The sequence below is a fragment of the Thermobia domestica genome, chromosome 8 (assembly GCF_964235325.1).
Source record: "Thermobia domestica chromosome 8, izTheDome1.hap1.1, whole genome shotgun sequence".
Lineage (NCBI taxonomy): Eukaryota > Metazoa > Arthropoda > Insecta > Zygentoma > Lepismatidae > Thermobia > Thermobia domestica.
In genome coordinates this window covers 249,684,363-249,756,451 of record NC_137461.1, presented here as the reverse complement: position 1 = coordinate 249,756,451, position 72,089 = coordinate 249,684,363, and the positions used below count along the sequence as shown (strand labels likewise).

The 72,089-nt window shown below is 36.6% G+C and overlaps 1 protein-coding gene across 1 annotated transcript; it reads left to right on the top strand.

The window, feature by feature from the left end:
- Nucleotides 1-13,824: 13,824 nt before the first annotated feature.
- LOC145691997 (protein takeout-like) lies at nt 13,825-54,536 on the top strand. Its single transcript, XM_081767296.1, has 6 exons — nt 13,825-14,122; nt 28,199-28,291; nt 43,322-43,469; nt 48,119-48,252; nt 51,709-51,858; nt 54,274-54,536. Exons 1-6 carry the CDS (start codon nt 14,056-14,058, stop codon nt 54,423-54,425), a joined length of 744 nt encoding a protein of 247 aa, XP_081623422.1. The 5' UTR covers nt 13,825-14,055; the 3' UTR covers nt 54,426-54,536.
- Nucleotides 54,537-72,089: the final 17,553 nt, after the last annotated feature.

The following is a 72,089-nucleotide window of genomic DNA, read 5'->3' as shown; positions in this document are numbered from 1 at the left end:
ACGTGTTAGAAATAGTGGAGCAGATTTAATGAAATATAATTATAAAGAGGAAGAAAAACTAGCTGTGACATTGGTTGTTGAGTTGATTTTGAGTTTAACGTCCCGTTCAGCAGCGAGGCTATATGAGATGTGGACCTACTGATTAACATGGAATTCGAACCACATGAGCTCCCGCCGGAAATCGAACCCGGATCTCCCGCGCCAAAGGTGCGTACTCTAACCGCTTAGCCACGAAGGAGCTCGGCTGTGACATTGGTAGAGAAGGAACTGTATCATGAGAAACACATGGAAGGTACAGTGGAAAGAGAGAGAAGGAGGGGAAAAAGAAGTTATAATTGATGGCCGATATTAAAACACAAAAGTCTACGTCAAGACGAAGAGGTTAGCTGAGAAACGTATGCATGGGGGCTTTTCAGTTTCTAGCAAGTAGCCTCGCAATTATGGCATAATACCTATCATTCTGACGATGATTATTATTACAACGATACAGCATAATTATATTAAGCAGACATCCAGTGAGATTAATTAATACCATCAGCATAAAACAGCGGTTAACAGTTGCAAATTAAGAAGAGTCCATGCTCTGTGATTCTACCTATTTAATTTCTTTGTCTTGTCGTAAGACTTTCCTTCTTCAAAATTCCATCAAACGTAATCGTCTTCTTCTTTTACATCTTTTCATAAAGTAATTCACATCCATTGAATATCATATTTGTTTCTATTTATTTTCAACCACAAAACCTGCAATACTGATATCCTACCTGTAACTACTGATACTGCTTCCTCTTTGGTTTCTCGAATTATCCAGCAAGGCACGAAATTTATCCAGGCAGGAACCGAATTTTGAAATATGATCAAACTATTCTTGATTCTCTGCATGCCAGTGCCAGGTAGTGCGATACTTCCTAAGCATTTTAATGATAATGTTCATCCGTGAGGCTGTGATCGTTGTAGGGAAATAGTGTTTTGTACTTGTGGCAAATTTATAGTAGAGCAACAACGTGTATATACCAAATTTGGTTTCAAACTGAGCAAGAAACTTTCAAATTATTGCCGGAAGCATAGAGTTAAGATGGTATGAGACGTACTCAATGTTATGAGTGGTTCCAGCGCTTCAAAGTAGGAAGAACGTCCATCGATGGTGAGGTAAAAGCAGTATTGAAAGTGTGTGATGTTGTATGAAACAAAAATGTCGTTTGACTATCCAAGAAACAGTTGAGGATGTAGAAATCAGGAAATCGCCCTCTTATGTAATCGTAGTTAAAAAACTGAACATTCAACGTGGTGCTGCAAAATTCGTTCCACAGTTGCTAATAAAGGAACAAAAATAAACACATCTGGAAAACTGTGAAGATCTTTTCAAGCGTGCAAACGAATACCATAGCTTCTTGAAAAGCTACATAACAGGTAATGAGACTTGCGTCTATGGCTGTGACGTTGAAAGAAAGACAGTCATTCCAATGGATGGAAAATTTTTCGAGACCCAAAAAAGGCACGTCAAAGTTATTACAATGATATTTGTTTTCTTTGATTTTTGTGCACTGTCCTACGTGGTCAAACCATAAACAAAAAGTGTTATTTAGAAGTGATGAGGCGTTCGAGGGAAACAGTAAGGAAAGAGAGACCAATAAGTAAAGAAAATGGAACATAGATTATACACCATGACAATGCTCCTAACCATTCGGCGCTCCTTGTTAGGGAGATTTCGGCAAAGAACAATACGACTATTGTACCTCAATCACCCTATTTCGCAACAGCAGATTTCTTTCTATCCTGAAAGTTAAAATCCATCCTGAATACAGTAGTCGTTTTCAATCCATAAAAGAGATTAGAAAAAAATGCTAAGGACCACCAAGATGCATTCAGAGCTCGAGGATGCATTCAGAGTTGACGACGTACTGAGAACAATGCATTAATAGTAGTGGAAATTAGTTCGAAGGACATAAATCTAAATGATTCCCACAAACTATAAGTACCATTATGTATTCAGTTCTGGACAGACCTCTTAATTTTCTCCATTCCTCTTCATATTCACACTTAGAACGCTTCCTAGATGATTTTCACTGTTTTCCCTTAACATCCATGTGTTTGCTTTGTTACTCTATATATATCAGGGGTACCCAACACATGATCCACGATCTAGTGGTCGACCGGCAAGTCATGGGATCTGTATCATACTATGTTTTGATCATTGTTAGGCCCGTTACACAGTCAAGCGGAGCTCCGCGCTCCGTCTTCTGCCCTCCGCCCTACGCATGTGTGCTTACACAGTCATCCGTAGCTACGCGCTACGCGTCACCTGATTATATACAGGATTCTTCTCAGTCAGTGTTGCGAGTCAACATGAAAAAATCGAAACAACAACAGTGGCATCTTAATATTTCTGTAAGAAGAGAAAACGAACACAGAAAAATAAATGTCTCAAGATTCATCCCTTAGTTTTTCAAAGAAGTCTGAAGGGAGCTTTTGTGTCTGTGTATATAGATTTGCAAGAAGACGAGAAGAAGTACTTCAATTATTTCCGTACGTCAATTCAGTCGTTCGATGACGTAATTGAAAAAATTCCATCGAAATTATAAAAAATGTAGTTTAAATAGGATCCATATGCACGCTCTTAAAATACAGCACTTTCCTTTAAAAATGTCAACAAATGAAAATAACGAATGTTTGTACATTTGGTTAGAACTTCACATCCAATCACTTTTCATCCAATCAACTATTTAATAATAGAGATAAATTATTTGCCTCAATTTATCTTTTTTCATTGTCCATACCTTCATTTTTACAAAAAAATCTTTTACATATCTCGTTCCATGCCTGTTCACGAATGTCACGCATTTTGTATTTCTCGCAAGAGGGATCCCATTAACATGGTGTTGATTTAACCTCCGTGATAATTGAAACTGAAACTGAAATTTGAAATTTGCTGAAAGAAAGACGAAAAATTACAATAGTCACATACTGTTAATATTGGTATATTAGAGGCACCACATGTACAGTTCCAATTAAGCAAAACGAAGACATTATAGCTAAATTAAAAATAACATTAAAAAATATGAAAATAGTATTATAGAACAGTATAAAATATTATTAGGAACTCACTATCAAAAATAAGAAAAGAAATCTGAATCAATTTTCATTTTGCTTTTGCTACCATGCACGTTTCTTTTTAGATTTTAAAGAGAAGTGGCTGCTCCGCGCGCGGAGTTCCGCTTGACTATGTAAGCACCCATTTGCTCAATGGCCCTATCTGCCTCGCGGAGCGCGGATAGGGTCACGCGGAGGCTGCTCCGCGCGCGGAGGCCTCCGCGTGACTGTGTATGCAGATGCACCCATAAGAATCAATAGAACAATCTTGCCACGCGGAGCTCCGCGTGACTGTGTAACGGGCCTTACTCTTCTATAATTCCCTAGTGAGTTAGTGAACAGAAATCGCCAGTGATTTCTAAAATTACGAGTAAAGGGTATCCCATAAAAAGAACGCAAGTTTTGAAATTCCCGCCATTTCTGTTCTAGTAAGTTGGCAGCACTGAACGTTACACGATTTTCATCTATTGTCTTTGTGGTTAGTTGTCACAGAATGCAGAATAGCGCTTGATCGTCACTTGTTTTCTATACAAGTAGAGGAATGGTACGCTTCACGATGGAACAGTTGTAATGGACCGGTTTGATCCATTACAGCGTTTTGTGTTATTTCTTTGTTTGTACCCTTATTCTTACCAAACTGATCTTCAAAGTAAAAGATGACATAAAATTTATCTGCACCATTGAAATATTGGCAAAATTGATAGTGAAATAAATGCCTGTTTTTATTTTTCTTCTTTAACACTTGAAGTTCGATCTTTGTATGTTAAAAAAAAATAGTTTCGGTATATAGAGAAATAGGTAGTTGATGTGTTCCCTTCTAAAGTGGCGATTTTATATATTGTTTCTGGACGTAATATAGCTTAAATAGTTAAACGTCCGGAATCCGTAAGGATTCCGTGAATGGAATATATTCCTTTCCTCTTATAATCACGTTTGATGCATGTCATATCAGGAACTTTATACCAAAGTCTGAATTAGCTCAAAAATATGGCGACAGCAGTCTGTAATGTCGATTCTCAGATGCGGATTCTATTGTACGAGTATAATGCGTAGACTTTAAATTGATATCTGATATGCTTTACGTTGTCAACGGAGATCATCTATGAAATATTCTGCGACGAAGATTTTTAATTATAATTGATATAAATATTTGATGAAGTGAATAATTGAATAAAGATATGAAATAATATTGTTAGATAATTATATATTGAGTAAATGATGATTCTCCTTAGGCAATTGATAGCCAATGACGAATATAAACATGATTTGTATGTCACGCATTTTCTTAAATGTATCTTAAGCGCCTCACCTGTTATTATTTAATCATAATTCGTATTAGAAACTGCATACGCCCCTTAACCTAATTGGAGCTAAATAAAAGGTGACCCATTGTGTCGTAAGTTGGTTGAAGTATTTTATTTTCATCTTTAGTAGATTTGCAACCAGAGTTGGCGTGGGTCAATGAAAACTTGACCCACGACCCACTGACCCACCACCCACCGGGACCCACGACCCACTGACCCATCACCCACCGTGACCCACGACCCACTGACCCACCACCCACCATGACCCACTCTGACCCATGTCCCACCGTGACCCACTCTGACCCATCACCCACTCTGACCCACCACCCACCATGAACCACTCTCATCCACTGTGACCTACTCTGACTCACCAAAATCCATCGTCATCAACTCTGAACACGATCCACGGCCTCTTCTTTACTGACCAAAGAGTTTACACTTGTAATAAAACAAGACTGTGAAATTGTCACTAATCGAAGTTTGAATTTCTAGTCAATCTCTCAAGCACCACTCTGCTACAATAACAGTGAATCTGGCCTTTACGATATAAAATGGTAAAGTGTTTGTCAGTGAGGAAATTGAAACAGTTCGAGGTGGGGGGAAATTAGTGTGAGCCTAAAATATACTTGTACTAAGAGAGTGTTAATTGTTCTTGCAAGTGTTAATTTCTGAACGCATTCCACAAGAAACTTCTATTCGCAGGAAAATACCCCTGTACAATATGGAAAATTTTATGGTTTCTCAGTTCACAGTATTTTTCTCACAAAAGACTTGGAAAATCTGTTGTTCATAGGGTATAAAGGTGCTCGGGTACCCTATGTGAGAGCATCTCCATAAAGTATGATCATAATTGTAATTTGTGTCATCACTAAAACACCACGTTAAATTTAAGTTACAAATATGCACAATTGAAATTATTATGAATATTTATTCAAAGTAGTTTACCTAAAGCAAAGAAGAGAGTTACTAAAAAGTAGGTACAAAGTTAATACAGTGAAACCTCTCTAAAGCGGACAGCCGTGGGGAATCAAAAATTGTCCGCTATAGAGAGGTGTCCGCCTTCAAGAGGTTTCAGTATTTTGTTATGTAAATTAGTGAGCAAGGTAATATACAATTAGAAAAAAAATATTTTTGCATGAATCACATATTTACGAATATAACATGCATTATCCTTTGTCATCCAATACTCTGTTCGAGGCACAACATGGAAATAACATGTTATAGTTTTCTGCACTTTACACTTATCAGTACTTCCTTCGTTTTCAGTATGGCGCTTTAAATTGTGGGGTAATTGCAGTCCTGAAGTGTCCTTTTTGAGACAATATATATACCTGAGCGCAAAAAATACTAAACTTGTCTTCTGGTTGGTTAGAGATTCCAACGGGACAGTAGCATAACGTGCCATTCCTAACGGCGGGCAACTGTCAATCACTTTTGTGTCTAAAATAGCTTGGGTGGGAGCGGGATGCAAGCAAAGGACATAAGAGTGTTGTTAAACAGAGACGCTTCATCTGGGTTGCTGACCAGACATTTGAGGAGGCAAAATGTTTTCACAATGCTTCCTTGGTGACACATGTATGAATTGCTAAAAATGTATTTTTACTACACTTTTCAACTTATTTTTTAGAAAAAGTGTCCGTAATACGGAGGTAAATAATACCTATAAACAACAGAAAAGACTGTCCGTGTCCGTACTAGAGAGTGTCCGCTTTAGAGAGGTTTGCCAATATGTGTTTTCCTATTACAGTGTTTGGGGATTACAAAATATGTCCGTTAAGGGAGGTGTCCGCTTTATAGAGGTGTCCGTTAGTAGAGGTTTCACTGTAACACAAATAAGCCATTAGTAATACAAGTATACATTTTCCGTAACTCGTAATTTTCCACCTGAAAACAAATCTGAAATCGGATTTATTTCCTGTTCGTAACTTTTTGGCGGTAAATCACCCGCAGTGGAATGATGTCCATCCTTCAGCCAAGAAATAACTAGCTCGTCTACTTTGAGCTTGTCTATCGGTGGGCCATTAACATTGATGAGCAACAAGTTAGACAATGTTTGAGCACTTAATCTATTTCTAATATCAGTTATCTGTAAATTCATAAGGGAAAATCCCCGTTCGCACTCTGTCGTGGAAATTGATAGTACATCTACCCGATTTCTGCAACTTCTCATCGACAATCTACTTGTTAGAGTTAAGTCTGATAACGATTTTTCTCGGTCAGTTTTGAAATACTCAGCAAGAAGTATCATCTCTCTATCATCATACAACATCTTTTCCATATCGACCATGTCAGTTGGCAATGTCGACCCATGTAGAACAGAAACTTCATCTACCACAACTTTGATAGGGAATCTTGTGAATAAATTATCAATTAAAGCCTGATAAACTGATGATTTCTTATTTATTTATAAATTTAATTTTTGTAATTACACATGAAAGTTTGATACCATTACCAAGTTCCCTCCCCCGTCTAGAAAGCGAAAGGGAACGAGGTTTCTGGAAAGTATTCAGAGGTGAATGGGAGTTTCCCTCCTTCTTCCCCTTCAATTACCACACTGCTGTTTGCCATGTGCCAAATTACGATGAATTTCAATTAAATTATCATAGTATAATTATTTCCTTGTTGAATTATCAATACTTTTCAGTGGAAAAAAGGATGAAATTTTAAAGTTCCAAATCAAAGTAAGTAGACCAACGTAAAGGAAAAAAGTGTAAAATTTTCCTCACAATTATGCGTACAATCCAAACTTCAAATTTCCGTGTAATTGCTTACAGTACAAATTTTATGCCTATTTTTCTCACAACTTTATGGGTTGATTGCCCTGTGCTGTGAGCGCTCCATATAATAAACATAAGCTTCAGCAATTATTATAGCAGAAAGCAATGGTTGAGTTGAGTTGATTTTGGGTTTAACGTCCCGTTCAGCAGCGAGGCTATATGAGACGTGGACCTACTGATTAACGTGGAATCCGAACCACATGACAGAAAGCAATGCATATATTAAGCCAAGCACTGTATTTTTTGTTTCTGATTTTTTTCTGAAATAACATCGATCGTTTTCGATCCTTTTTACAAACCAACTCACTACCAATTTTCTATATGTAGAAAGTGCCTCCCCCCACACACATAAAGGAGAATTTTAAAAAATGCTAGGACACATTTTGTTTATTTTCAATAAAGAGTTAATACACTGAATTTCAGCTCCGTAAGTTTAACGGCTTGCGAGATACTCATTTTTTTCCGCAAAAATTCGGATCCTCACCACCTCCTTAGGATATTATGCATGATAATAAAAGCAATATAACATCCCAATTTGGATTAAGGCCTAACTATATACTAAAAGTAATTACATTTGACTTTGCAATTTGACCGTGATGATCAGGCACACATAGTTACATTCATTTTTTTATAAATAATTTATATATTACAGTGATTCAAAAATGTATTTTTTCCAGTAGTAGCTCTAAAAACCCACAGGTCTCGAAAGCCAAGTTGTTGTGTAAGTCCTATTGCTATTATTACTATTAAAAATATCAATATCCAAAAGTGCCCGGTTTTCTTTTCATTTGGTTAGATATACTCACCTCAGGTAAGTAGACAGAAACAAATGGAAAAGAAAGGGAAAGGAAGGTCTTGAAAGTAAAACGGAGACAAATTTACCAGTCTTCAGAAGATATTCTCTACAATGCAGTGAGCAGAGAGGGTCGGTAGATCATACTGAGTCGGTGGGTCGCAGTGGGTCACGGTGGGTGGTGGGTCGCAGTGGGCCATGGTGGGTGGTGGGTCGCAGTGGGTCACGGTGGGTGGTGGGTCACAGTGGGTCATAGTGGGTGGTGGGTCGCAGTGGGTCATAGTGGGTGGTGGGTCACAGTGGGTCACATGCTGTTGACCCACGACCCACTGACCCACTCAGAAAACTTGACCCACTTGATCCACTGACCCACTCCAACTCTGTTTGCAACCATAAGTATTCATGATATGTTATAATGCTTTGTGTTTTCTTCTCCTGGTGTGGCTTTCCTGCGTGGTGCAACGTATCTGCAATCTATAGTCCGATGCTTGCAGCTGATGAAATTAATCACTTTGTGATCTGGCATATCATCAGCCGTAAAGAGTAGTAGTACACAGTATGTTGTCATAGTGAAAACTTACAAATGTGGTGAATGTTGTGAATTCCTACTCGTACAGTAAGTTGTGAATCCTACTTTAGTCTAAAGAGCATAATCGTGGGACATTAAACTAAAAAGAAGCAGCCAAAGACGTTACATTGACAAATGTTACACTGGAGCACCCTTCCCGTACTCAAGATCTGAGTGGTTATTTTTGTCCAATGGATACACTTACACTGGCAAGCGGATTAGAATCCAGGCCAACAAAAATAAGCTTTATTCTTTTGAGAAATTGGCAGACGTCGTCGCGTACAAGTCGTCCAAATGAAGTGATCTTAACTCGCTTGCGAATCAGATATTCTCATCCAACCACCTGTAATGTGAAGACTGTATCGTTCCACTGGGTGTTTGGTACGCTCTTGTAGAATATCCAAAATACTCAGACCTTAGAGAACGTTTGTAGAAGGCCTAAAAATCTCAACCGTTTCGGCCCTGACGGTAACATATGTGTACATCAAATTTTAACCCCTTCCCGCATACCGTGCCATATATGGCACATGCCCTTTTTTCACTTTAGTTTTTTTTTTTTTTTTTTTTTTTTGTGATTTACCAAAGGCACCAAATGACTGTTTTGTCTGCTGTATGAGATATTGACGTGTATGAATAAGAGATTTTGATGTCATCTGGCATGTTCTTTGTGAGTTGTAAGTGTGTCATATATGACACTTGCTTATTTCTCGTCGGAATTAAGTGAAAAATCTAAAATTCAAGTTTTAATTCATTTTTCAAGTTTCCATGTGAGGATTTCCAATACTGATTATAATAATAATTATTATTTTTGCTAAAAGAAAAAAAATCAATCAGAAAGGGGTTAAGATTAATATAATTACTCTGGAGTATTCAAAATGGCGGAAAGTGATTTAGACAAATTCAAAGAATGCTGACATGAAAACGCAGCCATTTTGAATCCTCCAGAGTAATCATATTAATCTTAAAATATGGTATTCTCTTATGTTACCGCCAGGGCCGAAAGAGTTAATCAGGTTTTGAGGGATAATGTTGTCTTTAGCAGTCTTGGGAAGTAACGTAACGCAAGTAACGCGTTACTTGTAACGCGTTACTTTTTAAGTAACGTTTCCTAGTAACGCGTTACATTTTTTCCAAAGTAACTGTAACGGTAACGCGTTACACATTTTTAAGTAACGTACCTAGTTTGCGTTACTTTTTTCGCGTTACATTTCGGATGAGTAACTACAATATGTGTATATTTTTTTTTTTCGGAAACAAATGTTTCTTTCCTGTAAGTGAATTTCGCAGAATGAAACAATCGAGCATGAACAACCGACAGTCACAGACTCACAGATAAACAGATAAGTTCGTAGTGCCACTTGCTGTTTTTGGAAGATGAGGACAGCCTTAGGGAAATCACGTGTACTGATTGCAAGCACCTGGAAGATTTTGTCGTAAATTTTGACAGCTCCAAATCAATACATTCAGTGAGTGAACTAGGAGTGCAATGATACCGGTAATCTATTTTACTTTGATTGTTGTTGTTTTTATAAAGATGGAGAACATAAAATATTTTACCGTTCGAACATTTGAAAGAATACTTTTTTTTTCTTAAGAACTGAGGATGATGGTGGACACAATTTAAAAGTAAAGTGTCTGAAGTGCCCCGGCGGAAAATATTTATCAACAACTAGGGTGCCATAATTAACGATTAACAGTAAGGGGTTAATATGAATAAACTGTGTTCTGATGAGCAGGCCTACTTTATTACTAGAAAATGGTTTGCTGATGGTATGTAGTATTGGCGTTCTTTCAGATCAGTTTACTTATCCTAGAGTCCCGTTGATTATAGAGATTGAAACTAGCTTTAAAAAGCATGTATCGATTTTAGAGTTACTGGCAAGTTTTTATTCACTCCCAGTTCATGTGTTTTCATTTTATTAGTTGTAGTGTAATGTTTCTCTATATTCTGTATTTTTAATTTTACATAACAACATTGTTATTATTATATAATTAGTTTAGCAGAATAATAATAAGCAACCAATTTTTCTAACGCATAGGGATGAGCACGAGTCAAGCTAAAACTCGACTCGATTCGAATTCAAGTCAAGTCAAAGGTAATATCCTCGAGTCGGGTTCCAAACCGATTCAGTTTTTCGCGTCGAGTTTCGGGTCCAGTTGAGTTTGATAAACGGCTCGTTCGTTTTAACTCGTCTTGAAATCATGGCCTGATTACACTGGAAAACGAAAGCCATGAGAAATGTAAGCTAAACAGTAACATAGAATACTTTTAGTGTTGCTCACGAGAGGGGACACTGCTCGCATCTCGTCTCGTCTCGTCTCGATAGCGAGACCACAAAAGATTTTTTATAAGAAGCTCAGCTCGGCTCGGCTCGGCTCAACTTAGAAGATGGCTCGAGCCGGCTCACTTGGGGTGAACCATCGGCTCGAGCTGGCTTGGTAGGGATGAGCCATCTGCTCGGTTCGGCTCAACTGAGCCGAGGCGGTTGGGTGAGCTGTTGGCTCAGTTCACTTCTCGGTTCGGGTCGATAGTGAATGAGCTGTGAGCCGAGCTGCTCGAGTCGTTGAGAATTCTAAACCCGGGCCGAGCAGTTTTGAACATATTTGGCCAGTGCCCTATAACTTTTAACATTGTTTGGCTCGAGCCCGAATACTCAACATAGACCCTCAACCCAAATTCAGAAGCTCGTGTATAATGTCCTTGACTCCAAGACTTCACGACTACCGAGGTTGACAATCAACTATTTTTCAGTATTCAAATACAAACCGCTTATCTTTCATGTTTATATTCAGTGTTGTCATAATTATTATTATTATTAATATAATAATAATTAATAAATAATAATAATAATAATAATAATAATAATAATAATAATAATAATAATAATAATAATAATAATAATAATAATAATAATAATAATAAAAGTAGTAGTAGTAGCAGTGTAATTGATAATAATTATACTGTCTATGTAATATACTTGAAGAATGTATTTGAAACTACACACCGGATTTGGCTCGACTCGACTCGAAACTCGACCCCATTTAGAGTCGAGCTGGAGGAAATTTTTCGAGCCTAGTTCTTGGTTCGAGCTCAAAGATGTCTATTTCTAGTCGAATCGAGTTTCAAAGAAAACTCGCTCGAACTCGCTCGTGTCCATCCCTACAAGTAACGCAGTATGGCATTTTATCAATATTACATTATATGAAAATGTTCATATTTCAAGTAAAAATTTGTCCTTGCATTTACATAAAGAGATTCAGAACGTGCAATAATAATAATAATAATAATAATAATAATAATAATAATAATAATAATAATAATAATAATAATAATAATAATAATAATAATAATAATAATAATAGCGGTAGTAATAGTAGTACGGAAAATTGAAGTGATAATTTTTTCACATTTTTAAAGTTTCGGACCTGAAAGTAACGCGTTAGTAACGCGTTACTTTCGAAGTAAAGTAACAGTTACTTTTTTGTTGCAAGTAACGCGTTACTAACGCGTTACATTTTAAGAGAAAGTAAAGTAACTTGTAACGCGTTACATTTTTACAAGTAACTTACCCAACACTGGTCTTTAGTAATTGCATTGTCATGAGAATGGAAAAATTAGCGTTCTCTAATGTAAGACTTTTCTTTATAGATTTTCTTTTTGTATGTTAATACAATATTATTAATATACAACTTTAGTTATCCTCCTGTTACATAGCCTATTTTATATCTACTTTTTTATTCTTTAAACATTTTTGCGACCTTTGTTTTAATATTTAAATTTTTTGTCTGTTTTAATCTCTTTGTATGTTGTTTTGTATGGCTGCGAAACATGGTCACTTACTCTGAGGGAAGAACATAGACTGAAAGTATTTGAGAACAAGATCCTGAGACGAATATTCGGACCCAAGAGGAACGGGAATGGGGAATGGCGGAAACTTCATAACGAGGAACTACATAATTTATATGGTTTACCCAACATTGTTAGGGTCGTCAAGTCTAGGAGGCTTAGGTGGGCGGGTCATGTAGCTAAAATGGAAGAAAGTAGAAACGCTTTCAAAGTCTTGACTGGAAGACCAATCGGAAAACGACCATTAGGAAGACCTAGGCGCAGATGGGAGGACAATATTAAAAAGGATCTCGCAGAGATTGGAATACAAAGTAGAAACTGGATGCAGTTAGCTAAGAATAGAAGTCAGTGGAGAGCTTTTGTGAACGCGGCATTGAATCTCCGGGTTCCATAGGCCATAGAGTTAGTTAGTTTAGTTTTTTTTAATCTCTTAATTTGTAGAACTGATATGGACTATACTTTTTTGGGAGTTATTATTATTATTATTATTATTATTATTATTATTATTATTATTATTATTATTATTATTATTATTATTTACGTGCAGCACCTTTCGGCCTTTGGGGTTACTGTGATGGAGAAACAAGCCCAATTGCTAAATACCCATTAAACTGGAAGTAACCAATCAATTCGGTTTCAGTGTTCTCTCAAGTAAATCTTAGTATATCTATTAGTCTCGGTCTCGACCCAATTTATGAACACTTGTCTTGGTCTCGGTCTATTTGAAACGACACTATATTCCTAGTCTCGATAGTACTGGATAGATACACGCTATTTGATGAAAATTATTAGGCGCACTTTTATAAATATTATTTTCAGACTGTAAATACTTGCTTGTTTTATAATATATTGAAATCTTAACGTTTCTATTCAGAACTGCGTCTAAGCAATATGTGAAAAAATGAAATCTTTGAGTTTAACGTCACACGTTACGTCTGTTAGGCTAAGGAAGACGGTGATCAACTGATCATATCTCATTTTCCTGTCCACCCGAGTTGTCTCGTATACAAGGTTTCTTTAAAATTTACCAAATTCGACAGGGACACGAACACATACATATCCAGGACAGTTAAAATTCCAGAGGCTCTTCCACCGGGAATCGAACCCAGGACCCCCTACACCAAAGGCGGACGTGCTAGCCACTAGACCACCTTGGAGGGCAACCACTGAGCCACCGTGCTAAACGGAGCATGTGGTTGTGATATTAAATTATATATGTTAATAAAGAATAGAACTCGGGACTATATGCAAAGAAAGTAAGCTATATGAACCACTTGGTTACTCGGTCTTGGTTTGAACAGATTAATACAACTAGTTAGTATCTATTAAAACTAATGTATAAGTTCATTATTGAATATTAAAGTTGGTACCACTGTTTAAACATCGGTGAAGGACCGGGCCACTGGAACTTTACTGGAGACTGACGCAACTTTGATGATGTAAAGAAGGCAGGAAAAATCTTTTATTTGGATGTCAACGAATTATGCAAGAATGTAGGATATTCATACAAAAGATATCAATTAGTAAAAAAGCACAATCTGGTTAGTTTACCTTGTTTGTATTATAAACACATATTTTGGCAACTTCCTGAGTACGATGAAGTAACACGAAGGTGTTTACAAATATCCTGGGACCACGATGTTTTGATGTAGTCTTCTTGTGTGCCAGCAACAGACATAATGAGGTGGTTAGCAAGTCCAACATATATCTTCTGTCTGATGTTACCCATAACGAGTGGGAAACTTTGTAAGTAATACTCTTATTATAATAGTAGATGCTGAAAATAATAAGATCAAGAGCATCGGTTAACAACATTGTTTTGTATACTGTACTGCTTCAGTTGTTTGTTATGTAACATGTATTTTATCCAGTAAGGGGTCACTGATTTGTTTGTGTAAATGACTAGCTTATAAAGGTCATTATGGCTCACGTTTTGGTAGTTTCTTCAAGTATGAAGGCAAGTCGTTACGAACATTCCACAATATTATTAGTTAACGTCCTACGTTTACGCCTTTAAATGAAATTAAATCTTTAAATTTTACGTCCCACGTTTACGCCGGTTAGACTAAAGGAGACGGCGATGATGAGAAATGAATGAAGAAAGTGGGAGGAAACGGGAGAACCCCGAGAAAACCCACGCACACAGTGATTGTCCACCACAAAGTTCACTTGGCCCGAGCTGGGATCAAACTAAAGACCGCAGCCAGCAGAAACGAACGCTCTGTCACCAAGCCAATTACACCCTTTAGGTTAAGGTAGATGGTGATTACGGCAAGTGAATATTGGTGGAATGAAAAACTGGGAGGACATGATGTCCACCATAAACTTTCTTGACCGGAGATCGAACCAGGTCCTCACGTACGAGAGGTAAGTGCCCTACCATTTAGCCATCGTGCCCCTTATATAACGAAAAGAAGCAAGTCCAAAGATTAGACAAAGACCAATGGATAGGTCTCATAGGGCTAAACCCAATGATATGCGTGAATTTTAATCCTCATGCGTAGTTTTAGAGAAAATCGATAAAAATAATAATTTTTAGTAGACGTAAAAAAATATGGTGTATTATAACCACATTACTTATTAAAATCAAGAGATCCTTCCTGGCTAAGCAGTTAGCGTACGCGTCTTTGGAGTGGGGGATACGGGTTTCGATTCCCGGTAGGAGCTCATAAGGTTCGGATTTCACTTTAATCAGTAGGTCACGTCTCATATAGCGTAGCTGCTGAAAGGGACGTTAAACTCAAAATCAACTCTACTCATTATTAAGATAAAGAGGCTTTCTCATAGGTATATGATTAGCGTACCCGTCTTTGGTGAAGAAACCCGAGTTTGGTTCCCGATGGGAACTCATATGGTTCGGATCCTACGTTAAACTATAGGTCTACATCTCATATAGCCTAGCCTTGGTGCTGAAAGGAGCGGCGTTAAACTCCAACCCAGGGCCGGCGCTAGCAGTTTTGCCGCCCTGGGCGGTACTTCCATGTGCCGCCCCTTTAATCTGCAAACTTTATTTAGACAGAAGACGTTCAAGTGTCACGAAAAAGTAAGATGTTCCATTTAAAAACATGAAATGGAAAAGTAAACAAAAAATTGAACTACCTTTCTCGAATGCTTACGTAATATTTAAATACTCCATACATGGGACAATATTCAGTGTGCTCGATTTCGCTGTATATCTGTGATATACAGCAGTTCATACAGAAAATAAAATAAAAAATATGCTTTAGTCACGACTAAGAATTTTAAGTTTATTTTATATCAAAATGTGTTTCCAATAGAGTATAGAGCATGAAGATAATATAGTGAATCAGATATTACGGCAAAACTAAGTGATTAGCCTAAGCCTTATAATATACTAAAACACAATATACACAAATTTAACATCCCTTAATTGAAAGAAACTTTTTTTTTTTCCTTTGAGGTGAGCAAATTCCTTTATCAGATTCGCGTACTCCAATATTTCACCCACTAGACCACTCAAGCGTGTTGCGGACATTGAAGAACGTAGATAGTATTTTTTAATAAGCTTAAGATCCGAGAAACTTCTTTCTCCACTTGCTACTGTCACCGGTAAAGTAAGTGCATCACTGACATTGGGAAGAAAGTCATGTTCCCTAATTAATTTTAAAGTAGTTTTGGTGAGCTTTTACGGTTAATTATAGCGGATAATACTGCCAGTTCGTGTTTCAAATCAGTGGGGTTAATATCTTTCGATTCTTCGTGTGTTAAAATGCTGGTAAGTTTAGTGCACTTTTCAGACAAATGTTCAGGTGGCATATCTTTGATTACTTATATCGTAAAGAAAATCGAAATACTCGCTGTGATGTTTAAGTTGCTCAAATCGTTCTCTTAAAGTTAACGCAATCACGCCTAGAACTTTGTAACAAAAATCGATCTTGTATCTTCTTTGTGGATCTTCAATAGCTTCATCCTCTTCTTCTTTCGACTTCGACTTCTTCCTTCGACTTGCTTACTATGTTTATGTAAAGTAATAAGTCGTTTAAATACCAGATAACGAGCGAGCAAAGAAAAGTAAAGTCACGCAGTTGGTTTGCTATACACAGAGCATCCTGGGCGACCATTCCATCTATTCTACTGTCGTTACTTATTTGAAGTAAGTCATCATAAACCTCCTCTATTTGACATCTAAGCGGAGTCAGAGCATCAACTCGGCTCTCCCCCTTGGGGTGCTTACATATTTTCTTAAGTAATGGTGGTATTTATTTTGTCCTTCTATAGTGTATTCGACCATAACGCTGTCAACTTTGCAAATAGTTCCACCAGTTCCAGAAAATTACCATTATTACTTGTGTAAAGTTTATCTGATGTTCCGCGTGACGGTACACATTGTCCACCTAAAAACTGTATTATTGCAACTAGTCGTTCTATTACGTTCTTCCAATGTTGTGCTTAGGCATTTACCATTTTCTGATGTTCTGCGTCAATTGTAAGATCACTCTTCAGTTTTATCGAAACTCCATTCATCTTCTTTGCGACTCAAGGTGAATAGGAGACCTATCATGACTAGCTAAAGTTTCAGAAATGTGGCGCCATTTGTTATAGCCATCAACTGTGAAAGATACTTTACTTGTAGAAAATACTAAGTTACAACAAAAACAGAAAACAGTATTTTTACTTTCTAAATAAACCAACCATCTTCTGAACACAGTTTTGCCATTACAAATGTGTACTTGTAACAGTTACATGTGAACCGACGGTTGAAATTATCCCTGGGAGAGTTGTTAAACTTGATTAAATTCTCTGGAGGACCTGTTTTGGCTGGAATGATTCTAATAGAATAATTTATACTACGAGGCCAATTCTCTGGATCTTGGTCTAGAACAACATCACTATGTGTGATATTTGTGCTCGCTTTTGTGGTGAGATCGTCATTCATTAAATCTATAGACACCTTGATAAACTTATCCACCGTAACTGAAAATCTTATCTTTGCCGCTGCGAGGAAATATTGAACGACATACCTGTGGCTAGTAGTTTGATATTTGAAAAAGACGCGGAATATTCTGAATTTCCTGAGTGAGTATTTTCCTGAATGTGAGTGAAGTAAGTTCAATTACATTCTCAGGTGAACACAATTTTATTTTTCCATGTGGGCCTGTTACGAAGCATTATATTTTGATAGTATTCTTTTCATTTTGAAATTTTGCCACCCATTAGACTTGCCGCCCTGGGCGGTGGCACTGCTCGACCCCCTCTTGCGCCGGCCCTGCTCCAACCCAACCAACTACTATTAAGATGAAATTGGTACTAAAGTATACGCTCATCCAGCTTTTTGTTATGATATTAGCAAGATGACAGTGCAATTATTGGTAATGAAATTTCTTTCAGTTTTACGTCCCATGTTTCTGCTGTATAGGCTAAAGGAGACGGTGATGATAAGATGAATGTAATAGTGGAATGAATAAAGTGGGAGAAATCCAAGAGAATCCACGAACACCACAAAGTGAACTTGACGTGAGCTGGGATCGAACCAAGGACCCCATGCACGAGAGGAAATTACTGTTAATGAGAAAAAACCGAAAATGATTATTAACTCTTAATTGTACTAAAGACGAGAAATATATCACTTCATAGATCAGTACACGATTTGGGTCGAACAAAGAGAGGTGATTGAGGCTAAATTCTTATGTGTAGTTTTTGAAATAAAAAGTAAATTTTAAGATGCTAAAAAGTTCACAATAATAATCGGTAGTTTTTATTCTGCTGAAACTGATTGTTTACTTAGTGACTATGTAATATGTATGTGTAAAAGAAAGTACACTGTTTGTGTTCTTTTAACGGTGAATAACATGTATACTCCTACCAGCGACTCCCACACTACTTCTCTCTCTCTCTTTCTCTCTCTCTCTCTCTCTCTCCAATATATATAATTAGTGCTAGTCACTACACTCTGTACAAAATAGTTTATCGTTGATAACACTGTCTTTAAAAATGCGTTTCTTCGATTTCTACGATCATTAAACGAGACTTTATTTTCCCTAGAATTGCGCGTAATTTAGAAGGTTGTGCCTTCTCTTGAGGTATCGAGTAGGTACCAGGGATGCGCACGAGACAAGTCGAGACACGATTTTCTTGACAAAATCCGAGTCGAGACACGGCTCTTCCAATAGAAAAATGTACATTTTTCGAGTCGAGACTTCACTTCTAAAGCACATTTTCGAGACGAGACAGCCAAAAATCTTGTTTCATGCGCATCCCTAACTTTAAGTGATCTTTGAATTAGTATTTCGGTATTACTGTATAGGTTATGCTCGATGCCCGATGTAGCCAGCTAAGTAACTCCATGAGGAACAGACGATTTCTACAACTTTTTTTTTTTCGGAGTTGTTTCATTTCAGTTGTCAGAAATAGTGGGTTTTAGAAGATTAAACTTACTCTTTACCCAGCTTTTGTAGTTATCATGTGATTTAATAGGATTACTAGATGGATATGTTAGTGACCTAGGCAGCTTTAACTTCTACGAGAAAAAATAGAGGGGCAGAGAAATTTCTGACAGGGAGGCAGATTTTTTTTTATTGTATTACGTACTTGACCTTCGTTATAATACAAGTCAACCGTAAGTCGGGAAGCATAGGTATAGCGACTGAGAGTGCACTCGCCCCTTTGATACTCTCTGGCGTCGTTACCAGTGTAGGTAGATTTAACCTTCATTTTATGGGAAACGATCACTCAGAGCTGGAGCTGTTATGGTAGGGATTCGGGTCCTATCAGAGCGTAGGTGGATTTTTAACTGTTCTGGATGTTTTTGTGTTCGCATGTTTGTGGCATCAGGTGGTCCTGAAAAATGGAAAATTGAAAAAAAAAATAATCAAGAAGTTAAAGATAAAACGTGATAGATCCCTCGCCTCTGATCCGAGGTTTCCTTGGTTCGACCCCCGGCCACGCGAGTTCGTGGTGGACAAGATCGTGCCCATGGTTTATCTAGGGGTTCTCCTGTATTCTTACTCCAGTAACACTTTTACAACCATTCACTCTCATTAGTAACCTGTCTCTTTTAGCCTAAGGGCATATGCGTAGGACGTGAAGCTACAAATTCCATCGCATATTCTTCAACTTTCGTTAAGTATTGTTATAAAGATGAGATAATTTTTCTCAAAAATTAGGCTAGCTGCATTAGCTTACTGATGGTACTGCGGGAAATAATAGCAACGAAATCATGTTTGTAAGTTGGGAATTAATTCACTCCTTCGTCCCAAGTAATATTGGGCCTTATGCAGAGTCGTTTTGACGTCTGATTAACGTCATACTACGGGGTTGACTAACGGATGGTTATCAAAATTGTATTCAGAGTCTCTGATTAGGACGTAGTATTTGTCGAAGTTAATAACATGTGACTAATTAATCTAGAGCAGAAGCTAATCTTTTACCCACGGTTTAGCGTGCGACACTACATTTCGTATTTCGTATTTCATATATTTTCATTTTTACAGACTACGCATGCGCTCATCTACTTTTCCGTAGTTGTCACAATTTATTTTTCTCACCCGATGCATTGGAGTTATATAAGTTAATCATACCCAAATCATTTTTTTAGTTGTACTCAAAGTAGACTCTGAATACCATAACGTGCACCTTCCTTAGTATAGAGGAAGATACTAGTCTGTGACTAAACTTCGATTAACGAATTCTCTCTGAATACCGCTCATTATGTTTTGTTGAAGTCGGATTTTTTTTTTTTTTTTTTTTTACCTAAATTTATGGTGAAATAGACAGACAGATGAACACTCAAATTTATTTAGTCCTATTTGTCAATTGTTTGAAGTCTCATTTAATGATGTACGTATATATATATATATATATAATTTATCTAAAATGAGAAGCTAGGAGTAAAAATACCAACACTTTTCGAAACTTTCTACCATCCTATTTCCGTTTGGAGCTTAAGAGTCTTCATCCTGGCGAAATTAAAATACCGCTAATTTTACAGTAATTATGTGATATCTTCAAATAGATAAAAGATAATTGAAATATGGAACAAGAGCGCCCTAGACAATATTATTTTGCATGAGGTACCGTTATCACAAGTCACCTAGCGGCTTTCCGTTTTCAGCTGTTTAGAAACATGAAAATAAATGCCAATTTTCAAAATGGCTCGAAATAAAAGCAGATAAGTGAGTCGTGATAATGGTTTCTCATGTAAAATAATATTGTTCAGGGCGCTCTTGATCCACATTTCGATTATCTTTTATCTATTTGAAGATATCATAATTACTGTAAAATTAGCGGTATTTTAATTTCGCCGGGATGAAGACTCTTAAAAGAAAACAGAGCTTTCTGAAAGTTGAAGGACAAGCAAAACAATATAACATAAATCTCAAGTGGGGAAGAAAACAGAAGCCAGGGGGAGAGAACATTTTTTTTTCTGCATAACACTTTCGATCCTCTTTAAAATACTTTCCTCCGCTCAATGCATCAGTGTTGTCAGAGGTAAAGAATATTGTCACATGTCACTTTGCAGAGTTTTTTATTGGTCCTTATTTTGGTAGTTATTAATGCAAATCTGATGAAGCCAAAGTGCATACATAGTTGGTGAAACTATTACACGTTAATAATTTGTATAACAAACGTATTGTTTTACTCAGCGAGTAGTATAAAGTAAGAAAAGAAAAATCTTGCCACCCACCTCTTTTGAAAAGCCCTGCATTCTTACCTACAGTTGGAAATAAATCAAACAAATGTGGATTTCGTTTGTTCGATAGGGATTTTAATTGAGAACCTAACAATTAGAATTTCTTACGTAAGATGGCCAAATTAACGTCTTCTAAAGCAAACTGGGTTGTCAACGTTTTTAAAAACTAAGACTGTACTTATTACAGTGTTGCCACACTTGGTACAATTGTACCAAATTCAGCCCTTTTCGTCATTCATCGGCCCGTTGGTACCACGCTGGCATTTTCAGCCCTTTTTGTGAGAAAGTTGCTACAATTCTACCCAATTGAGCACTATTTAAGAAATACTTGTCACTTTTTCAAAAGTGCCAGTAAGACAAGGTGACCAGACGTCCCGTTTTAGCCGGGACAGTCCCTTTTTTCCAACCGTTGTCCCGTTTTTTCCTGATTCTCGAACGGGACGCCTAAATGTCCCGTTTTTAAGTAAAAATGACCTAGGTGTCCCGTAATTATTATTCAAAATATAAATCGTCAATGCAAATTCCACTCTCTTCCGTACCAACACTCGTTGCCAAGGTTCAGCCGTGTCTAGAACTTCTGACTTTTCAAACGGAAATTGAATGTTCGTGGTTCAAGTGGGAATTGAGTGGGAATTCTGAGTGTTCAACTAGTTAAAAGAATTGTTGGGTAGAACTTGCAATCGGGAACCATTATTTGTTGTGTGGTACACGTAAAGTTAGAAACGGTGTGTTATCACTCTTACTTGTGTATTTTGTACATTGAGAACACTGCTGAGTCCCAACATGCAATCTGGAAGTCAGATATCCCCCCCCCCGTAACCGATTCGTATGCGTCCCGTTTTCGCAAGTGAAAATTCTGGTCATTTTGCAGTAAGACCTTTCCTACATCTCACGTTACTCATACTGTGTGTCAGACTCTTAAAAAATGCTGTTGAACATTAATTTCTGTGACGTTACACCGCATAATGCTACGAACTTTGTGTAGAAAATTCGTAAAGCGAACTATACCGGAAAACAAATGACGCTAGATGAGCGCATCCACGCCGCGCATAAAGGAGACGAGAAAGAAGCAGTGTGGTATAACTTTTAGTCGTCCTATTTGGATGTTTTTAAAAATTAATTTAAAAAAAGTACTTTCTTGATTTAAACTCTTGGAAAAGGGAGGAAGTGTTATAAAACTTTACCTCTGTTACTTTCATGTTATAGAGCCATGTATTACACTCAGGGGTAAAAATAGATCTGAAAAAGTAGGGGGATGCATAACGTCCCGTCGTCCCCCTTGCCTATCTTTGCCCATTGTATTTTTTAGAAGTGGGCGACGCCACAGACATTTTCTGAAAGTGGATAGACGGCGTCCCCCCGCGTTCCACGACACTTTTACCCCCGATTGTATAAAATAATGAATTCAGCCCTTTTTGTTTCAATTTGGTACTATTTTTCAGCCCACTCCAGAACTAGGACTGTGGCAACACTGACTTATTAAGAAGTTTTTCATGTCAACTACGTAGCCGAAAATTACAGCTGCAAGGCATTTTCTTTCATGGGAACACAACGATGTTGCCATACATATTCATTTTGGACGTATTTATACAGTAAAACGCAGAGTAAAGAGCATACAAATTATTGAGTGAAAAATTTGAAATGAAATGAAGTCTTTTAAGTTTAACGTCCCATGATTATGCCCTTTAGGCTAAGGGAGACGATGATTAACGCAAGTAAATGATGATGGAATGTGAATGCGGGAGGAAACGGAAGTACGCCGATAAAACCCACGGACACGATAGGAAAAAAAATTGAAAGTAAAATGAAACGTATTGCAGAGTTTACTTTCAATTTTACCCCAAGCATCAAGTAAGTTGTCAAAGCACTCACCTCTGGTGCGATTCCGTGTCATGTGACTTTGTGGGAGGCAACTTCGTGTCCATAGATTTTTCTTGGAATTCCCGTTTCCACCCACATTATTATTCCACCAAAATATGCATCTAAATATTCACTTCCATTAATCACTCATCCATTCCATTAATTCTTTAAGAGCGTAAGCATGGAACGTAAAATTACAAATTCCATTTCAAATAAGTAAGTTACCATTGCTCTTAGTCCGGGCAAGCTACTTTTGTAACGTAGACGGGCAACTGGGGCCTTACCAACTCTATTAGCCTTACCAACTCGATATGTTCATGACTTTAACTTCGACCAAAGATAGAGGAATTCAGAATTTTATGTCATCGAAATATTTATGGGTTATTGAGAAATTCGAAAACAAATATGAAGCTATTGGGCCTGGGAGGCCCCGCTTGCCCGGATAAGGGTTAAGATCAACATTTTATATCCTGCTTCTTGATTTATCTTCTTCTGGAATATTGTCGTATCTAATTAGTAATACACCCTCCATTCCAAAAGAAACCGAACGTTTTTAAAAAACAAAAAAGCAATGTACATTTTGGAACAAATCATTTTTATTAATCAATGTATTCCCCTTCTGCATCGATACACATATTTGCACGCTCCAACAAGTTGTCAAACGACTTCTCCATGTCCTTTATTGGAATGGTCTTTAGGACGGCGGTCGTCGCCTTCTCAATGGCATCAATCGATGCGTGCCACTTTCCTTTCATCGCCAAATGCAGTTTCGGGAACAGATAGAAATCGCACGGAGCGAGATCTGGTGAATAGGGCGGATGATGCAACCGAATAATGTGATTTTTGACCAAAAATTCAGTTACAAGTCGCGAACGATGTGATGGTGCATTATCGTCCAAAAGAGTCCAACTGCCGATTTCGCGATATTCGGGTCGAATACGACGAATTCTTGCCAGCAAACGCTTCATGACGCCCAAGTAAAACTCTCCAGTGACTGTCTGGCCGGGCTGAACAAATTCTTTGTGGATAATTCCTTTTGAATCGTAAAAACAAATCAGCATCACCTTAACTTTTGACTTCACCAAGCGAATTTTTTTGGGTGTTCCTTCATCCGGCACTCTCCATTCAGCACTTTTCCGCTTTGTTTCGGGCTCATATTCAAAACACCACGTCCCGTCACCAGTTACAATCGATTTCAAGAAGTTTCGACCCTGCCGAGCACTTTTAACGATGTCTTTGCAATGCGCAATTCGATCAACTTTTTGGTCTTCGGTGAGTTTGTGTGGTACAAACCGCGAATTAACCTTCTTAAGGCCCAAAACTTTGGTCAAAATGCGGTATGCGGTTGTTTGAGGAATGCCTAATTCCATTTCAATAACTTTCACCGACGATTTTTTGTTATGTTTGATGAATTCACGCACTTTTTCGATGTTTTCTTCCGATAATCCGGTTCTGGGATGGCCTGATCTTTCGTCATCATCCAGCGTCTCTCTACCCGATTTGAATCGCCTGAACCACTCATAAACTTGCGTACGGGATAGACACTCATCACCATATGCATTTTGTAGCATTTGGTGCGTTTCACTAAAAGGTTTACCCAGTTTAACACAAAACTCAATTGCAGCTCGTTGTTTGAAACTCATTTTCCGCCCGATGTACACAACACACTGACAGTTGAAACGCAATAACTTTGTTGCCGTGCATCCAAATGTCATGACATTTATACCAGTTGTCAATGAGGGACTACGCCATCTACCGGTAAAATATTACAATAGATGGCACTAGTGGTACTATTTGTTTTCAAAAGTTCGGTTTCTTTTGGAATGGAGGGTGTACGTTCTTGTTGGTAAGCTAAGAGTTTAATTTCCGGTGGAAGTTCATTCCATATTAAATCCTGATACTATGTCTCAATCATATCTGAGTGCTGGAAAGGAATATCTATTATATATTACAAGAAATGTTAATGTATGAACATACAAATAGAAAAAAAAAATATCTGTTGGTGTTTGCCTGTTCCTGCACGTACTGAATCCTGAACAGTGACACGAAGTCGTAAATGCCTGCAAGACAGATGAGCATCCAGGTGTGAGATAGAGCAAACCAGTCGCGCAGAGCTCTTGTCTTGAATGCAAAATCAATTGCACCATCTTCACACGAGCGGAAGTTACTACGTGACGAAGATCAGGGTGAGGGTATTGTGTTGAAACAGAAAACTCCAGCAACATGAATTGACCTTCAGTTCGTATTCTTGATTCGCTACATGAGTTTTTGCACGTGCGACTACTATGCAGTGCAAGCTCTTGGATGATCAATTATCCAGCATGCTCGACTTTCGTAGCACCGCCTTAACTTGAAACTTTTCCTGGGAGGGAGGGAGCATTAATATTTGGACAGCCAAGAAAAATATGAGGTTAGGCCTCCTACAAAGTATAACATACGAAATTTTGGGTCATTCTACAAGTTATAATTTTGATAAATATTTTTATTACTTATAGGGATCCCAGTTGACGTTTTACAGAAGTAAGGCCCACATTGCACTTCTACTTCGTTTTCGGAAAATACTGTATATTTTGTTCAGATGATGGGGTAGCCGTAGCACCATAGACACCGAATTCTAAGTTTCTAAATGAGTGCTCAGACATCAGCACTAATGTTCAAGATCCTATAGGCCTATGGTTCTCAAATTCTTCCTGAAATGAGACAAAGACTATCAAGACATGCTGAAATACAATGAACCGTGTAATTATTTTTTTATTGCAAAGACTAATAATAATAATAATAATAATAACAACAACAACAATAATAATAATAATAATAATAATAATAATAATAATAATAATAATAATAATAATATAATAATAATAATAATAATATAGCACGATTTCCTAAACTTTAGAATAAACAAAATTCCTAAACACAAAAATTGTAAATTTCAAACGTGTTTAGCAATATTGACCAAAATAAAGAAACATAAAATTATTAAAATAATAATGATTAGAGTCAAATTTTTTGAACATTTTAGGATAATTTGAGTGAAAATAGTAAATAATTCAACTGGCTTGTAATTTTCGTAAAACATTTTACGTTTTTAAAAATATACATTAACAAAATCAAACACCAAGTCCTTTATAGAAATAATTAAACAAAATTACTCTCACGTATTATTATTGTTGTTGTAATGTTATATCGCTCGATCCTCGATACGCCGCAAACCTGATGAGTCTAAAATAGGTATCGATAAACTGTTATTCGGCACATATGAATCCCATGGGATCACACGCACTAAAGTTTCTTTTTTATATTCGGCGCATAAACGTATTATTTCGAAGTTAATTCGAATTCAAAAATTCAGTGAGTGCTCAGCACCCACAAAATACATCCAATGTAGCCCCACATAGTTGGTGCTTATGAGTAACACCATAAGTTATTTTCAGTTTCTTCGGAAATGGCATGGTGGGACCATTTCATGCTTCACTACTTATATTAAAAAAACACAACTTAAAACCTTAAGAAATATTTCTGGGGGAATCTACTAATAGCAGACATTTATATGGAAATAAACTCAAATCACATTTTCGTTTCACTTAAGAGATTCGTTTTGGTTTTTGGTGAACTTGTTTTATGGTAGATTTCGTCGTTTGAGAACCAGAGGAACGTAACTCCAAAAATACGGTTTTCGTTTTCTTCATGTTTGGACATCATTTTGAAAGCCCCACTTGGTGTAAATGGCATGTAACGCTATCTGCTCTCCTTGTCGATCATCTGTTGTAATGTCGCTCAATTACCATCTTATTAGAAACACATCTTTCTAAGAAAATAATATTTTATGTCCTCTCGCCTGTAAACCTACAATAATGGAGTTACGATTTATACTTTCATGTCCGTATCTACCATACAGAATAAGAAAGTTTTAACTTGAAGTAAATCCCCTCGAACGCCGTAGATCTTAAATGAAGGAGCAGCTGCCCCTTGTCACCACAAATTAGGGACAGCAACTTTACTTGGAAAGAGGATGGCACGGTGGTAGAGTAGTCAGCTCTGGTGCAAAGGGTTTTTGGTTCGAGTTAGAAAAATAACTAGAAATTCAACAAATTTAGGAGAAAGTGTAAAATAAACAAACAACAAAAAAAATAACAAATTTTTATTTAATGAACCGTCTTCAAAAATGCACTAAAATACATTAAACAATGCAAGCGCTAAAAGAAGCAGTCAATAATAATGATAAAACGCTTAAAAGAAGAAAATAATTTATTCTTATCATCTATGAGAAAATGGTTGAAGTCGTGCTAAGCCAAACCAAACATATTAATGCCTCATAAAATTACCGTCAAAATAATTTTGTATTAGGAATTAATTTGTTCAGCTTGGCAAAACTTCATTTTTTTTTTCATAGATGATAGCAATAAATTATTTTCTTCTTTTAAGCGCTTCATCATTATTATTATCTGCCTTTTAGCGCTTGTATTGTTTTCTGTCTTTTAGTGCATTTCTGAATTCGGTTCATATATTTTTTTAAGTTTCTTTTTTTATTTTTATGCATGATAACTACATATGTATTTTACTAATCATATTATATTGGTACTTAAATCAATTGAAAGTTTATTGTGAACTCCCTAGATTTAACTCATAGATTATCAGGGTTCCGAAGACCTTACTTTGACATATGTTGGTCTGTAGCGAAGAATTCTCCGAGGTATCCTGAACAATCAACAGACTTTTATCTTGTTTTTCAATTCCGAATTGCATAACAATTAATTCAGATCATTTCAGAGTTGGCTTTTCTATTCGATTCTTAAAAAAAGTCAATTTTGAAGTACCTAACATATGACTTTAGTTTTGGGATTTGTTGAACATTGTATCATCAACATCCAAAAGAAATATTAGGGTAGCAAAAATTGGGAATATCAATTTTCCAAAGTGTAATCCAAATAAAATATGACCTCTGGTGCTTGGGGTCCCTGGTTCGATCCCAGCTCACGCCAAGTTAACTTTATGGTGGACAAACACCATGTGCGTGGGTTTCCTAGAGGTTTTCCCCTTTCCTTCTACTTTCTTCATTATACCAGTTCATTCATTTCTCATCATCACCGTCTCCTTTAGCATGGCCGACATAAACGTGGGACGTAAAACTCAAAGATTTCATTATTTTTTCATTTTCAAATTTAATGTCAACAAACAGAAAAGCACTTGAATATATTGTGTGAATTTATTCTTCGCTAGAAGAGGTAAGTAATTTATTTCAAAGAAAAATAAAAAAAGTGATATTGTCACCATTTTCTTAAATTAATAAAAAATAACTTTATTATTTTCAGCTGACTACTTGACGTTGTGTTCAATGTCGGACCCAAATCTCAACGAATGCGTTAGATCTTCTGCTCATCAGCTGTTTCAAAGGTCTGTTAAAGGTAAGAAACCTCAAATTTCTTTAAACCTAATTCTTCTTCTTTTTCACTTCAACCATATGTTGGTGGCCAACATGGAAATTTTAAAACTTTTCTCTCATTTGGAAGAGCTGTTTTATTGTTTGATAAGGGCTTTTATTTGTAACTGAAACCTAATTCATAAATAATTTTAATTAAAAATATATTTTGATGCAAGAAGTTTTTGGGAAAGACTAATAATTAACAATCTGGGTCTCTATCCCACCGCAAAGTAACACAGATACAAGCCATTCGTACCAAGGATGTAATAAATAGATGATCTGCCCATATGTATCTTCATCCTATTAAATCGGTGAAGCCAAAAAGCAACCGAGCATCGACACGTCTGATTGGCTACTCTCGTTTCTACCATCGTCTGATTGGCTACTTTCGTTTCCGCCATGATTGTTGGCTCAAAACATTGCGATCCTATTGGGCGGAGTGGGCAGAGTAGGGGCGGCGAAACTGTGACGTATGGCTTCAAGATTTTGTTATAAGGGCAGATCCTCTATTTTATAAGATCCTTGATTCGTACCCAGTGTTCGCAAATTGAGGGATATTTCTATATCGCAAATTGAGGGATATATATATATAATAGCTGTCCACCAAATTTTCCCTGCCCCTCTGTTTGCTTTCATAGAAATTAAAGTTTTTCTTGACATTTATTTAGGAGTCCTGATAAAAGCAAGATGATTATAAGTGATTCATCGGATTTTAAAATGGAATATTTCAAAAGTTATCAATGTAATACGTTTATGCTAATGATGAAACGGAAGAGTATATTTGAAAGTTTAATTTCTAATAGACCTATTCGTAATCTTTGCTTGTCGTGACATATGACAGCACAAATGTAATTTCCAAAATGGTGTCTATACAACAGAAAATATTCTGTTTTGGAGTATGAGAAGTGTTTTTCTGTTGTTGCAGTGCAGTGTGTATTCCGCAGAAGTTTGCACCTCCAGGTCACCAATTCATTCTGAGATAGTATCAACAGTTTAAGAGCTCTGGTGTCTGTGTAAAGATAAAAGTGAATGTTTTTGCTGTATTGTTTAAATCGAAAGTGTACAGTCCATTTTCCTATGTGGAAAACACTGTGAAGGGGTATATCTAAGGCCCCGATTTGTATGTAAAAACATATTTTTTTTTCAAACACGTACAAGCCTAAAACAAAGTTTATTCTCCAAATCAAGAGTCTGCAAGTGTAAATTTCAAATTTTATTTCACATAAAAGTACATTTTTTCTGAAGAAAAAGTTATGTAAACAAATATTTTGGATATTTTTGTAATACATGTTTTTAATAACTTTCCGTTTTTTATTCTAAATTTCACAACGAATTTTTTTTTCTTTCTCTCGAAACAAATTAACACCGGGAAAAGAATAGGCTATATAAATCTATCAATCATATTTACAAGCAATTTGCCACCTGTAGAAACAGCGTCGTCATAAATTCTGCCCACTCGATGCTTCATTCATTGAAATTGTTCAAAATTTAGTGACAGTGGTTTGAAATTGGCTTGGCTTTCATATTTGTCAATTTCGGTTTCTTGACTCACTCTATAAAGAAACTAGAAATTACGGGAGATTGATTAAGTATTTCGGTTGAAGAAGTACAGTGCATTGAAAGAAAGCTGAATGTTCTTTCTGCTTCAAAAGCTGAAATCTTTTAAATGAGAAGTTTTTTTTTTTTTTTTTTTTTTTTGTAGAAAAATATTCGCTGAAAACCCTATTTAGAATATCTGAAGTATAAGAAGGCCAAAACTCAAGTGAAGTTGATGGGGTGAATATTCGTGATATGGCCCTTTTTAAATACGCGAGGTTAATATCGTGTGAAATAGAACGTTCCTTTTCTCAATATAAGGCATTATTCCGTGACAATAGACATGCATGGCTTTACGATGGACAATTTGGAAAAGATGTTAGTTATTCACTACAAAGCTCATGAAATTTTAACATCTGATGAATAGGAGCTATTGTTGAATACAATATTTATTTTTCTTATGTTGGGTGTTTCCCCATACTTTTCCTTGTTATTTTTTGTTAATTTTTAAAAATTTTTAGCAAATATTTTTTTCCATTTTAACACATAAAAATAAATGTTTTCCAGTCTTTTAGCATATAAAATCCGGGCCCTAGGTATATCATTCCTCGTATGCTATAGTTGTATTTCCACAAGTGAAAGAGAATCCCAAAACTTCATATTCTAACTTGGTGCGGCACCACCGCATTACCACAATGAAGTGCTTTGCTACCTGAATAAAAAGAAAAAGAAAAAAGAAAAAAGAAAAAGAAAAAAGAAAAGAAAAGAAAAAGAAAACAATTTCCACGCCGTTTGATTGGGCGATGTGCTGAAGATGGCTTAACACTTTTCTCATGGTATCCTAGATCTCCCAATGTGGCAGTTTGTGAAAGATACCGTTTTAGATCTCTACTACCGACAATTTTGGGTGAGATCCAGGATTGCATTACAACTATGTTTCGACCATTAGTACACAATAAAAAATGAGGTTTTGAAACAACACGAAATGACTATCACTTTAGGGTGCTACTTGTGTGTCAATTCAACACCATTTTTTTTTCCGTCGTCCCGTTAAAGGGTTTCGCCCTTTCTTCGAATAAGTGCTTTATAGAAAAGGTAGTTTGCAGTTTAATGTGGCTGCTCAACACCATGATTTTTTTTTTACCATGCAAAACCCGTAGAAGAGAATACCTTCTCTTGGGAGTGAAGTTAATTATATAGGGAAACTAAGGATAAAGTGGAAGGACAAAGAGGTTTTATTTCATTTATTTGATATCTTTATTTATCCATTATATAGGGATCTTTATTCATCAATTGATTAATAATCGTCAGTCAACGTATGTTCATTATTTGTCATTGTGTATGTATGATGGGATGAAAGATGCAGTGCAAGTCAGACGCCACAACACAGTGATATTGGTTAGTTAGACAGACGAAGGGTTATCATCTTGTGCCGGGGCGACTCGACACATAATGAGAGACAATATGAAGCCCTTGTTAGTGTGAATTAAAGTGCAAACGATGGATAGATGTTGGGTGATAAATCTGGTGGTTGATATGCTAGTAGAAAGTCGTCTATGTGTTCGTCAGGATGTGTAAGAACATATATTGTAATTAAGTGCTGAAGTGCCGTAGGTTGTAGGTCTTGTTCAGCATCTATACGTATACTACTGCGAAGGATGGGATGGTCTTGCCTCCAACGGGTAGTGATGTACCTGATACGCAATTTTTCTAAATGAAGAAGATGTGGAAATGGAATACGATCATAGAGTAGCCGGGTAGGACTAGGCAGTTTGATGCGATATGCCAGTCGTAATGCATGTGTTTCAATTATCTGGAGGCGTAGAAAAATAAACTTCATAAATAATAATATAACACATATACGTTCTGTCACTTTCTTAACTGAGTTTAATATCCACTCATGAGAAGCGTACATAACAAGATGTCTATCTCTACACACACACTTATTTATTATGTATCCATAGCAACAACTTTTTTTTTCTAATTTACGATTACAAAAGAATAATCTCTTGATATCTCTATGTATCTTTCTTTTCTTTTCACATAATACTGTTCCATTAATTCGCCTCTGATCGCCTTTTTATAAGCTGGCACAGATTGCCAATACTATATACAACAACATAACAACGTTATCGTTGTAGAATGTCGTCCGAACGGGACTTCTGTAATAGTTTCACTATGAAGGAAAGAACCCTGGGTTAAAGATCATGAAACACCTACCTTTTGAATAGCCCTCGTATATACTCAATATTATTTTTAATACAAATATTTTACTCTTCAAATATATAATATATTATAACATTACATTTTTTATATTTATTAATATGTCGATTTACAATTATCATCGATGGGTCTATTCAAAATTTAAATCTAACTAATAGTTTCCTTCATGTTCAAACAACATTAATCACAAATAAAGATCTTTAAAATATTAAATATTAGTAGGATTAGAAAGCATTAGAACATATAAATATATGGAAAATTAAGAGATTCGATATTCATTATTCATATTCTTTCCATAAGTTGCATCTGTTTTATATATCTGTCATTACCTTGATGCGTTTACATTAAAATTACGATCTTTTATTTTTACATATTTATAATATTCATATAAATAATTATGAGATTTCAATATGTGAAGCACCAATTTTAGGTGGAACACAAATTTTGATTCGATGTTCAAATTTAAAATCCTTAATTACCAACACATAATTTCATTACTTAACATACATTTTAATAATAAATCGAATAAAGAACATAATAACCATAGACGTAAGCAAAGGTCGATTTAATACAAATCCATCGGACGCCTTTTTGATAGTTCAGGTTATACGTTCAAAGGGTTCATTTAAGCAACATTGTATAGCACAATCTATAGTATTTCCTTGGCGATTAGGCACTGTTACCGTATTTTGCTTCCTGTTTACAGAATTCCTGCCATCTACAAATTGATTTTGTGAAAATCGGCGATAATTATTATTCCTACTGAAATTTGTGTTGCTGTTTCTAAAATTCCTAACACCATTTCTGTGATTGGGTTGTGTTTGATTACCGGTACGATTATAAGTATTCATTCTATTATTAAAACTAGGCACATTGGAATTATTTTCAGGTTGTACATTTACATTACGAACAGAAGCATATTGTGGCTGATTACGTCCAGAATTACCTTGACCTCTATCTTGTATTCTATTATTCTGTATTGTTGACTGACTTTCATAACTTTGAATAAGCATAATTAAATGGTTAAAGTTGATGCATTATGCCGACATTAACAGTTGTAATCGGAATGGCAATAAGATTCTGATGGAAGGTATAATACGAGATTCCGGATGATTTGGATTTAGTGATCTCAACTCATTATATGTAGATACTACAAATTCCGTAATACTCCTATGCAATTTTGGATTAAAATGTTTTGTTCTCAAGATGGCATTTCTATTCGCTGTCATGAAATCATTTTCGTAATTAGATAATAGAGCATTCTTAAAATCAGAATATGTATGAAGACTACCCCTGATAGCCTTGAACCATGTTAAACAGGGTGGTAATAATATATGCGGCAATAATTTTAAATACTGCGACTCATCTACACCTATAAGCTCGCACTCATCCTCAAATTTTTCAAGAAACTCCCTAGCGGGTACATCTTCCGGTATGCCACTGAATTTAGTAAGTGATTTAACTTCACTGAATCGTATGGGTTTACCTGTTATAGTCTTCATATACCTGTTGGAGCTTCGCCGGGATGGCTGTCACTCTTCTTTCCCAATCGATACTTTCCTCTCCACAACTTGAAGGTTCATTAGCTTCCAACATCGTCCTAGGATGGCGACTAGGTTCAAGAGTATTAAATGCAGAACCCACCATGTTCCTATATCCACCGTCTTGCGTTGCACTCTCGGAAACACAATTTTCTTTTATAAGATTAACCTCCTCCTGTAATAACTTGATGTGGGTATCATGGGCGTTTAATATTGCCTCTATGAGATCTACAGAGTTTTGAAATTCCGTGACTCTCTGTGATACTCTCTTCATCTTTTCGTCATATTGCTCAAATTTGACTACAATATGCTGGTTCATCTGTGAAAGTTGACGTTGAATAGCTTCCCACTTGTTTTCGTTGCATTGTTCTAACTGTTCTAGCTTTTCTTCAAAATCCTTTGTTTGTTGGCTTATTTTCCGGTCTAGTTTTTCTTCAAGATTCCTAATTTGTTGTGCTATTTCTTCATTTTTTCGAGCTTCTTTTTCGTCAAGATTCCTAATTTGTTGTGCGATTTCTTCACTTTCTCGAGCTTGATCTTGAGTCTTTTCGTCAAGATTCCTAATTTGTTGTGCTATTTCTTCAATTTTTCGAGCTTCTCTTTCGTCAAGATTCCTAATTTGTTGAGCTATATCTTTTAAAATGTCAGTAAGATTTTCGTTGGGATTAATCTCTAGATGAGTACTCCGTTCTCCAGTTGTATTTCTATCCGTGACACTCATGATACTATTTCGGCGTATCACTTTTCCGCTTCTTAGAGTGGTCACACTAAGATCACTTATAATGTTGGCCGTTTTTACTGTACTTCAAAACGACAAACTTATTTTCCGGGTTTAAGGCACCAATTTTAGAAGAATAAACTTCATAAATAATAATATAATACATATACGTTTTGTCACTTTCTTAACTGAGTTTAATATCCACTCATGAGAAGCGTACATAACAAGATGTCTATCTCTACACACACACACTTATTTATTATGTATCCATAGCAACAACTCTTTTTTTTTTTCTAATTTACGATTGCAAAATAATACACTCTTGATATCTCTATGTATCTTTCTTTTCTTTTCACATAATACTGTTCCACTAATTCGCCTCTGATCGCCTTTTTATAAGCTGGCACAGATTGCCAATACTATACACAACAACATAACAACGTTATCGTTGTAGGCGGGTGTAGAATTTGTTATTGGCATTAAGCCATGCGATGTGTCCATGGAGTATAGATGGTCGTAAGAAGACTTTGTAAGTATTTAACACCGTATCTTGATGAAGGCCCCATGAAGTGCCGACTAATCTCTTTAGAAGATTTAGTTTATTTTGCGCCAGAGTTATGAGATGCTGAAGGTGTCCACGCCATGAAAGATGGTCATCAAAGATAACACCCAAATATCTCGCTGTACGTATGACAGAAATGCGTGTGCCAGCTATAGTTAGATGTAAAAGAGACCTATTTCGTCGAATCCGACTGGTATTTCCAGATGGTATGATGACAAGTGCCTGTGTTTTAGTGGAGTTGATTCGGAGTCGCCAAGTATTACACTAGTCACAGAACTTATTTATTGCCTCTTGAAGTATTGCATTGATATGCTGAATAGATTTCCCACAAAACACCAAGACATCGCCTTCAGAGCATATAAAAAAAATACATTGTTATTGGCTGTGAGTATTTTCATCGTTTTTTTTATTGTTTGGTATGAGTAAAGCTTTGTGAAATATATTTTGCATTTATGGGAAGTGACTAACAACATTCTATCTTTTCTGTAATCGGTCACACTAATAGTGTTGTAAACCTGTGAAACATCTGACAACAGTTACACAGATAGCAGTGCTTCCATCTGTTATTCTTGTGTCTTTGCACATATGAACAGAATATGGAAGAACTGTTGCCTATGTAACTGTTGTCAGACGATTCACATGTTTACAACAATATTATTGTGATCGATTACAGAAAACAGAACATTATTCGTTACTTGGCATATGTGCCAAATATATTTCGCAAAGCTTTGCTTATATTGAACGATAAATACCAATGCAAATTCTCTCAGGTAGTAACGATTTATTTCTGATATGCTCGGAAGGTGATATGCTTGGTGCTGAGAACTGGCCACCTGGAGCTCTAACCAGGTTAAAAAATAGGGTATCCGTAGCTGGCGGAGAAAAGTAAGCGAGTCATTTCATGTGTCCATCCCCATTGATTGAATCGCGAACTTCATAAATACGGTTGGATTACTTATCTTTCTGAGGATTAAGAAAACAACCGTCGAATTGGTTTTAAGCCTCCCCGGAGGCTAACACACCTGATTGATTTTACTGTTGACGAACTTGCTATTCTCTTGGGTTAACGATTTGTTTTTCTCTTTTTGATATTCTCCTCTTCGGAGGCTGATATTACCTAAACTAGTTGGCGACTTTGGCATTTCTACCGGATAACGAATTATATTAGTGCTTCCTCTTCGGAGGAGTAAGCACCTTAAGTAACTCCACCCTTAGAGCATTGCTCTAAGACACCACAGTATACAGGGGCGATCCGTACCCTCTTTTGTGGGAAGCTGGCGCCATCTCCCAGTTTAGTTATTAAGATAGCTTCTCAGAAGCCAGCAGCAAAATCAGATTAAAAAGTACAATCACCCCGGATTCCACGTCTCAGGGGCTAAATAGCAAAACCAACGTACAAACCAGAAGATTTTCTAGTGCCTTTTGGCAAAAAGAAGCAAGCAGCCGCCCCAGCGAAATTGAAATCCACTACACTTAAGCATCCAGTGCTTCACAACCATCCACTTCGAGTAAGCCTGAAGACATGGATTTCACGGTAGTAGGAACGCTGAAGCGACGTCGGTCTTCTTTAGCAAACATCAAGACAGAACTCCTCACTAATAGTGTCTCCGAATATCCACCGCTCCCACTCAGTAATAAGTTCAAGGTTTTGTCCCCAGCACAATCAGATAATACTAGTACTAGCACTAAAACTGCCACGACAAGTCAGACACCCAGTTTTAAGCCTCCTCCGATTTTCATCTACGGAATTACCAACACCTATACATTTATTAAGACCTTGTCACGAGCATTGAGGAGCCCCCTCTAGCTCAGCCAACTAAGGAGCGCATTCGGATTCAAGCTGCAAACAAAGATGACTACAATTCTGTCAAAGCTTACTGCGATCAAACGAAAACTGAGTATGCCACAGGGGTAGCAAAAAATGAAAGGCCTATTAAGGTGGTTGTCCGAAAATTGCCTATCGACACTGACTTAGACGATCTGAAGGATGAATTTATCCGACTGGGCTATAAACCAACAAGCGTTCATCAAATGTCTCGCAAAAGCAAGACAGATAATAAGAAAATTATGATGCCACTGTTTTTGATTGCTCTGGAACGAAGTGCAGCTGTTAAAGAGATCTATGCTATCAACAACCTACTTCATTACAAGGTCCAAATCGAACCATACAAGCCTCCCTCGGTGCTACAGTGTTACAGATGCCAACGCTTGAGGCATTCACAGGACACCTGCCAAGCGCATCCGCGCTGTCTCAAATGTGGGCAATTTCATTTTACCCAGTCCTGCAGTAAATCCGACTCCTCCATACCCGCCACTTGCGCAAATTGTCAGGGAGATCACCCGGCAAATTACCGTGGATGTCCAGTATTCAAATCCTATTCTGAGGCTCTTAAATTGCCGACACAGCAGCCGAGGAAACTTCAAGATAAAGCGGAGAAAACTGTCAACATACCAGCAGCAGAGACAATTCCCGATCCCACTGTTATTAATGTCCAACCTATGGCTACGGACAATGAAGACGCTGAAGCTCCCCCTACTTCCCACACCCATCCAACATCTGCCGAAAAACAGGAGAGTCCCAAAAAAAACCTGGACATAAAGTCTATTCTTTCATTCCTCAAGGGGTTACATTTACACAAAATCATAACGCATATTAAACGTGGTATTACCCGTTTTCGTCAAGCAGCAGACTCAGCTTCCAAGGCTGCAGCAGTAATAGAAACAATAGCCGAAATGGTTGACGATGGCTGTTTCTAACTCCAGCGTCCTACATCATACACTTATCCTTGCTACATGGAATGCAGATGGTCTCGAGGGGCAGAAACAAATGCTAATAAGATTTCTCACACACCATAGAGTTGATGTCATGTTTGTACAAGAAACACACTTTACTGCTCGGATCACCACTTGGCGACTACCCAATTACATTGTCTACCGGCAGGATAGAGTGGGCAGACAGAAAGGAGGATTACTACTTATAATCAAAAAGGCTTTTCCAGTCAGGTTGGTTACAATACCACCCCTACTTACTTTGGAGGCACTTGCTGTTGAGCTAATAACTCCAGGCGTTCCATTAATATTGGTTACCGGGTACAGGTCTCTGGCTACACAACTAGAGCCCACAGACTTCGATGTCATCGCAAACTTAGGGCCAAAAGTCATTTTAGCTGGAGATCTTAATGCCAAACATGGAGAATGGAACTCGATTACTTCAAACAGTGCTGGAGACGATTTACACCAATACCTCCTCACGTCCAATTTCAACATCAGTGCTCCGCCAGACCCAACTCATCATCCAAAGTTCGGCGGACAACCCGATGTGCTTGACGTCGCTCTTTCTAAAGATGTATCCTTTACTGTCCATCCTTATGTCATCTCAGATTTAGACTCTGACCACGATCCAGTCATTTTTCACGTCTCACACCGCAGCATTGCCCACTCTGCCCCTATTATTAAGCAAATAGAAACCGATTGGGATATATTTAAACAAAAACTAAACACTATGATCGATCTCCGAGATCAGCCAGCTACCATTGAGGACATCGATCAAGCGGTTCCTCACATCACATTAACACTTCGAACAGCAGAGGCAGCGAGCTCCACTACCAAAATCTCTTCAACGCACGCAGGACAATGTGACAGTCTACATCTGCAGATCTATCTCCATTTAAAACGTTGGGCTAGACGCCGATGGCAGCACACACTACATCCAGCATACAAAACATTATGGAATAAACTGCTTGCGAAGCTCAAGATGCTCACACAGCGACAAAATCAACAGTACTGGGAAGATACTTTTCGAAATATCACAACAAATGATCGAAAAATTTGGACATTCTCTAAATCCTTTCAGCGTGCTACAAATGCTTCCAGAGCTAGAGTCCTTCAAGGCCCACAAGGACTGACTCAAGACCCACAGTCGCAAGCGGATATTTTCGCTGACTCCCTGGAAGAACAGCTCCAGCCTAACAGAGCACGTCTTGATCCCTATATCAAACAGCACATTCGAACCACATTACATAGCCTAACTACACAAAACCCTACACATGACATCATCTTAGTTACACCTCGAGAAATAGAAAGACATATCAAATGTCTGCCAGCGAAAACAGCATCCGGGCTCGACAGAATTCGATCTGATATCCTAAGACATCCAACCAGAAAACTACTGGTCTTCCTAACATATTTATTTAATGCCATCTTTCACTTATGCTATTTCCCGAAGACCTGGAAGGAAGCTCGTATTATCACCATCCCCAAGTCCGGGAAAAATCCACTTCTCCCGGAAAACTATATAAATTAAGTCTTCTGTCACACCTAAGTAAACTCTTTGAACGTGTGTTTCTCTGGAGGCTGAAACAGCATGTAGCTACTAGAGACTTTCTACCATTTCATCAGTTCGGGTTTCGTGCCCAACATAGCACTACTACACAACTCGTGCGAGTAGTGGATCATTTAACAGTGGCTTTCAACCGAAAACAACACACCCTTGGAGTCTACCTGGATGTCTCAAAAGCCTTTGATAAATTCTGGTTAGCTGGACTATTATATAAAATATACACGCAAGGTTTTTCAGATCGTCTTCTGCATTTACTGCGTTCCTACCTCATTGGCAGAAAATTCCATGTGTCTGTTGACGGTGTTAAATCCGCGTCTAGACCTATTAAAGCAGGTGTTCCACAAGGCGCTGTACTTTCACCGCTTTTATATAATCTGTACACAGCAGATATCCCGACCTTACTCCATTGCTTTGTTGCAACGTACGCCGACGATACTGCCTTTTTTACGACCAGTAGCTCACTTGCACAGTGTTATATATACATGCAACGTCAACTCATAGGTTTTCAAGAATGGGCAAGACGTTGGAGGATCAAAATAAACGCAGACAAAAGCTGTGCTGTCATCCACAGTCGGAGACGCATCCGCGCCCATCGAAATCTAAACTATGAGAACACACGCATTCCTAATGCTACGCACGCCAAATATTTGGGTGTAACTTTAGATCGTGGTCTAACTTTCACCGCACACATCAGAGACATAAAACAGAGAGCATTACGAAAAATCTCAGCGTTGTACCCCATCTTGCGCTGTAGCTCACTTTCTCATGAGGTCCGAGTTCACATCTTCAAAATGATAATCCTGGCTACCATCTCTTATGCATGCCCTGCCTGGCAACATGCTTCACACAGTCACATACAAACTCTCGAAAGTGTGCAAACTCGAGCTGGTCGTATAATCATTGGTCACGACAGATATACACGAAACAGCTAGATCCTGGAAGACTTAGAGCTACCCACTGTCAGAGACGTACTACGGCATCTTCACAATAAGTTCTGGCGTACTTTACCCAGACATATAAACCCAGCTATAGCTAATATCGGCACCGAATGCGCACTGCGGAACGTCCATCGAACACCACGCATTTAAAATCTCTCCAGAACTGGTAAAGAAGTCATAATCAGCTACTCTGCGACAGTTGCAGATGTAGTCTCTCATACATACCAAAACGATAGTAACATCCAACAAACCACCAGCACATCTTGATATATTCTTTATAACATATTACTCATGGAGTCAGGGGCTCCGGCCCGATACTCTATACATAACCACAAAATTACCGTGACCGTGACCGTGACCGGTGCTGAATTAACACACAAGTAACACGCTAAAGTGGTAGTCATTTTGTGTTGTTTCAACACCTCATTTTTTGTAGGGATAGAGGGATTGGGGATATGTTTAAGCGAATAAGTGACGATCTAGGCCGTAGCCACCGATATACGGCTAGACTATTGCATAGATGTATGTGAGGTACGAAAGTAAGCCACATCAAACATTTCTAACAGTATGTATGAAATTTGGACAGTTTCTCTATATGTTTACATACCATTTGTTACCGTATGTGTTATACATTTTTGGATCAAAACATCCAATATACAGTATTTTATTCAATCAAAAAAATTTTGTACGCCTTATATCTGGAGAACAACATACAATGTAGCCAAACCCAAAATATCACTTAACTCAGTATGATCTGCTTATTCCGTAGAAAATACAAAATCTCGATTTAGGGGCTGTCCAAAAATTTTGTGGTCACTGATCCAAAAACTAATTATTGACCAAGATCGCAATCTTTTGATGTATTTTTTTTTTTAGGATCATCACTAAAATTTTTGTTAATACAACTCTTTCAAATCCGATGAGTCATTTATAATCACCCTGTATACTACTTCCACCAAACAGAAATATATATAAGCACTTTCGATTTATTTCATTGTCTTCTGCATGGAGTAGTATTGGAAAGTGCGATTTGGTTATTCACTTTGTTTTTTGATCCATTATATCGACACATTTCTTTATCATATAACGATACTATACTCTTTGTATGATCACGCGCCCGAGCTACGATATCGCCTCCGGGTCCATATCCCCGATAGTAAATTGCCATGCTTTCCCCCTGAGGGAAATCTAAAATCATTATTGCCTCATATATATATATATACAGTGTATATATATATATATATATATATATATATATATATATATATATATATATATATATATATATATATATATATATATATATAATACCTTAGGACTAATAGAGTAAAATCGTTATATTTTACTAGTAATAGATTAAAATGATTGCAGCTTAGAACTAACTATGACTTACAAATTTCACAATTGTTGTAAGAGGCCGGACCAATTTTACCCTCTCTCTCCCCTTGTCACACTTCGTAACGCAAGGTCGTACCCCTCCTGTTTGTTACGTAACATTTTTTATTTTTCTATTTCCACCAATTTTGCTTATTTTGTGGTTATTACAATAATAATAAAAAAAAACTATTTTTAATGGTAGTATTTTCCATTACACAATGCTTTTATTCCGAATATATTTGTAGTGTTTTTCCCCAACAAATCAAAGTATTAGAAATAGATAGTATCGTAACAATATTTTAACTCCATAAGGTTGTTTTAATTAATCAGTACTAGTTCTTCAATATATCATTTTGTCGTTTTTCCAAAGAGAGAGCACTCATACTATTAGGTCGCCGATGATTGACAAGAAGGAAATACTGCCGGAAGATGGAGGTGAAACACAATCTTAAAAAATTACATCGACCTCTTTTTCCAGGATACAAAATGTTCGTGTATTTGAAGTTCACTAGTGTTGACGATGCAAAGTTCTCTTCCTCGTCGACTACCGATTCGAAGCGGCTGCACTTATGAAAGAGCAGGGGCATCTAGTTTGTGAACAAAGCTTCTAAGTATCTTCTTTGGACTTTGGACTTCACTTTATCCCTTTCTAAATTCTTCTTATTCTACATCAGTGCTGCAATGCGAATAAACTCGATTTCTCCAGAAATATTCAAATCCAAAAATGGAAAAAAAATCAGTACGAGATGAATAACCGACGAATTAGGTTTTTAATATCTTATTTTGCTCTGCAAATCGTGGATCGTTATGTCGCGGAAAATATTATTTCACGAAAACGAGTTTTTTCGTTTCACATGCGAAACCCTTTAGAAGAATAGAGTGAGTGATGATTCAAATCAAAAGTTTTAAACAATATTCTCAGAAATAGCGATACGAGTGGGAATGTAAGGACATTTTCAAGTTATGGTTACAATCGTTAACAACTAAGTCCAGAAAAGCGTGTGACGTAAATGCAATGCAGTGATTGACACAAGACAGAGTTTTATTGTATTGTAATACACGCAGGGTTCGTCACCAGTCATGCTGCTGTCTAGTAGCGTCTTCAAATCCCTTCTGCATGATACAATTTATATCTCGTAATTCGCAATTTCTCAAAACAATAGAAATATTTATGTATAAAAAAAGAAAAGAACTGAATAAAATTATTTGTTTAAGAGATTGCATATATAGCTGAAAATAAAAATCAAGATTACAGCAAAAATCATGCGTTACATAACGAAGACGTAAGCTGCCTCCTTCCCCCTTTTCACACTTCGTAACGCAAAGCTGAAACCCCTCCCCTTTGACTCGTTACGTAACGTGTTGATGACCTCTGAGTGTAATTTTAGGAATGAATGTTTCTGAAACGACAAAGAGCATGTACCCTCCTTCTACATCCTCATATATGCCCATATACTTGAATATCCTTCAATGATACTGTACTATACCAATATATGGTAGGATTAATAAAGTAAAGACCAGGAAATTTTGCTGAGAAACAATGTAAACCCTTTGACAACTGATTTATTTGGATTTATGCCATACTCTTGTAGCTGATGGGACAAGCACTGTAAGGTAATTCAACCTTTAATCATGCGTGAAATGTTAGCACTTGCACATGGCGCTACTCATCTAGTTGCCCAATTTATTTATTATTGGCAAGATATAAATTTTCTAATACTAATGATTTTCTAATAATGTATCACATAATTATTGGAAGTTTTTTTGTTATTGTTTTAGGACTAAGAGAGTATGGAATCCCTCCGACAGACCCTCTTCCTGTTCCCAGAATATTGATCGACCAAGGAAAGGGTCCCGTAGGAGTCACACTAAAATTCAAGAACGCCAAAATAATTGGAATAAAAAATCTGAAAATACAATCTATGAGGTAAGGACAAGATTTATTTATGGAATTTGGACTTAGTATTGTGTAGATCAAGTTTTGGAGATTTTTATTTCCAAATTTTCAAGTTTTGGAATTTTCTCGTCTCTCATCGATAACGAGACGACAATCTAGACGAAAAATGCCTTTTCAAATTCTAGAAGAGACCAGAAATTTCTCGAGTTTTTTTGTGTAACACTAATTCATCCAAGTTTTTGCTCTTAAATACAGTTCTAGTATTACATGATTCACAGTAATATATATAGTACAGTATATACAGTACAGTATAATATATATATATATATAGTATATACAGTAAATATATATACCTTTAATAGGTTTGCAATTTACTTTAAAGGTGATTGGTTTTGTGATGTGTGATGCATTGTAGAAGTCAAGGCTCTCTAAATTTTCCATTGGATTGTGAATCCTAAAGAATATTCAAACTGCCTCCACTTCATACATTGCCGATTTTATACACATTTTCCAATTCAATTAAATATCTTGTTTGATTAAACATTGTGGTGTACAATTATACACAATACATATATATACAGGGTGTTTCAAAATAACACCGACAACGTAGTGTGGACGACAAAAATATAGACCAACCTGGGTGCACAAATGCTTCCTCTCGGAGTTATAGGCTGCCGAAAATATGAAAAAAAAAAATGAACTTTAAAGGTCCATAGCACCAAAACTATGGGGCCTACCGTAGTCGGGTCAAGACTGCATTTAGGAACTAATATGAGCGCTATCCAAAAGTACATGTTTCAGAATCCTAAGGTACTCATGAAACATTTTTTAAAGAGGGAGTTTGACTACGGGCATTTAATTTGAAGTACTCACCAACTACCTCTATAAAAAATGTTGTGGAAGTATTTCAAGATTCTGAAACATGGATATTTGGTTAGACTACATACTAGTTCCTAAGTGAAGTCTTGACCCGACTACGGTAGGTCTTATAATTTTGGAACTATGGACCTTTAAAGTTTCAGTTTTTCATATTTTCAGCTGCCTATAACTCTGGAAGGAAGCATTTGTGCACCCAGGTTGGTCTATACTTTTTGTCCTATCTTGGCGTCAGGAATCACCTCCCAACGTTGTCGGAGTTGATTTGAAACACCCTGTATATATATATATATATATATATATATATATATATATATATATATATATATATATATATATATATATATATATATATATATATATATATATATATATATATATATATATATAATTATTAAAGTAATTGTACGTACAGATTGAAGAGCATTTATCAACATTTAAAAATGCGCAAATTATTACACAATAAGCTTCAATAATAAATATGTAGTTATATACACTCATGACGCGAAAGGACTTTAATAATTTTTAGATGAAATTAAGAAGGAAATTTAAATTTTAAAAAAGTGAGAAAAGCTTCGAAACCAGACGAGGAAATCTTTTCGAGAAGAGAATTCGACAAAAATTTACTGCACAGGACGAGACAACTTTGTATCAGAAGACTGCAGAATTTTTGCGAAACTTTTCTCGCAACGAATCTTTTTAACATTGCCAGAGGTAGGGTTAAATCAACTTCCGCCTTATTAATATACTCCTACTGATTCGTTTAGTATCTCAGAAAATATATGTGCAATTTTGCAAGAAAAGTACAATACTTATTGACGAAAGTTATGAAAGAATATTTTTCTAAATCCAAGGAGGGAGTTAAATTACTTCCTCATAATTCACTGATTTCAGTCCCATATGCCACAAAACTATGGCAAAACCTGAAACGTCATATATCTATATCTATATATCTATATCTATCTATATATTTATATCTATCTATCTATCTATCTATCTATCTATCTATCTATCTATCTATCTATCTATCTATCTATCTATCTATCTATCTATCTATCTATCTATCTATCTATATTTATATCTATCTATCTATCTATCTATCTATCTATATCTATCTATCTATCTATCTATCTATATATATATATATATATATATATATATATATATATATATATATATATATATATATATATATATATATATATATATACCGTGTTGAATAAAATTGAATAATCTTTATAAAAATTATTGCAAAACATGGGAGAGGAACAATTCAACCCTCGTTTGAACCCTAAACAATAGGGGATTGTGGGATAACCTCAAAGAAAACACCATATTGATCAAATTAGGATGATTTTTAATAAAATGATCGCGAAACACTTTTCTTAAATGGGGGAATGGTAAATTTATCTTTTCACTGTTAGTAAATTTTTAAATTTTCTCCTCAGGCAATGAGATTGATTGGGAAGTCCTAAAGAAACTACTGCATATATTACATTGTGTCAAATTTGAATAATTTTTACCTAGAATTACTGGTTATTATTTAGTTATCACATTTAAGTATAAGTGTAAACTTGAAGCACATGATTGCTTTTATCCATTTCTTTTTTCTGGTTAAGATAAAGACCTACGTGCATTTATGATGGCACAATCAATTAATAAATAAATTCAAGTTATGAAAATCTTTCCCTTCTTGGTGAGATATTGTGTACCTTTTGGGGTACCAGTTTTGCCAAAGCTACAAAGAGCAGTGTTTGAAAAATCATACAATGTAATTACTCTATAGCATTCATTATATCGAAAAAAATTATGGCTGCATTTCCTTAAAGCGACTTTTCATCCTAAATTGGAGAGTTATTTCATTTCTCGTTCAGCGATTTAACTGTATCAATGTTTTGGCAACACTGACATGTGAGAATAGAAGTAAATATTATTTGTTGTCGTTACAGTCATTGTTTGGGTACATTCTGTCCCAAAATTGATTTTTAACTCTTTTTAAGTAAGGGTTGCATGATAAAAATGGAAATGTATCGTCCCGACTTCTAGGCATTCTGGGTTACTTAGAACTTACATCTTAATTCCAAAACTCTACGACACATCGCATGGGGTTGCGCGGTGTTACAAAACATTGGTTGTAATAGGGTGGCCCTATGTAGAAGGTGAAACAGCCATTGACATCTCTGGCATGTAAAATTTGGGGGGGGGGTCGGCATCAAAGGAAATGATCTAACTGCTAGTGAGTATCTAAATAAATTAAATTAAAATAAAATATTGAATCTTTCGTATTTCAAAATATTGGGGGGACGCGTCCCCCCGTTCCCCCCGCCAGAGACGCCAATGGAATCAGCTAACTCCCAATCGGAACAGCAACAGGAGTCTCTCCAATAGAAAGCGAGAGTATTATAGTCCGACAACAAAGCTTTGATCTCTTAGAATTATAGCTAGATAAAGCGTAACAAAGTCACTAGATAACCAAACGAGGAAAACAATAATTAGAAACTCTATAATCTATATATAATACTGTATGTAGTCTATTTTTGATTAACTATTATAAACAGAGATGCTAACACAATGTCGTGTTTCAGGGTCAGTATTTTAAGCTGCGAAGAGATTATCGTGCTCCTATTCTCCCAATTTTTTTTTATATTTGTCTGTGTGCTAGGGTTGATCAAAGAGAAAAGAACTCACTTATAGATCAAATTATTCCTGTCAAGCCATATTTAGCCCTGACTTGTTTTTTCTTTTTACAGAATAAAAACCTAGGGTGATTTTCATTTAGGATATATGGTGATGATTTTTTCTCAACACAAAACCCAGTTTTGACTGATTATATTTATGTTCAGTTCCTCATACCAACTAATGAGAATCTTCTGCATATATACTTTACGAACACATCTCTAGTGGGTAAGACAGTAAGTTAATTATAATAGGTTAGATTAGGTCTTCAAACTAAAACTCTGTAACAGCACTTCTTCTGATAGTAGGAAACGAAGTAAACTGACGTGAGCTAATTGTCTGTTTTCATAGGCTATGAAACACATTTACTGAATATGTCTTTAAATGAAAATATGGCGCGTGTTGTCCTATCTAACAGCAGCAGAGGTAGTATTATATGCAAGGTGTCCAAAAAAAAAAAAAAAAAAAAAACCATCAAAAATAACTTCAGAATATGAATCCTTACACAAAAAACTAAAAAGAAAATATATAGAATAATACGAGTGTACGAATGCGGTTTTAGTATAATCCGCCAAAAATAGGTCGGAACGGTTAAATAATGGGTCATAACTCGATGAAGATAGGGTAAAATAACACAGAAATTATTTCGATCCTAGAATCTATGAATACAGCAGTGCACATGAAAAATGACTCACCTTTCAGTTCCTCATGCAGTAGTTTAGATTTGTAGAAGATCCCATGAATTTGCTTCTGTGTTTCGAAGCTAACCCTATCGCTGCTCATGTTCCACACACATTAATGGAATCTAGGCTCAAAATAAGCACAATAGTCTTTTACCGGCCTTTATCCGAAATTACATTCTCAAATTATAACTATTCTAATTGTACGACCAATTTTTTTGGTGGACTTTAGCTTCAGAAAACGCATTTGTGCAGATCTATAACGTTTTTACTAGTTTTCGCGTGAGGATTAATTTCCCACGTTTTCCTGTTGCTCCGGAACACCTCGTACATAGCACTAAATTGTTGCAAGACAGAATTACAGTTTTTAAAGTATAGCTAACTACTTTTGAAAGTCAGTTATGCCTACATTAATTAGTTTTTTTTTATCTTTCAATTTATTTTCAGGGCTGAACCCAGTGCTTATTATATATCTGCAAATGTCACGTGTCCTGAATTTAGTATCATAGGAGATTACGACGTCAAGGGAAAAATATTGCTTCTACCCATTACAGGAAGTGGATATAGCAATATTCACTTCAGTAAGTAGACCGTACTGGTAGTGTTTTTTCTTTAAGCAAGATAATAATAACATCTTAGTTTAATTGAATATTTAAAGTGCTAAGAGCAGTGTTAACCAGCTACAACACTATAATATACAAGATAGTCAAATACATTTGTGACAATACCAGCATAAATATAAAATTCAAATCAGTATCGTATATAAATTCAATAGTAGGCCTAAAATATCATAGTGTAAAAACAACAGTACAAACTAAAGTAAAATAGTTCTAATCACCAGTATTAGATTTGTCTAATACAGGGGTAAAAGTGCTGGGGAACGTGGGGGGAGGCCGTCCACCCACCTCCAAAAAATATGTACGGTGTCTCCTCAGTTCCTAAAAAAATACAATGGGCAAAGATGGGCAGGGGGACGGCACGACGTCATGTCGAAACCTAGCGTCCCCCTACCTTTTCAGATCCACTTTTACCCCAGGTCTAATATTCATACATAGATATAAATTGTATATATAAAAACAATCAAATACCAATTTTTTCAAATACAGCAAATAATAATAGAAGCTTATCGTTGGCCTAATTTTTAGGACGCTGTTTGTGTATTGTATTAGAAAAAGTAGGCCTACTTTATAACAAAGTGTTTTGTGTTATTTGAACAATAGGTTTGTTTTCCTTCTTTGAGTTGACACACTCTGAATGAGATGTTACTTACTAGATACTGCGGGTCTGAATTGTTCGTTTCTCGTACGGGAAAATAGCTTTTATGTAAAATATTTGAATCTTCTTCGCCCCTTTGGTTACATGCTTCAATAAAAGTTCAACGAAAAGAAAAACTATAGACAACTCTATTTTATTGATAAATTTTGAACCCTCTATCTCCTTAGAATTCACTCTTTAATCAAAGTACTCGTATCACGATAAAAAGCCAGCATGAGATATGTTTTATGTTCAAAAAATCATTTCACCTTAAAAAGTTATATATGATGTGATATTCAAGGTGCCGAGCAATGACTTGTAGTGTATGTAGGAGCGTTTCCAGAATCAGAAACAATCAATCAAAGTATGAAATACGTGCTCGGCGTTTTGACGGGCTGAGTTTACTTACAAGGAGAAGGCAGACTTTGGTAAATGAACTTCGGGGCCATTTTTTGCGAGGAGGTAGTGCATATTTAAAGAGTTAATAATACAAACTGGGAGAGTGCAATGGGCAAAAATAAGGGAGAAAAACCGTATTCAAAAGTTTTCTACTCGCCACATATACCGTTCGACGCGCAAATTTATCAAGTGACGGTGTGGCAGAGTGTGTAAAGTGTGCAACTCATATGCAAAGGGGCCCGGGCTCGATTCCAGTTCGAGCCAATTCTTGGTTTGTTTTTTTGCTTCAACTAATAAATATGAATTCACCATATGTTTATAATGAATAACACAATGGAAATTTTAAAATCACTTGTAAAATCTTTCAATGTTCCATGTTAACTAGCAAGAAAATTTAATCTATTCCGTAAATATACTGATATCACGAGTTGTATTATGGTTACGACAGTCAACGGCACCGATTTCTCTGTAAATTTGGGTCCCATTCATAAAAAAATGCATACAATAATACATGTAACAATAAAAAATACATATGAAAACATATTCATAAAAATACATGGGGCCCACATGAGCTTGGGAGGACGGCCCCCCCGGCTCCCTACGATCGGCGCCCTTGACGACAGTCGTTGTGTAATAAATGTTCTTGAACCTTCGTGTATACATCTGTTGACAGTGTGCGATTTACAAAGGAGTTGAGGGGTGAAATCCCCTTTGCTAATACTAGATGTTGCTATAACCAAAGCTGATTTCCCCTTCATTCCCCTTGTAATTCTCATAGTTAACAGATGTAGATACGAAGTTTCAAGAATATTTTTTACACGACTGCAGTAACAATTATATTTGCGGAAGATATTTAATTTTGTTTCTAGTTAACATGGAACATCAAAAGAATTTACAAGTGATTGAAAATTTCTATTGTCTTATTCATTATAATCATATGGTGAATTAATATTTTACTTATAGTTATAAATGCCTACTTGATTGGTTGAAGCAGAAAACAAGAAAAAAGTTTCACTCGAAGGAGAATCGAACCCGGGACACTTTGCACTTGAGTCGCTGATTCTTCCTACTCTGCCACGCCGTCACTTGTTAAGTTTGCGTGTCGTACGATGTATGGATCGAGTAGAAAACTTTAAGACGGTTTTTCTCCATCATTTTTCCCCATTGCGCTCTCCCAGTTTGTAATATTAACTCTTTAAATGTGCACTACCGATTCGCAAAAAATGGCCCCGAAGTTCACTTACCAAATTCTGCCTTCCCCTTGTTAGACAATCACCCTTTCTACCCAATCAGATCATCACGACGGTGAGAATGAAAGCGTTGAGAAAGTCGCAAAGAAGGGTCTTTCTGAATTTCCGTTACATTGCACAGAATATTTTTAGAAACATTAAAATGCTATTTATGTGGTCACATACAGAATAAACTTACAGCAATTTACAATTATTATTGTATATTAATACTGTCACCCATTTTGAACATTTTAAAGTCAGATAATTTCTAGGGTATTAAAATTTCATTTCTTATCGATAGTATGAAATGGTGTAAATAGTTGTAAGTTTCCATAAAAGTGGATTTGTATACAACCAAAGATAGTTTTGTCAAGTTTAACAAAACGTCCAAAATAAGCCTCTTGAAAACAGCTCTTACTTGTAAAAGAATGCATAATTATCGCTTTTAACTGTTGCAATGGTCTGTCCAAGCGCTAGATAGAAATTCAATGCAGCATAACAACAAAAACTGATTCTCGAATATGTAAAAAAAAAAAAAAAAAAAAAAAAATCTGTTTAGTGAGTGTAGGAGGCGTCAAATTCTACTTCGCCCCGGGCGCGAAATCTCTAGCTACGGCTCTGCGTATGGCTAATGAAAGTAAATAGTTGTGGAACGAGAAGAATTTCAACAATGTCTACGAACGTTACCACCACAAAGTCACATGAGCTGGGATCGAACTAGAATTCTACAAAAACAAAAGCAAGTGTTTTACTAATAAGCCATCGTGTTCTCCCCACTAGTATAATGGTTAGCATTTGCGCATTTAGTTTACGGGTTCAATTCTTGGACCCCTGAAATTTGAACGCATTAAGATGATTCAGATTCAACCTTAAACTATAGGTCCACGCTTATTTATTCTTGGTGCTAAAAGAGACGTAAATCTCCAAGCAATCAATCTCTTATATCTTTTGCTTCATTCTGTAAGACCACTTAAGCCTTTGTGATTTGTTTTGGAACATTTTTCTGCCTCCATTATCAACCTTCTAGCGCTAGAGATTAAAATTATATTTAGGTACTCTTTCTTTTCTCGGAAGGTCAAAATACTTACCTTATTGGAGGAGATTATACAAGATTACTCTAATTAATTTTCCATATTTACGTTTGTTTCCTTTCAGTTGATAATTATATCGATGTCAAAGTTGTTGGGAAACCTCTTAATCGAAATGGACACACGTACGTCAAAATAACCGAGTTTCTATTTAATATCTATCCGAGAAATGGATCTATACAATTCGACAATTTATTTAATGGAAATAAGCAGTTGGGTAAGTAATTGACAATATATATTTTAAGACTTTCGTTGTTAACAGTCTATTGAATATTACAATGGTTATATTTTCAAAAAATAAATCCAAATATTCATAGGCAAGTAAGATATCTAAATATTGTTGTCTTACGGTATTATTCTAACAAGGCTATAGTTGGGAAGAATATTTATATTGTAATTTTAAAGAACAGTTGTGGTAATATTGAGATTTCTTACTGTGGAGATTATTCCGTGATAAATAGTGGTTTTATCAAGTTCGTCAAAAAGGAAAATGTGAACAATTTAACAGATAGTGCCTAAGTATTGCTCTCGAAGTTAAATTGAATTGGCTTAGCGTTGTCCTGTAACAGGAGGATCCTTGTGTGATTCAGAAGTGCTGGTTCTAGTGTTTTGAGTTTATCTTGAACACAACTCAATTGCTGACAATACACAGTTGCATTGATGCTCTAACCAGCTGATAGTAGTTCCCGATGCACGATGCCGCGAGCAGTCCGCTAAAAACACAGGAATACCTTCTTCAGGCGCAGTGCTGGTTTCGGCTGGTTTCGAACCGATTTATGGGATGCTACCCAATGATGACGGCGCCGTGGAGCTTTGTACAGGACCCACTGAAGCTTTGTTACGACAGTCGTAATTGTACATAACAACTTCAATTATCAACAAAATCCCACAACCAAACTTACATATCCTCACCATTTTATTAACCCCTCAAGCCAGTTCGATATACACGTGTACGGGCCCTCATATTGCTTCTAGAGGCAATTCAACGTACACGTATACGTGCTGTGTAGTAGTGACGAAATGATGCATATTCTGCCATCTGTTGTTTTTCCAATGAACGAAAACGCATGTCACTGAAAAGTAGATTGCAATGTGCTGCCATCTGTTGGTTTTCCTTCTTATTACATTAAACTATGTTCAATTGTGACATGCGAAAATTGCTGTATTTGTGATTTAAAATTACCGCCTCTCGCAGCGGCTGATGGGTATTTAACTCCCGGTTCGAGGGGTTTAATTTAATAAACTTTTCCTTGCTTCAATTCTAACGAAACCCCTTTCTATAAATAACTAAGCAACTTTTCATCCTCTTGCCATTTCATTGCAAGTAATAAAGCTTTCTATGTTCTAATTCTATCAAACTCCCGCATAAACTTACAATTATCAACTGTTTATTTGCTGGCCATATCATTACAACTAAGAATAAAGCTTCAAACACTCCAATTCCAAGAAAATACTGACAAGGGAACATCTTATTTTGATAGTAGAGTTGCCCAACCAACAATGCGCAATCGATAGAGGAGTGAAGAAAAATTAGAAATCCATAGTTTTACGGACCGACACCCAGAAACACAGGAGATACAGAGGAAAGAAGGATCTAGAATCATGTGGAAATAGCAATGCAAAAGATACAAAACACGGAAAGAACTTCAAAATTATTCAAGTGATCAAAATGGCATTTACACAACATTATAGTAAGCAAATATTGTACCCACAGACATGTTCAATAACATTTTATTTAATTCAGTGTTGCCAACTGAATACAAAATGAAGTTCTCAAGCTACTCTCTTCTCTAGGGACCAACATACTGCGGAGCGCTTTATGAACAGGAACACTGCAAAACTGACTACCACTAATGTGTGAGGTGATACAATATTATATGCATCAGAAAAGTGAGCCTCCTAATCAATTGTCAATCCAAGCACATCCATCATTTCAGTTTTGTGTGTTGTGTTTGATACTATTCTGATTTTTTACTTGAACAAAACTGCTTCGACACTGTGCTTCGTCCCTTATTTTCGTACTTCTGATTATATTATTGTTTGTGGTTATATTTTGGTTTTAACTAGTTAGAATCGTGTATTGTATGACCCTTCTACATCCAAGATTCATATAGAAATTGATATAGGCCTATCCTGAAATCAAGACGTCACAGTTATGGTTCTACTCATAGTTAGATTTGCTAGATGTTATAATTTGTGTTCCGTGCCACTTACAAAACTTCATTTTGTGCTTAGTTGGTAACACTGTATTACATATGATGTTATTGAGCATGTCTATGGGTACAATGTTTGCTTACTATACTGTTGTTTTTAATACCATTTTGATTACTTTAATCATTTCGAAGTTCTTTCTGTGTCAGTGTATCTTTTGCATTGCTATCTTCACATGATTCTAGATCCTTCTTTCCTCTGTATCTCCTGTGTTTCTGGATGTCGGCCCGTAAAAATATGGATTTCTCATTTTTCTTCACTCCTCTATCGATTGCGCATTGTTTGATTGGGCAATGCTACTATCAATATAAGATGTTCCCTTGCGAGTATTAACTGCGGTAAATAAACTTATTTAAAACCTAATTATATTTGTCAAAGTTTTAAAAAAAATCCTAATTGTTTGTTTGTTTGTTTGTTTCAGGTGATGCGATGAACAAATTCCTGAATGAAAATTTTCAAGACGTGATCAAGGAATTACAGGATCCCATAAACGAGGCTCTTGGCCAATTGATTAGTGGATTAGCACAAAGACTTTTCGACAAAGAACCATATGATAAAATGTATTTGCCATAAGGCAAATCACTTCGTACAATGTTAAAAATGAAAAGACTGTTGATTTTGTATACTCTGTAATTTTAGGTTGTGATACTTTTTGCTTGTATTAGTAACTTAAATAAATGTTTAACCAACTTTATAATACACAAGTTGAAACTTATTTCATGTAGGATAGCAGGTGAGGGACAAATTACGTATTATTTATTATTTGCTAGCAGGAATGAATGCTCTTCGCACAGAAATAGTAAGGTTTATTGAAAATATATGAAAAGTGTATAGACAATTTTATCTTATTTTTAAGATACTATTGTGCTGCAAAAATGTCTTGAGCCGTGGCAAAAATGCGAACTAAAGCTCACACCCTCACACACCCACGCGATGAGCCAATAAGGGTTCAGCTGTTGCTAAGCGAGAGAAAGCGAATGGAATTCTTTCAGCCGATAGCAGCGCTTACAACGAAAGACTAGGGATCAAGTCAATGTGGTATATTTATAGTGGAAATGTTCCGTCTTCGCAGGCGGAGAATAAGGTTTATTGGTTTATGGGGGGGTGTTGAACCTACTCGATGTTTCATTTATACTAAATACATTCATGTTTGTATCGTATAATAAAGAGTAAGAAAACTTTATCTTGAAGTAAATCCCCCACGAAAATCGAAGAGCTTAAATGGAGCAGGATCAGTTGCCTCCCGTGCTTTCACAATTTAGGTTACTGCTATAAATATGCCACATTGACTTGACGCCTAGTCTTCCGTTTCAGGCACTGCTATCAGCTGAAGGAATTCCACTCTCTTTCGCTAAGGCTCTCTCGCTTAGCAACTGATGAACTCTTATTGGCTCAACGCATGTGTGTGTCGGGGTGTGAGCTTTAGTTCGCATTTTTGCCGCGGCTCAAGACATTTTGGCAGCACAATAGTGACCCGGTAATAATGGCAAAATTAGACGCTGCAACAAGCTGAGTGAAGAAATGTTCGAAATTAATTGAACAATATTGATATCAATATATGTAGACTGAAAATAAAATCCGTGTTAAGTGTCTAAAATGGAAAAGTTCAGTTTAATGTCATGATGTGGCCTATGTGCCTAACACTGCTCAGTGAAGAACGGGCTATCTAGTATTCACTGTAGAAGTAGTTCAAATAATCGCTAAAAGAATGTACATGGGTATATGTTCTACCAGTTCTGAAGTAACATCTGGGCTTCTTAGTCAACAATTTGATTTTGGCACTTAGCACGAATTTTATAGTCAATATATATATATAGGGTGTTCAAAACAACACCGACAACGTTTGGGATGTGATTCCTGACACCAAAATTAAACAAAAACTGTAGACCAGCCTGGGTACACAAATGGTTCCTTTCGGAGTTATAGGCTGCCGAAAATGCGAACAAATTAACTTCAAAGGTCAATAGCTCCAAAACTTTGGGATCTACCGTAATTGGATCAAGACTTCACTTAGTAACTAGTATATACCCTGTCCAAATATCCAAGTTTCAGAATCCTGCGGTACTTCCACAACAAGTTTTATAGAAGTAGTTGGTAAGTACTTCAAACTATATTCTAATAGCCAAACTCCCTCCATAAAAGTTGTCGTGTGAGTATCTTAGGATTATGAAACATGGATTTTTGGATAGGGCATGTATTAGTGAAGTCTTTACCCGACTACGGTGGATCCCATAGTTTTGGAGCTATGGACCTTTTTAAGTTTATTTTTTTTTCACGTTTTTTTTGGCAGTCTATAACTCCGAAAGGAAGCATTTGTGCACCCAGGTTGGTCTATATATTTTTTATCTTGGTGTCAGGAATCAACTCCCAAACGTCGGTGTTGTTTTGAAACACCCTATATATATATATATATATATATATATATATATATATATGAGCAAAGTGATTCATCAGCCAGAAAATGAAATGCAATCTTTCAGTTTAACGTACCACGTTTATGCCCATTAAGTTAAGGGAGACGGATGATTAGGTCAAGTGAATGATGATAGAAGAATTGATAAAATGATAATGTAGGAGGAAACGGAAGTATCCCGAGAAAATCCACGGACACGATGTTGTTCTCCTCAGTCAGAGTATTGAATACAGGGAAACACACACAGTCACGTGACTAATTTATTTGATTATTTTGACAATATGGAAACAAATGAAACACCGTTACATTTTGAAGGTTTTTGGATAAGGAAAACTGTCAAATCTCCTATTTCGAAGAAACAACCATACCAATTCTTCTGATCTCTACTGATGGTAATTAAAAGTTGAGGACGTGGACCAAGGCATGTCTACGGGAAAAGAAATATAACATGATCCTCCTCACAAAAACAGTCATATTCAAGGCAAACTGGAAGCTGTGATCAATGAACACACAGGGATTCCCACCATGGAAAGTATTTCCTTACCCATTGGAATTAGGAAGAAAAAGAAAAAAAAAATGAGGAAACTCGTGTTTGTCGATCGGATCCTCCCAACAACAACAACAACAACGACAAAAAAAAACTTCAGCTATAAACAAATAAAAACTACTTGACGATAATTACAAATTCTTGTTCTGTATTAGAAATGCATTATTCATAACCGGTTGGTTCCCTCACCACAACACATGTTGCCTACCTTTTTTTTTCTTAAATTATTATTTTGAATGCTAGAAGAAAAAAAAGGAAAAAGAAAATGGAAGCAATAACTTGAGTAGCTAACCTTGGCATTTTAAAGACAAAATTCTACGAAAATAATATTTAATATCCTTTTTTATTGTTTTTATTTCAACGTTTTATCAGTTTTCTCTGTAGTAATGTGTATCAAATGGATTTTTCCAAGAATATAAAGATTTCTGATATTACTTCTCTTTCACTTAAGCTTACTTGGAATTAAAACCATTCCGTCTATCTCAGTCCTAGATATAATTTGCCAAAGATATCAAGGTAGGAAGGGTAGCCTTCATTTTAAATGTAGTGAGAATAATTATTTCTCTCATCACTGTCAAGAGAAGTTTCCATGTCTTTCAGAGGCGGATCTAAAAGGTAAAAACTGGGTGGGTGGGGAGTCAGAACCCACCTGTATATCATGTTTCCTATAAACTTTCAAAAATATATAAATAACAGCTTAAATTATTTTGTCACTCAGAAAACTGTGGAGGCCTAAGTCCCCCACGGCCCCACAGTAGATTCGTCACTGCCGGTCTTACCACTAGCACTGTAATCCTGAAATTTTCACAGTAAGGATGGTATCGACTGGAGACTTTATACAGTCCCAGTCTCGTCCCGATCGACAAGTAGCTACCTCGATCTTGAATCGCCATCTCGACTCGATCAATAGATGCTTGTCCCGATCTCAATATCTGTGTCGAAGTTCAAATCTCGATAGTCTTGAAATAAACTGTGTGGGGGGAAAAAAGTGTACAATTAGTATCATCTAATAACCTGTCGTTTGTTCGTTTTAATTTTTTACTTAATACTTGACTGGGAAAATGTTGTTAGCTGCGCGTTCATGCACTGAAAAAAAGGTTTGGTCATATTGACCAAAACATAGGTGCTGGTGACCAAATCGTTTGGTCAATATAGCACCAACCAAACATTTGGTCACCGGCACGAAATCATTTGGTTACGATTTATTTGGTTACAGGACCTAGTATTTGATTACCAGTACCAACTATGCATTTGGTAATTTTGGCCAAATAATGACCAAATAAGTAGGATTTGGTTGGAAATACAAAAAATTTGTTTAAAATGATCCAGATTTGGTTCTTGGAACTAAATAATTTGTTTGTAACTACTAAACTTGCATTTAGTGAATTTGAAGAAAACATTTGGTAGAAACTCCCAAATACTGTTGGTATAGGCCTAGATACTAAACTGAAAATAATAATGTTATCGCAAAAGTCATGGGAACCTTTTTCTAACAAATATGATAACAAAACAAGAAATTCTTCCACATGCAAATGGAATGTTAGTACATGTGTAAATATTACGTGTAGGTTGGATGAAAATACACATCTCATAATAACTTTTTTAAGGCTTAAACCATTTTTTTAAAAGTACAAACAAGAAAACTTTAAAGCAAAAAGACACCAATCGTGTGCTTCACAGTAACATTACGTTTCCGCTTATCTCAAACCATCTCCATTAAATGATCCCCCCCCCTCCGGGAAAAGTCCTAACGGAGCCTCTTCAAAATGAAATAAAATCTTTCAGGTTTACGTGTACGTCCCACGATTATGCCGTGGAGGCTAAAAGTGGAAAGACGGTGATGATGAGAAACGAATGGCATGGTCGAATGAAGAAGGTGGGAGGAAACGGGATAACCCCCAGGAAACCCACGCACACGGTGTTTGTCTAACACAAAGTTCATTTGACGTGAGCTGGGAGCGAACCAGGGACCCCATGCACTAGAGGTGAACGCTCTACCACTGCGGCTCCTTTCCACAAAATAATTCGTTTCACGTACTATGGTTGTGCCTTTTATGTCAAAGGTGACGGGTGATTAATGGGAGGGAATCATTGTAAGGAAAATAGTGGAATGTGAATATGTGAGGTAACGGGAGACCCTCGAGAAAAATCACGGACACGATAATGTCCACCACAAACTCTCGTGGGCTGAAAGAATTGTGATGGCCCCCTTGAATTTTAACTATACAAAGTGAGATATTTGCATGTCGCCCAGTCCAAATCTTTTAGGGGTCAGTAAGAAGTAAATTAGGGAACTGATATTTCTTAATAATTATTTCGAATGGTGTCCCAAGCGTAAATTTCCAAGCTTTTGTTAACATATTTCTCAGAAAATATCGATCTCACAGGTAAGAATGCCCATATTTGAATTCCATATGATAAGTTCTTTCAAAATTATGCTTCATATTTCGGATATGCTTCATATTTAGGGGGGATTTATTATCTTCCCCAAATCCATCGACTTAGAGTGAGCTGCTCTTAATTACCTCTTTTATATGAATACCCACCGTCGTTGACGCGTCAGCTCCCTGCGGACGCACCCCGTTGCTAACGCTCGGGCACCTCTGCTGCGCTCCTGTTCTGATTCTGTTAGCTGGCATTCGTGATTTTAAGTAGTAACCTAGCACAAGTTGGGTCGTGTTTTATGCACCATAGTTTCTATGCTATACGTTCACGCTACATTTATATTCATGACCACATCACAGTTACAAAATAACGAATGGTAAAACTGCCAAGTGAGCCAGAGTCAATACCAAGTGATACTAAACAATACTCCTTATTTCTTCCGTATATTTTAGATTTTGTGCATCTGTAAGCGGTGAATGCACCAGTTTATTTTGCAAACTTCTAGTGTTAGTGTCACTTTATTTATCCCTTTCCGGAACTTTCTAGTGGGGGAATAGGAAATGCCCAACCCCTGACCCGAAACAGCATCGCAACGCTTCCTCAGCTCCACCTACAGTTTCAATCTGGCCCCGACAGATTTTCTGAGTTCCCCGAGTGAAGTCAGGATATTTCATGCAACCACAGCAGAGGTCAAAGCGGCTTCGACTCACTGCTTGAACGACATTCTGAAAAATAAATTTCAGGGCTCGTTCCAAGCGCGGAAAACTCGTTGGCTGAAGTGTGTCGATGCCCAAGAATTTTAATCTTGGAGCATTTTAATGATTTGTAGCAACATACTCAATATATGTTTCCCCCCGAGTTTGGTCTCATTACTTTTTATACAAACCCTGTAGAGCAGAATATCTGCGTTTATATAATTTTCAACATGTATAAGATACTATTACATGCATATTTGCCTACAAGTATTATTAAAATTTTTGCCGAGACTGAGAATACCGCCTCTAGCATTCAATTTCAGCACATATGCCATATGATACGTGAATCTATATGTTTAAAGTGAAATTCAAACGGCCGTAATGCATTCACATTTTAGCAGTCTTTCTTCCAGACATTTTTGGGAGGCACTGCCCCCCCCCCCGGAGCCCTTAGAGTGCCCCGTAGGAGACTAAAATAATACGTCTTTAATATAATAATAAATAGAATAGTACCAGCAGTGCCCCCGGAATAGTAAGTGTGCCCCCGGGAACATATTTTCTGAAAGAACGACTGTATTTTAGTACTTCTCTACGAGGAATCGAACCCAGGATTCTGTCCAGCCAAAGGCCTATGCGATCGTCACTAGACGAACGGGAAGAGAATGCTTTGTAAGACATTGCTGGTTAACACACGACAGTTTCAACTTGGAGAAATCTTGTTAGGAAGAAATTACACTTACACGTTTCAAAGATGTTAATGTATTGTGTTTTCACAGTAATATAGGGACAAGGGACTATTGTGCAACCCACGGCTTAACTAGCAGAGAAAGCTTAAACTAACAATCTGTTTATGAGGAAAATCTTCAAGGATAAATTACGTTCAGTCTATTAAAGAATCTTTGAAGTTTTTGTGAGGCCTACAACACGACTACATTGATCCAGAAAGCCTCTATCATGTGTTTGTAAGGAAGTTGAAGTAAGGGCATGCTGTTTGCTTATTACTGCAACGGTAAGCAGGAAACTCATCTTCGGACATTTTCAAAACCAATATGGAGCTTACACAAAAAACTTACGCACTAATCATTACTGAGAGTGGCTGCGGCGAAGTGGGGCTTTTTCCAAATCAACAGATTGACTTTCTAATTTTTCATTCTAAGTCCGAAAGAGAGATTGAGCACTCCTTGGTGCAGGCAGCAGGAGTAGCAACCATGCATCATTAATGAGTTACCCCAGAAATCTATGAGAAACATATACATTTTGAAAACTCAGTAACGCATTGTATTATAATTATTTTATCCCAAGGATATAACAAACACAGCAAAATAAACTTAAAATAGTACTCTAACAACTTCAATTTGCTACGACTGTCTGCGTTGTCAGATACCAGTTTGCATTACTTGAACAAATAAATTCTTATTAGTAGTGATATTTTTCAATTTTTAAATTTTTTTTTTCTTTTTACTACTTATCTGTTCTTCAAAGAGGAAACAAGTAAAATAACTATTTTCACAAGGAAAATAGGTTTTATTTAGTTTTTGTAGCTAAGATAATTTAATAATAAAGTCTACTGCGATTACCATATTGTTGACACATAACAACAGTTAAAATACTAGTAATTTTATTGTTGGAATTACTTAACAGTTACATACTCATACACTAAAGGACAAATACTGCAAATTTTGAACAAAAATATCAATCTAGTAACTTTTTGGTCCAGATTGCCATGCACTGTATGATTCATGTCTAAATGCATTGGAAATCTGTGGCCACAGCAGATTAATCTCAATCGTAGAATGCACAAATCAGCTTGATAGAGAGAAATTCTTGACCTCACTGTTCACAAGTAGTTTGTGCTCAGTAGATCGGAAGATCATAGATCCAGCCAACCAGGTACAACCATCAACAAAAATCTGCCAATTCAGGATAAAATTGAAACATGCACTCATAAGGCGTTAGAAGACTCATCTTTGGTTTTAGATCAGCCCAAGCAGCTCAGAAACGTTTGTGCATCTCTAATATAAAATCAAAGAACGTTACTATGGGGTGTACTTCCTGGGTTTCTTAGGATAACTATAATGTATCCAGAAGCATTACTTTATAACAGCTTGTATACAAAATCTAAATTTTAAGACTTGTAACCATGGATCTTGACGGTTCGCAATAAATCCTTAAAGACCATGTTTCACATAACATCTGTCCATCTTGGTTAAGATCTGTTTAGACAGTTCACAAGCAAGAGTTATTGACAGGAAGAATATCAAGATTTCCATCTCGTGGTTGAATTGCATCTTAATCGAATGCCTGTTCCAAATGGGACTTGAATTGTTCTTCATGACGACACTAACATCTTATACAGTCGAGATTTGTCATAAACAGCGAAGTCATTTGTAGAGTTGTCTCATTCAAGGTGCACTGCAGATAATGTGTGATGACTCCCGTAGTTCTTATTAAAATTTCAGTCCGAAGACGAGATGCCAAGTTACAATTCTGCATAGTACTTCAACCCAATCCGGGGAGCACTATATGTAACTTAAAAATATTGGGGTATCCGTAGTATGACTCCGCTCTGCGACGAAACACTAAGGGTACCACACTATTTTTTTTTATATGGAACTAGGGGACCGTTGGTCTGCTTTCACCTACAAATAACAAGCGAGTGATGTTTATACGTAGTAAAGCCTTTTATAGGTACTAAATACGTACCAAAATGAAAACCCTTACATAACTGATTGTTTAATTGTAACTATAGGAATAGCAACTACGAAATAGCAGGGTTACGTAAAGAACAATAATATATGCTTATTTGTTGAGAACTCGTCTTCCATTGTTTTTCGAATACGGTAATATCATATTTTTATATTCGTTTTCAAATATCTACTTTCAGAAAAGTAAACAGAAATTATGTATAGAGCAATGCTGAAAGAAATCAATACATTGGCTTCAACTAATGTAACTTTCCTGGGTCAAGAATTATGTGACCACTAAAATATTTAAATTTTATAGCTTTAAGGAAGGATGGTTCATTAATTTAAAAGCAAACCAACTGGCTCTAACAACCTGCTTTGATTCAAGGTCATGTGAATTTGTGATGTATCTTGTCCGTGGGTTTTCTCTAAGTTTTCAGGTTTGCTCGTAGATTTTTATTTCACCATTTCTTTCGTATTAACTAGGTAGCATTAATACTCGTTCCCTTTAGCGTAAGTACAATAGCTGTGATACATACAATTAAATGTTTCATTTTTTCCTCCATCGTTTCCTTCGGGAATAATGGCCGCTGTTTTTTCGTTTTTCCGGCGATCTTTTTGCCTGATCATAGCGACGAAATGAAGCGTTTCTACACCCAGGCTGGTCTATACTTTTTGTCTTATGTTGGTGTCTTATCTTGGAATCATCTTCCAAACGTTGTCGATACTGTTTAAAGAAAAAAAAGAATGTGCTTATGTATGTATCTACACCGTCCGGCAATTAATTAATGAGATTGATTTTATTGTGATGAAACAGTGAATGAAATCCGTAAACCAATATGTGCGTTCGAAAGAGTAATTCCTCTTCTATAGTGTTGCGTCGATCATGAACGATTCGATCATTATGAACGAATCATGGCGTAAATCAAATGAATTATGATTCTTGCTAGAAATGAATCGATTCTTCTAATGAATCATTTGTACTTTCCACTGAATTACTTGCCGTGATCGAAATGAATTGAGAATCACAAACTGCCAGCTTGTGTGAGAGAATTGGTAGGGTTGCTTCTGCAAATGCGCTTACAGTTCACGGGGAATGGTAAAAGAAAGAAAATCGTACTCGCGTTTTTTCTTCCTGCTTTCGTAGATGGCGTGCGTTTTTTTTTTTTTTTTTTTTTCATCCTGCGTGGTAGGGTTGCTTCTTGCGAAGAGAGGAAGCCGCGTTGTTAGAAGCAGATTACTTTCAAAATAAACTTTTCTGTTGCTTGCTTCTCGTCGTGAAGTACTGACAATGTTGCTCAATTTCGTAGTTAGTTTCAACATACTCTTGATAATCGCTTATCTATTTTATCAAGATACTATACGTACATTGGATAAAGATATTACCATCGCTTTCAACTGCACTAGTCAAAAAGGTCAATTTTAATGTTTCATAATCAGCTCAAAGTAATATATTATATTCAATCTAAATACAATATTTACACAGAAAAAGGGCACTGTAAACTATTTGTACTGTACATAATGGATTTCACAAATGTATATACATGTATAGAAAGACGAACGCAGATTCTTTCTGGGAAGATAATGCATTGCATCTTTCAGTAGAAACACTTATCCACCTGCAAAAAAGTTAGTGGCAAGGGCGCCGATTCTGGGGGGACCGGACCCCTGAATGCTTAAATGTATTTTTATGAATATTCAATATTTAGCATAACTTGAATTAGTCTTAAAATCCTTTAGACCCTTGTCTGCAACCAAACACACCTTAATGTCCCCCCCCCCCCCGAAGTTACAGAGAAATCGGTGCCCTTGTTTAGTGGCACATATTTTTCGCTTTACTACTGTTGAAATGGACGTAGAGATACAAATGATTTCTGAGCTTCCATGTAAACACGAGGATGTGGGATCGATTCCCGGCAAGAGCTCATGTGGTACGGATTCCATGTTAACCAGTAGGTCCACGTCTCATATGGCCTCGCTGCTGAATGGGACGTTAAGCTCAAAATCAACTCAACTCAAATTTAACTAGCTAATGGTTTTCTCTTAAGAATATAGAAGAACAGTGATAATTTCAGGGGTAGGCGAGGAAAAAATACCCCGAGGCTAAGAATTATCCCCTGGGGCATTTCTCAGATTGGGTCCAATTGGGGTTACCAGTATTTTCGCAAATATAAGTTTATCTCTAGCTTATTGAAGTTGTATTGGCTCAATCTTAAAGCGTTCATTTCTGGTGGACGCGGTCCCTGATTTTCTCCTATTTACGCCAAATGGACTTTATGGTGGACAAACACCATATGAGTAGGTTTTCTGTGAGTTCTCTCGTTTTCGCTCACTTCCTTCATTTCATCATTTCATTCATCATCATCATCGTTTCCTTTAGTCTCGACGAAGATAACCATGGAACGTAAAAGTTTTTTAACATTTCATTTCATTCCGCGTTTACTCAATGTCTCCCAGAGGGAAACCTTATAAAATGATCACAATAATATTAAGTATATGTTGATGTGTTAACTCCCTTTCTTCTCTAGCTCAAAAGAATCCAAAAAGATCATTATTTTTTGCCAGTCAAGAATAAAATAGAACATATTTTAGAATGTAATAGGATAAAATAGAAATGTTGCAGTTTAACATTCCACGTTTATGTCCATTAATCTAAGGAAAACGAATGATTAAGGCAAGTAAATGATTATGGAAGAATGAGTGGAATGAGAGTGTGGGAGGAAACGGGAGTTCCCGACAAAACCCACCGACATCATGATGTACACCACAAACTTATTTAGCAGTTGATCAAACCAAGAACCCCACACACCGGAGGTAACAGCTTTATCAGTGAGCCACGGTGACCTCAGAATAGAATAGATTGATTACGAGATAACAATTTACTTTAATTAATCATTCGCCTCTTCTTTAGCCTATAGTGCAAAACTGTAAGACGTAACAACAGAATAAAATTCATTAACATGATGTGTACTTTACAAAGTGCACATAACCTAGGGAAATAATACGCACCAGAAATGAATATACTACTACGGACTCATTGCATAGTACTTTTGTATTTAAAACCAAAAACATGAATGTAGCCTATACATTGCAATTAGGACTCTATATTTTTCCCCATATTAATATGTACGACAATAAAAAATTACAAATAAATTCTTGAAACTGTTAGCATCCCGTGAAAATTTTATGGAGTATATTTCAACAAAGTACTTCCTCTAGAACTGAAATTGGCAGAAAAAACGTGGAGATTGCAACAGTGTTAGTTTTTGCCTCAAGCCGTAATATCAAAACAAGATGCAAAAATAACAACAATGGGAGCAGAGCAACACCATATTATTGAAACTTCATAATAGCACTGAGCCACTACTCACCCCAATGCAACGCTGGCCGTGTCATCTGGTGTACTTCCTCTCCTCACAAGGAATTTATTAAGTTGCGCAGAAAAGCAATGCAGTAGCCCAAGCGATTCATATGATCGAATAATTCCCACTCAATTCATATGATCGAATAATTCATGTGCGCAAAATAAATGCGCGAAAACCTAACTGATTCAATGAGCGAATCATTCCCAACCAATTCATATGATCGAATAATTCATCTGCGCAAAATAGATGCGCGGAAACCTAACTGATTCAATGAGCGAATCATTCCCAACCAATTCACTTGCGCGAAGGGAATGCGCTGACAACCAATTCATATGAACGAATTAAATGATCGAATCATTTCAGTGAATCAGATTAAATGAATCAATTCTCCGAAATGAACCACTTTGCCCATCACTACTCTTCTACAATCTAGCCACACTGTATTGTCGCACGCAAAGCGTGATGGGAAATACGACGTCACTACCAGCAGTCACTGAAAAGCTCTCTTCACGCTACCAGCGAAATTCTGTGGTAAACTGGTTGCAAGTGACACAAACTGTTGATTTGATGTATGGAAATATGGGGACACGGAAAATTTCGACTTCAGAACTTAAAAAGTGAAGCCAATGCTCCTGTGTTTCTACGACAGTAAGGGTATCATTCATCATGAATTTGTACCGGAAGGTGACGCAGTGAATGCCCAGTTTCATTTAAGTGTTTTGCTGCGTTTCATGAAGAAACTTTGTCGTGTTTGTCCTTAATATTTAGCCTCAGGTAGCTGGTTCCTTGTTCATGACATGACACCCGCTCGCCAGGCAATATTTGTTTAGGAATATTTGGCCCCAAAACAAATGTGTGTGCTGGAGCACCCCACTATTCTCCAGTTATGTTTCCCTGCGAATATTTTCTGTTCCCTAAACTGAAGTTACCAGGAAAAGGACGACTTTTTGACAATGTTGAAGACATTTATTGGATCCAACCAGCTATGACAAGGGCATAATGGAACATACACAAACTGAGCTACAGAGCTTCTTCTTGCGTGATCGTGCCACTCGCTGTATTGACGTAGGAGAAATATAGGGCCTACTTTGAATAATAAACAGGAATTATTACATTATCTTTGTTTGGTTACAATAAAACCGTCTCATTACTTAATTGTCGGACGGTGTATATGTATACCCAATACTAATATTAATCATAAAATGATCATCACAGAGTAAGTACACTACTGCTCGTATCTAGGAAATATGACAATATTTGAACATGTTAAACTGTGAGGACCTAACACGGTTCGAATCCAATTAAGCTGTTAGTCCACGTCTTTATATAGCCTCAACGCTGTAAAAGATTCTGGACTCCAACTTAATTAACCATCCAAGAGAGAACATGAAGAAATATTCTTCAACTATTTTCGAATATCCCTCTATTCAGACGTTTGTTGAATTTTAAGCTCTGCCATCTACGATATACTGCATACCTCACAGTACAGTTGCCTTGTTGCACAGCAGCACCTTAAGCGATCAGGAACCTATCAGGTCGCTGCAAAAAACAGGGTGCGAAATCCTGGGGGGGATGAGCGGGAATTCCCCATCACTTATTTTTTTTTAAATAATCCCCCCACAACGCAGAGTTACTAGGGGGAAGAGAATATGCAGGTATTTGTCAGAAGTCATACATATTTCTTGAAAATGTAGTGTTAGTTTCCCTTCAAAATACTTTCAAAGGCACACGTACCCCATTAATACAAGTTCAACACCTTATCAATATACAGGGTGTTTCAAAAGAGCACCGACAACGTTTAGGAGATGATTCCTGACACCAAGATAAGATAAAAAGTATATACCGACCTGGGTGCACAAATGCTTCCTTTTGAAGTTATGAGCTGCCAAAAACATGAAAAATGAACTTTAAAACCCATAGCTTCAAAACTACGGGACCTACTATAGTCGGGTCAAGACCTCACTTAGGTACTAGTATGTGCCCTATCCAAATATCCGTGTTTCAGAATCCTGCGGTACTTACGCTAACAATTTTGTAGACGTTGTTTGTGAGTACTTCAATTTATATGCCCGTATCCAAACTCCCTCCATAAAAATTGTTGCGTGTGTACCTTAGGATTCTGAAACATGGATTTTTGGATAAGGCACGTATTAGTTTCTTAGTGAAGTCTTGACCCGACTACGGTAGGCTCCATAGTTTTGGAGCTATGGGCCTTTAAAGTTAATTTTTTCATGTTTACAGCAACCTGTAACTCCGAAAGGAAGCATTTGTGCACCCAGGTTGGCCTATACTTTTTTGTCTTATCTTGGTGTCAGGAATCACTTCCCAAACGTTGTCGGTGTTCTTTTGAAACCCTGTATTTCCAAATATTTCAGTAGGAAAAGTATAATGAAAATAATCGAAGTGCAGTTAGCGTTAAGCAAAAATAAAAATGCAGTGAATGATTAAACTGTGCTTTGATCTGGCAACTCTGCAAACAAAATTGAGATGAGATCCGAAGTAACTATTCTTTTTTGTCCTTCCACTATTAAGGTGATCATACCTGAGTGCGGTGTTATTGACTTCTTGATTGCAAGAAAAATGAAACGTAGGATGAGTGCTACGAATAATGTAATTACAAAATACTGCAACGTTAATTCTGAGTCAGACAATGAAGTTCGCAAACTAAATAGTGACAATTTGCATGTTAGTAATAATGTGTCGTTATTCACGAACAAAAGCAGTGACGAATGCAGTAGTGGTGAAACGGGTAAAGTTGAAAACAAGTGTTTTAGTGCAAATGTGATGGAAGTTTCTAAAATACATTTGTCAGAGAGTTCGTGTGATGGAAGTGATAAAACAATGTCAAGTAAACTGAATCAAAATGTAACATTGTTAGAAGAAAATCAACCGCCCATGGAGTGAAAAGATTTCAGAATTCGTGGAAACGAGATACATCATGGCTTGTTTTCGAAATGAAAGCAGGACAGGAGGTGATGATGTGTAATGTTTGTAAACTGCATTCTGCTTTCGTGTGCAAAAACAATAAGATTAAAACTGCCAATAGTGGTCATCGAAAGGTGTTTCTCGGAAAAATAAAAAGAACAATTTGGATGCCGTATACAGACATGAACTAAGTTCAGTTCATCGGTTCTGCTTAGATGCAGAAATTAATCTTCAGAAAAAGGCACTATAAAAAAGTGCAGAAACAGCAAGAGAAACGTGTCTGAAAAAGCAAGAACAGCAATTGGATGTAACGGTAAAAGTATTTCGTACTGTATATACTAGTGCAAAGCGAGATTGGAGTTTCAGGGATCACCCAGAACTGATTAAATTACGTTCAAATGATTTAGACATGGAAACTCAACTCCACACAGACAAAAGTGCTGCTTTGATAACACGGTTCATTACAGACCAGCTACACAAGAAATTGGTAACATTTTTTATGTCTACTGATTGCTTCTCTATATCTGTTGATGAGTCTACAGATCGATTCTCTGAAACGAATTTGATTCTGTATATTACGTACGTGGATGAGAGGAATATCGCTCGAAGTTGTTTTCATAAACTAGTAGGCATCGAGAAAGCAAACGCAAAAGCAATAGAAATGAAGATCATTGATGCTGTCGCAAAGGATAGCATTGATTCTGATATTATTAAAGAAAAGCTTGTGGGTCTTTTATCAGATGGCGCATCGGTTTTCATAGGTAAGCACGATGAAGTTACTGCTCGCGTTAGAAAAAATTTTTGCTCCCCAGTTAGTCAGTATTCATTGCATGGCTCATAGGCTTGATTTAGTAACAGAAAAAGTTTTTGAAGTCGTGAAGGCAGTACATCACTTCGAAAATCTGCTTTAACGAACTTTATTAAATCTCAGGTAAGAATTCTGCATTTGCTCGCCTCGAAAACATTGCCAAAGTCATTGACGAAGAAGGTGTTTTGAACGTAAAAGAAACTGTTTCGAATCTGTTGGATTTCCAGTGGAAAAGTTGTGCTCTTAGACGTATATAGAGACTATCCATTCATAGTTGATTATTTGTCTTCTGCCGAAGTGAGAAAAAAGTCAAGTGAACAAACGGTGGCATAATTTGAAGGTTTGTATCGTAAGCTCTTCAAGACAAACTATCCTTATGTTAGAATTGCTTTTAGACATTACATACGTATTAACTACGGTCAGTACAATAATGCAAAAAAAAAAAAAAAAAAGTATTAGATCGAGAAATATAAACTCAGCTACATACTGCGTGCGCAACTCTTACTGAAATAAAATAAAATGATAACGTTTATCTCACGAATTGCAAAGAGAAGTATCTGCGTTATTGTGTTGACATGATTCGACATCATTTCGAATTCGAGCGAGTAAGATGTCAAATCTTACAAGTTTTTTTTTTTTTTTTTTTTTTTTTTTTTTTAGATGAACTACGAAGAAGATTTTCAGCAGATGGACTGATTTCCTCCTTCAAAGTATTTGATGAAACTTTAAGTTCAAAAAACAGCCCATTGTACGGACATTCTGATGTCTATAAGGCTGCTGAATTATTGGGTATAGATCCATCTATAGCTGTAATGGAATGAAGACATTTGAAATCTGTCTCAAATCTATTGATGATCTTGCCGTATTTAAATGCTGTTGCAGAAAAAAAAATCAGTCCCACTGTCGGCTGCAGAGTGTGAGCGTGGTTTCAGTGTTGCACATGACTTGAACATGACGAGCGTAGGGTATCTGGTTCGATCCCCGCCGAAGTAAGTTTGTGATGGACAACATCGTGTCCGTGGTTCTCTCGGGGTACTCCCGTTTCCTCCCACATCATCATTCCAACAATTTTTCGGTCATTATTCACAGCTTTTTAATCATTCGTCTCTCCGTTAACCTAAAAGGCATATTTGTGGGACATATTTAATTTCATTTTCATTTTTTTCATCTTTCCATGCGTTTTCTCTTTTCCTCTACACTAAATTGGCTTTGCGAAAAGTGGATTCGAAATGAATTAGGTATTAGATATTTGTTTATTCTCTTGTCCTTGAGAATATTCAATTAAAAATTGCTAAGAAATTTGAAGTAACATGATGGTTTTCAGTAACAGTGTGGAGCTCTTGCTTTGGAGATAATATGTGAGTTCATTATACTTAACAAACAAGCAAACAAACAAACAAAATAAGTTTGCTAATTCAAGTATCAACCAACCTGGCGTTTCTTTTCCTGCTATAGTGACGCTCATTCAGAGAGTTCATTGAACACACAAGTCGCTGGACATCTACAATTGAATCACGTTTAAGGTTACTACATTTAGCATCGTCGTAGTTATCCTCTCTTTTGCGTCACAGTCTTACGTCATTCTTGGATGCGAGTGGGAGAAACCATAACATTCGGTCACTCACATTGGCTCTATTGATTACGTCACTCTTTGTATTTGCAACATAAATAATTGTCCAGACTGTTATGAAACGCTCTTTGGAAGGTCAGAGTTGTTTTCCTTAGTAATTATAGCGTTTAAATACAATACAGAACAATTGCAATAGTACTTACGTAGTTTACTGATCCATTGATAAGGGCTTTAAAGTTGACCTTTATTCATCCATCGTAATATAATGCTAAGGTCATTGCCAGAGGTGGACTTTTATACAGAGTTGAGTTGATTTTAGTTTAGCGTCCCTTTCAGCAGCGTGGCCATATGAGACGTGGACCTATTAATTAACGTAGAATCCGAACAACATAAGCTCCCGCCGGGAATCGAACCCGGGTCTCCCACGCCAAAGGCGCGTACGCTAACCGCTTAGCCACGAGGGAGCTCTGACTTTTATACAGATTGGCTCACATGAGATTTGACTTATCTTCACTCGATCTCTGTGTTAATTTGTGAAACTAATGTGAAGGAATCCACAGCGTTAAAGGGTGGTATATAGACTTTTCTTTTTCTGGGACCGTGGTGGCTTAGCTCTAGAGCGTTCACCTCTGGTGCGTGGGGTCCTTGTTTGATTGCAGCTCGTATTGCGGCTTTTATAGTGACACACATCATGCGCTCGGATTTTCTCGGAATTTTTTTATTTCTCCCACTTTTTCATTCCACCATTTCATTCATACTCATCATCACTTCGTCTTTACTCTACGACATAAACGTGGTACGTACAACTGAAAGATTTAATTTTTTCTTTCTTTTGATTTTATATT

Coding starts and splice junctions, on each gene's coding strand:
- LOC145691997 (XM_081767296.1), top strand. CDS start 14,056: ATGAGGTGGTTAGCAAGTCCAACATATATCTTCTGTCTGATGTTACCC. Junction 43,470..48,118: donor CTGAAAATACAATCTATGAG/GTAAGGACAAGA, acceptor ATTTATTTTCAG/GGCTGAACCCAGTGCTTATT. Junction 51,859..54,273: donor TAATGGAAATAAGCAGTTGG/GTAAGTAATTGA, acceptor TGTTTGTTTCAG/GTGATGCGATGAACAAATTC.